The following is a 72,089-nucleotide window of genomic DNA, read 5'->3' as shown; positions in this document are numbered from 1 at the left end:
GTTTTATTGGTTGATCATGAGAGTAGGTATGAAGTTTCTGGATGGCTTACGGGTTGGAGACCAGATCGTCCATTTGCTACAGATATGGCTGGATTTGCTGTAAATTTAAATCTTCTGATGGAAAGTCCTGATGCTGAGTTTTCATTCAAATCTAAGAGGGGTTTCCTTGAATCAGACTTCTTGGAAAAAATTACCACTCGATCTGAGTTAGAACCTAAAGCTGATCTGTGTACAAAGGTAATGTAATAATGTTTTCATATTTGTTAAGGAAGAGGTGCTTTATCTCTAATTTGCTTTCATATTTCTTTTCAAATGTCATATGTTTCCTTATACAAATACAAACCTTTATTTGTTTTGAAAAAATTAGACCATTGCAGGTCCCATAAATGAAAACTTATCATAAAGGTACCAGTAGCAGTTGCCAAATGACTCCCATTCTCCCGATGTGGGGAATACCTCTACGTACCTCCATTCATTGTAGCTCCTAATTACTGTATTTTGCTACCATTACATACCTTTATTCACTGTAGCTCATCATTATTTTGCCTGACTCATCACAGCAATAATATACTTTGAGCCACAGACCTGTATTTAATTTATTCAATTTAGATTTTAATTCCAGTTTCAATTTTGATTTAGCAAGGTTTTTCATGAATTTTTACTTTATTCGCATATACGTAATGTATTTTCAAGAAACTCCTGTTATGTTTATATTTGTCTTGAAGTCTAACTTTATATCGATGTTCACCTTAAAACTAAAAATCTAGTTTTCTTTACTTTCAATTGGCTTAGGCCTCTAGTATAGTACTGAGATAATCTGGTAGTTATTGGAATAACCTCAGTTTTAGTATTCAGCATCCCTTTTCTCTTCAATTATTTAGTCAACTTCACATAAAATATAGTATCGATGTATACCCTCTCAAGATTGGATGGTGTTTATGATTTAGGTTAATAGCAATAATAAAAGATGTCTTTCTAGATTTATTAGTAATTCCCATGAAAATTGTTCATGAAAATTGCTGGGTGTTCATGATCCTCTTTCTCTCAAGCTGGAATATTGTGATTTAGATAATCATTTTGAAGAATGTGATCTCTAATCTTCCTTATGTTCAGATAATAGCTGTCCATGTTAAGAGTTCGTAATGAAAAAGTAAAATTTAGTTCAAGGGAAACCCCAAAAATTGATAAGGAGGAGGAGAAGGATAATGCCTCCCGTTGAGATACTACCACTAGAGAGTTATTGGATCCTTTAACTAGCCAGACAGTACTACATTGGATCCCTCTCTCTGGTTACGGCTCATTTTGTCTTTGTCTACACATACACGGAATTGTCTGGCCTATTCTTTCCGTATTCTCCTCTGTCCACATACATGACAAAACTGGGAATACCAAGTAATTCTTCTTTGCACAAGGGTATAACTACTGCAATGTAATTGTTCAGTGGCTACTTTCCTCTTGGTAAGGGTAGAAGAGACTCTTTAGCTGTGGTAAGCAGCTCTTCTAGGAGAACACCACTCCAAAATAAAACCATTGTACTCTATGGCTGGGTAGTGCTATAGCTTCTGTACCATGGCCTTCCACTGTCTTGGATTAGAGTTCTCTTGCTTAAGGGTACACTCAAGCATGCTGTTCTATTTTATTTCTCTACCTCTTGTTTGTTTTGAAGTTTTTATAGTTTATATATAAATTATCTAATTTAATGTTGTTACTGTTCATAAAATATTTTATTTTGATTATTTATTACTTCTCTTGTAGCTTATTTTTTTCCTTATTTCCTTTCCTCACTGGGCTATTTTTCCCTGTTGGAGCCCTTGGGTTTATAGCATCTTGGTTTTCCAACAGGGGTTATAGCTTGGCTTGTAATAATAATAATAATAATAGCTATTAACTAGCTTTTGGTATTCCATAGTAATGAGCTTTATAAGACTTTTACTCCATTGTCTAATTCTAAGAAGACCAGCAAGTTTTTGGGCAAAGGCAGTGATTTTAGCCTAACCTGCCCCGTTTTGAGCCCTAGGTAAACTCCTCAAGTTTTGCCAGATAGTTTTAGGTCACCACTCAGTAAGGGTTCTGATGGAGCACAGCGCTGACAGAGTCGGTCACCTCTACATGAGCCTAGCACTCTCGAGTTACTTTGTATCCTATTGCAAAACCCTTGCATCCGAAATTCTGATCGGAGAGCGAGGTGGTTGATTGTATCCTAATATCCTTCCACTCACTGAAGTAAGTGCTCAGGATAAACCAATTTATATTTATATTAATGGTGTGAAATATTTTATGGTTCCTGTAGAACAGAAAAGACTATTTTTACATAAATCTTTTAAAGTTTCATGCTTCGGATGATTGTGAGCACAGCCTAATGTTGGCATGGCCACTTTCTTTTGTCGAGTTTACCGTAGTGGTGTTTATTTTGATTATTCTGCTGCTAAAGAGTCCCTTACCTAGCTTAGGTGTAAATGTTACAAGGAAAGCTTGTGGACACTGTATCTGCAGCATATAACCCAGGCGATATTTAATCTAATTTTCAGCAAATTTTTGCTACGTGACCTTAACAAGTTTATCTTTTGACCTTAAATATGACCTTTAAAATCATTGGTGATGAATTCATTGAAATTATCAGGTCTTAAAACCTCTAAACAGAGGCCAAAATCACTCCTTTAGCCCACACTAAGGCCATTTTAGGTTATTTTTCAGCCAAATTATGCTATTTGACCTACTGACTTTCATATGACCTAGTTCATTTACATTAGCATAATTGAAACTCTCTCAAAAACCCCCCTTAGTGACACTGGGATAAGTTTTCTAGGCTGTCTAGGACTAATTTTAAAGATACACCCAAGTTAAATCTAGCACTCAAGTTCTAAACCCTGAGTGGTGAAGTAGCAGGCCTTCCTTTAAGATCTCTTTGCACCGAATAGTCTGGCCTATCTTTATACATTCTCTTCTTTCCTCTACTCGTGAATTGAAAAATTTTTCACTCAAAGGGTTAACTGCTGCGCTGTAATTGTTCAGTGGCTTCTTTCCAATTGATAAGGGTAGAAGAGTCTCTTTACCTATGGTAAGCAGCTCCTCTAAAAGGACGACATTCCAAAATCAAACCATTGTTCTCCAATCTTGGGTAGTGCCATAGCCTCTGTACTATGGTCTTCCACTGTAAATGAGTTAATGTTCTCTTGCTTAAGGGTACACTCGGCATCACTATTCATGTTTTTTTCCTTTCCTCATTGGGCTATTTTCCCTGTTTAAGCCCTTGAGCATATAACATGCTGCACAACTAGGGTTGTAGATTAGCCAGTAATAATAATAACAGGTGTCCCAGCCAAAATGCCTAGAGGACTTGATAAAATTGAAGAAAATCACAATTACAGTCTTTTGCAATAGAGCCATCTATGGTACGGAAAGCCTGCATCTCGACCTGTGGGTGTTGTCCATGGTCTAAGAGGGCTATTGAATCCCTCTGTAGGACCAATACCTTTTTCAACTTATCTAAATAATTTATCCATATATTTTGAAAGAGATTGCAAAAATCCTACATAAGAATGTGATTGAAAAGGTTTTGGATCCATCTCCAGGGTTTTACGAGAAGTTATGCTTACACCCCAAAGCAGTGGTTCTTAACCTTTTTCAGTGTTCGCACCCTTTTCAAATCAGCAGTCAGTTCTTGCACCCCCTGGATTCTGAATATATGAGAAAGCTAAAAATACAAATTTGATGTAATAACCAACGCTGGTGCTATGGAGGAATGAGGTAAGGGGGTGGGGAAGGATAGTCGTAGTAGGAGGCAGCAGACGGGTGTAGGACGGCACCTCGTTGTTCGGGGGGATGTTGATGAGGGAAAGGTCTAACTAGTGAGGGACCTATGGTCATGGTTCTATCACGCCCCAGATTTCTATACCGACACTCATAGAGTGAGCGAGCTGGGTTTATTCCTGGCATTCCATGCATCCTTTTTTTCTCTGGTATATTTAGCAATAACTATGCCTTAGAAATGGTGCTATAGGAGCATTTTACTGGGCGACACAGGTTCCTCGCCCCAAAAATTGATTTTTCCTTCGTCAAAATCCCTTTTTTCATTCAATATTCATTCATACAGCTTAAAGTTCTTTCAAGAGAAAAAATTGAGTATGTATCAACAAGAATATCTTTTTTTTCATTTGGTTCAAAATTACACTATATTTTGCCCATACTGCACTGTAAACCTAGTGACTTCGTTGTTGCTGTTTTTTCTCCATAATGGCATCAAATCTTGGTGTCTTAGTACTGAGTGCTACTCGCAAGTCATGTTCAAAATTCAGCTGATTTCTGCTTTTCGTTTTGATGTGAAGTAGACAAGAAAATCCTTGCTCACACAAGTAGGTAGTTGCAAAAGGTACCAGCACTTCGAGTGCTTTCGTTGCTAATGTAGGGTATGCTTCCAGCTGAGAAGGCCAGAAGTGGTCTAGCTGACTATTGGTGAACTCCATTTGGATTCCATGATTGTGTCTCATGTCGATGAGATCTTTCTTGATGTTGCCATCATCGTCAAAATCTTCCAAATTCTACTGGAAAGGGTTCAAGATCCAGTTATTACAGGCTTGTAACTCTCCAGAGGAGCCAGAGGAGAAGTAACCATAAAAAAAGTCTTCAAAATTCTACATGAAAGGGTTCCAGATCCAGTTATTACAGGCTTGTAACTCTCCACAGGAGAAGTAACCATGAAAGAAGCTAGCTCTCTCTCTCTCTCTCTCTCTCTCTCTCTCTCTCTCTCTCTCTCTCTCTCTCTCTCTCTCTCTCTCTCTCTCTCTCTCTCTCTCTCTCTCTCTCTCTCTCTCTCTCTCTCTCTCTCTCTCTCTCTCTCTCTCTCTCTCTCTCTCTCTCTCTCTCTCTCTCTCTCTCGTGTGTGTGTGTGTGTTTGAGTAACTTAACAGATGCAAACTTTAACTTTCCTATACATCAAAATTCAAGGATTCTAACTTGTTTATCAATTCAAATGCCTGTATTTCCATCTCAAGACAGCTCCCCTAATCTTCACCATTATGATTGCTCACATCTTGAAATGGCAGAGGTTTCTGTGAAATACGAATCTGTTGTATCTGGATGACTGGCAATGTTTGAACGCTTTGTTAAAAAGAATTTTGGTTCAACAAGTGTAGCTACTCATTTTGCTGAAACAATTTGGAGTCCTTGACAATTTGAAGAAGCCTCTTTTGAATCCAGCTCTGAGTATTCTTATTTGGGAATGATAATAAGTTCCATTGGAAAATTTCAGGAGGATGAGATCACCGTCAGTTCAGTTGTGGACGAGACTGCTAGTGACAATTTTTTTTTTTAAAGTTCATTCTGGTGGGTTTCTTAGAGATGAGAGTTTTCCAATACCATCTCAATCGGAATTGGATCAATGGTTCCAGGACTGGTAAGCCATAAAGTGTAAGTTCCTGCTTGCATGATTGCTGATCGGGGCTATTGATGGCGTAATTCCTGTGCCGTCGACAGGTGCACGATTGCCTGCTTCCCGATCGTGACCTGCGACCCCATGCTTCCCGATGGCAACCTGTGATTGAATGCTTCCCAATTGTGACCTGCGATTGCATGCTTCCCAATTGTGACTTGCGATAGTATATTTCTCGATTGCAGTTGCAGGTCATATGGTTCCTGATTGCAGCTCGAGGGTATACTCGGGCATACTATTTTATCTTATTTCTCTTCCCCTTGTTTTGTTAAAAGTTTTTATAGTTTATATAGGAGATATCTATTTTGATGTAGTTTTTAAAATATTTTATTTATCTTATTTCCTTTCCTCACTGGGCTACTTCCCTGTTGGAGCCCCTGGGCTTATAGCATCCTGTTTTTTCAACTAGGGTTGTAGCTTAGCAAGTAAATTAATAATGGCCGATCCTGCAGGAAACAAAGGACAAGAAAAACAACAGCAAGGAGACATGTCTTTCCAGTATTCCAGGAGAGAACACCCTCAGAACATTCTCGTGAAGAAAAAACAAGTCAGATCATGAACGGGATTTCCGATCAAACTGAAACCAACGTCTTGTAACCCGAAGGTCATGGAAGAATACATAACTATGTACAGAATTATATTTTTGAGGAAGGGAATGCTTCTTGATGTGTAACATCTCACCTTGTGTACACGGCGATTATGTAGCACGGTTGTCCTCCCGAGAAAAAATGTTCCAGGTACATCAGGGACGAGATCAGTCAGAGGTGTCTTTGTCACTTGGCTGGGCAAGAGATGAAGACCAAACCCCCAATAACTTGGTCACGCCAAGACTGTTCAAGCTGTGACGGATTGTTTAGAAGTGCAGGAAAACTGATAAGTAGTACATGGACCATTTACACATGAAATCGTGCATGATAATCAGGAAATGGAAGAACTTGTGCGTGACCAATCGTTGCTTGAAACATCGTGATCATGTTGGCTCTTATATGTGGAAGTCAATCGTGCTCATGCTCTCTTATGCAAGTGGAGACTATTGTGCTTGTGCTGCCTCTCTTGTGTATGGAAATGTTCGTTGACAATCGCACTTGTGCTAGAGATTGTGAATTTATCTAAGGTCTTGATCATGTTTGCTCGTGGATAGGGGTCCGAGGTGAACATGCTCGTACTTGTGGGTCTTCTTTTCATGGAAAGCAGATTTTGTGATCAGTCCTCATGCATACGAGTGGGGAAGGTGTTCATTGCTCATGAAAACCAGTAGAGGAACCTACGTCAAGAGGGTACTGTTTCCGGGACAGGAGTTTCTCTTGACTCCTCAAACTCAAATACACGCTCTTCCCCTGGTTGACCATGAAGATGAATCTAACCTTCGATGATGTTGGGGGGACCTCTACCCCTAAAATGGTAGTGCTCCTCTCACCGTTGCCAGTGGGCGCTCTCCTTCATATCGTGTTATGCTTGTTTCTTTGCACCAATGCAATGACCACACTCAGAACGGTGCCTATAGGAGAAACTGGGGTGTTCCTCACGACACCTCTCCTTACGCGGAGGCACCTCAACCAGGGTCCTCGCACTGGATTTGTACTCCCTGTCGTCCTTCTCACGATGACTAAAATATCTACCCGACGTATGGGTGGCCTTCCTACTGGGAGAGGGCGACGAGTGAAAGGATCTATCCAGTTCATCCTCCGAAGAGGAGAAAATATGTGTATGCACACCTGCAAAAGAGTGGTGATGCATCCTTTTTGTTATCCTGGTATCTCGATCAGTCTTCTTAAGCGATCACGGCAGCATGTGGGAGAAGAGAGGCATCCAATCACGTGGAGAAACAGATTAAGTTGAGTGGGGGTATCCTGAACTCCTTCTGGCCACCATGTCCTTGAGAGACGGCAAGAAGGCCCGGCACCAATCAGCATTGCCTGAAAAGCTGAGGTCGTAGTTGTCGTCATCTCCTTTGAGTAGCAAGCGACCCTGAGTGTACGGACATTTTTATGAATCCTCACCTTCCCTGGAGAACCATCTTTGTCCTTTCTGCCTGTCATGGGAGTCATGTCTGAATTCCACTCTTCGGGAGGAGGACTCATTTCTTGAATGCATCTCCCTTTTCAAAACACCCATTCTGATATCTAAGAAAGACTCTGAAGTTAGAAAGCTTTAAGGCTGAAGGAAGAGCAGATCAACTGAGGCCTCTTCACACTGAAGGGCTCACCCGAGAAGAAGAATGAATGGCACTGCCACTGACGGGGACTCTTGGATTACCTCACCTAGAACACTAGAACACCACACGTTGGCATGTGGGGACTAAAATCCAATAGGTGCTTTCTACTTAAAAATTGGGGAGACATACATGTGGAACCTGTTCCTGGTGACGAGAGCAAGGGATCAGCAGCACCTTCTGCATTTTTGGAATGCGAGATTCCTTTTTTACTTCTTCCTTCTTTTGTTGTAGCGTGCCCAATTGTCCTCTTGCCAGCGCTAACCTTCCGGGCATGTGGTAGAGAAGGAATACTGTTGGTCTGCAAGGAGTGCAGGTCAAGTGGATGTCGGCCTCATTGCAACTTATTAAAGTGCCGCAACATTGGTCATTACTTGTGTTTCTTGAGGGATTGCTTCATAAAGAATATGATAAAAGGAACTGCACAAACGCAAACACACCATGATAAAAGGAACTGCACAAACGCAAACACACCAAGAGAGGCACTAAGAGAAAACTCAACAGGTCAGCTCGAGCCGAGTCATGGGAAGTGGTTGTTTGGTTGAGGTCACAGGTGAGACTAGAATGGTGAATTGGGCCTTACAGGAGAAAGGGCTAATCGCTCATTTTTCTTCAAGCCAAATCAGTGAAGCCGAGTCTATTCCCTACTGAAAAGGATTAGGGTTTGTATTTGTATCAGAATAACTATATTATTAATAAAGTTTAAAATTTCCAGATGTTTCATAGACAAGGACATGAAAGTAAATCTTATTTCTTCAAATATTTTTAGCAATCTTATTTTTTCCATTGGTGTTTAAGTGCATTTGTTAGCAATCTTATTTTTTCCATTGGTGTTTAAGTGCATTTGTTAATTCTACCTTATGTTGATTCTTTAACACACTGCCTTAGAAATTTTTGTGAGAAAAATTTTATTCCTTGCTGCTTAATAAATTGTTTGTATTATTCCCTCTTTTGTCAGGTTTATGTGTGGCACACACAAACACTGAAGCCTAATTTGAAAGATGAAGAACGACTAAGGAAAGCTGGAAAATCCACTGATGCTGGCATTGAAGTTTAGATTTTTTCTTTTTCGCTTTATTTTATATTTGGCAAAATTATTTGAATGGTAAGGTTTACCACCAACCTATGCTCTCCAGGTGAAGTCTGGAGAGCTCGCCTACCTCTCTTAAAAACAAGAAGTTGTATTCAAGCCCTGATTGAGCCAAAGGAAACGCAAGGCTTGACATCAAGACTAAGGCACATACTTGTTGAATGTGATAGCTTATTATATCAACATTTGGGAAAGTATAAAAAATACATAGGCATTACCTTTGTTAACTAAAACTTATCAAAGCATAGAAAAAATGCATATGCAAGGTTTTTTTTATGCTGGAAAATGCTTTCTAGATAATAATTACATTGCCAAGAAACCAAAACAACTAAATAGTTAAATACTAAAAATTAATTACAGGCTTCCATAGGAAACAGTCAAAAAATATGGTACAGTATAAACACTGGTTAAGGCAGGGAATTCCTATTAGTGGGAGACTTAACCAATATATACAATCACTACATTGCTGATTTTGAATAGTTATTGATCTCTCAATTTATGTGGCCAAACTGGTTTCTCTAAGTATATGGGAAAGATCTGCAATTTGTATTATGTCAATCAATATTTATGTAGTAGGCAATCTTAACCCCTAAGTAACTCAAGCACTGATTACTAATAGCTTAACCAGTATTTAGTGATAAACTTTACTCTTATTTTTACAAGGTAAATTCAAATGGTCTTGGTAGGTAATAGCAGCTATGAGTCATTGGCAGGCAAAGGTACTGTTGTATTTAGATGGCTTTTGGAGATTTAGTGGTAGGGAAAAATTGACTCAGAAATTAACAGATTATGCACAACAGTAAATTTAGATCAGCAACATAAATTCATACTTGAAAAGGAAGAGCCTCCTTGTGTCTAGTCATGACAATCTTAAATTACACTACCGGATTCATAGCTTTTTCACTGTACCATATACCTCCTGTTGACATTACAATGGTTCGTGCACTGTAGTAGTGATCAAAAGATACAAACTACAAAATGTAGTGATCAAAAGATACAAACTTCAAAATACAAGAACTGAATGTTTACATTTTATATTCTTCAATTTAGACAGATGGCATTTTAGCATCAGTTATGCATAATTTTATACAAATATACAGCGTAACTTTATGGTAAAAGTCATTATTTTAGATCTTTACATTATGAATGAAAAGTGCCAAAGTCTAGTCACTGGAGTTGGGCCATTTACTGATATATTGCCTTGAAACTCTTGCTTCAGTTAGGCCGTTTTGAACAGTGTGATACTTTTCCTGAACTGTTCTGTTAGATGCATGTCACTAGAAAAAACTTTACAAATCAAGGTCACAAAATGAGTGTAAATTACCCATATCTTGCAGTACAGTATATGTTTATCAATTTAATGATTCTGTTTTCTTTAAGTGTACAATTAATAACCATTACACAAATGTTATATGTTTATATAAATTTATTGAAAACAATAGTATTATTTTCTCTCACAAAGGTACTATTTTTATATTTGGGGCATTAAAACATTGCTGAAAAACAATTTAAATATTTATTTAATAAGAAAATGCTGATTAATTCATTCAACTTTAAAACTTCAACACTTGATACAACAATTTCATTTAATAATTCTTTTATATATGTCAACGTGCTTGAAAATATCCTATAATAAAAAATATTTCACTAATTTCTATCTCCCATGCAGTTATACCTTTGACTGGTAAATATAAAATGGCATATTTTCTAAACAAAAATTAAATGAACTTACTCTTAGCAAAAAATATTAGTACCATCTTGCATTAATTTTCAATAATTTTATAATACAGTACGCACATATATTTCCACGTATCAACTTAATTGGTTGCTATTTGGAAGTTTTTAAGTACACATTGAACTCCTATGGAATATGATCATCATTGTATATTAAACTTTTATACTATATGCACAGTACATCATATAAGATGCATAAAACTCATCCTTGCATAGGAACAAATACACCAGCTTAATTTACTTTTCAATGTACACTTACATAATAACGTAAGCACTTTACAGTTTAAAAAAGAATATATAAATCACAGTACTAGAAATATATTTTACAAGTTTTAACATGAAAAATAACACTGATGATGCACAGCATTTATCTAATTTCTCATTACTATACTACAGTATAATACTTTTTCAACATAAAATATTTATTTCATGGGTCATCAAAGGATGATTATAGAGAAATAAGGAATTTAATTTTTTTCTCAAGGTTTGACATTATTAAGAGATAAACTTGATATAAATGTTGACAATCGTTTCTGTAAAGTATTAAAATATTATGCAAATAGGTGCCCGATTTCTCTGAATACATAGCTTTAAAATGAATGAACATACTTTACTTGACTTGGAACGTAAATTGTAAAAATTCTACACAAACCTTTATCCCCTTTCCTATCAATCTTCTTGATCTAACTTTAGTACTAGTCTTAATGTTCCTGTATTGCTGGAATTTGACTAGTGTCTAAAATGTTTTCAAGGGGAATACTTGTCTAAACTATCCATAAACAGAAAAACTTTCTAATTGGTGCATAAACAACAACTTGATATGTAGGTTAATAGCCTCACAAATAATGAAACCACAGGATATACTATTAATTAAAGATACATATCAAAACAAGTTATAACAAATTTAATAGTACTGTAATTACCTGAAATATGTCGCTTATACATTGGGCTGCAGCTTTTGACCAAGAAACAATAAGCCTCTGTATATTGATAAATTTTTATTTGCCTAATATCCTTTGCAATTACTCGTACAATGCATCTTCATAAAATATACATTTACTATAGAAAGTTTTACCATTCCTTACAAATGTGAAAAATAATTTTTTAAGGTTTCTGAGAATGTGGTCACCCATGAGCTAGGTTAGCCTATATGCAGGTCTAGGTAAATCTTATCTAATATAAATGGCAGACTGACCATAAAACGAATGACTTTTGTATCTTGTTCAGTAGGGAAGGGTTATACCGAGGTGAAGATATCTGCAAGGAAAGTTCATCAAGCTCATGTTATTGTAATCCATATTGGATGACAATGAGCGACAAATGAAAATTAATAAAATTGAGGTTATTAATGAATAGTTTGAACATGCCACCCCACCGAATCAGGTTACAAGACTACCTTGCAAGAAATCACCTAGGGGAAATGTTTGTATTGTAGATGTTACTCTTTTAAAAAGAACAAGTTAATTGGCTAAATGTTGACCTTAAATAACTAGGAAAACTTTTAACAGTTAAAGAACTCCAGCCCTTACTCAGTGATATAGAATCTGACTTCAAAAAGGAACAAAGTTCTCGATGACAAGTAAAAGACCTTCAAGTTACAATAGTCTTGGAGACCATTCAATGAGGAATCCAAGAGGTAACAAACATGAATTGGAAGTGGGGTCCATCAGATCTGGTGATGAGCATGTATCTTATCACAGCTCTGAAGGGATATGGAGAGGCACCATAGTAACCTTCAAATGAATTTTGGGAAAAGGAGAAAGTTAACTACTGAATATTTTTGATGCTGTAACATAAGCTATAAAGTTAAGCATACAAAATATACAAGGGCTTTAAGGATGGCCATTTGAACAAATCTAGTGATGAACTTTCTCAAGGGCCCTGTAGGAAGACTTGGTGAGGCCATAAATACAATGCTATGTTAACTTCATGGTTTCATCTCATGTCCAAGTTATTAAAACTAGGACCTCATTGAGGGTATACTCAAGCACACACAGAAGTTTCCTCATTTCCCTTCCTCACTGTGCTATTTTCACTGTTTAAGCTCTTGGGATTACAGCATCCTACTTTTCCAACTAGGGTTGTAGCTTAGTAACAATAGTATCAGTTCTCTGTTTGGATATGTCAGAGACAAAGGTCGACCATAATTGCTCCAGTTGGAACCACTTCAGGGAGAAGTAAATCGCTGAATATTTTGTATGACACTACTCTGTAAAAACACAGATAGATCTCAAAAGACTGAATCAGCAAATAACAAAGCTATCACAGACACTTAAAATGAAGTCAATATTGAGTGAGATTTTGCCTAGCTTGAATGGGATCTTGTCCTCCACATTAGCAGATTCATCATTTTACTATACAGAATAAGAGCACCTACCGAACTTCGAACAGCAGCACTCTGAAGTCATTACTTAAGAAAATTACAGTTCTGTAGGCAATTGCATATCTTATTCTTGGAAACTTTAAATCATGTAAATAAGTTGTGTACAGTGATAACATGCAATTCAAGTTATGAGTTTCAGTAGTGTTAATGTGCATAAGTAGACTGACTCTTAACAAGCAAAGATACTGTATTGCTAGTAAAATTTAATTCAGAATTACTAGCTTTGTTCAGCTTCATTCATAATAAATGAAGTGTATTTTTTTCACTGCTACCTACCAACACATTGTCAATGTATTTGGAAGTAATAAATGCATGTTTTCAATATTAAACTTAGCCGGTGATCATATAGCTGTCAGCTCTGCTGCCCGACAGAAAAACCTAAGGACAAAATACGCCAGCGATCGCTATACAGGTGGGGGTGTACATCAACAGCGCCATCTGTCGAGCAGGTACTCAAGTACTCCATGTCAACACAGAACCAATTTTCTCTCTGTCGTGCCACTGGCAAGACCTACTAAAATACGCTTGTTACTAACTGGATTTGTTTTCACAACTATTTGGTGAAGTACACTATTCTAGTTTTGAGCTTTCGCTATGCAGGGGTTTTATCTTCATCTCAAAACTTGAACTCGTTTTGGATAGATTTAATTATGGTGACAAAGAGAGTATGGACTCTCTCTCACTTTTAAATGGCCGACCCTTCCCTTAGACGGAAGTGTGTTTAGGTTTTTAGTAATTTTGCTTAACACGTTATAGATCTATATATTTTATATCTCTCCGCCTTTATTAGGCCTCTTCGATTAACTTTCCATTTATTATAAACATATAAAAATAAATTTTTATGTTTTGTTTATATGCGACCTTTCCTGATAGTAGGCGGTCCTAACTTGGAACCGAAGTTAATCAACGTTGAGCCCGTTATATCGTATTTAGCCTTTAAAGAATTTAAAACTTTTTAAATTTAATGTTTTATGAAAGAATTTCTTTGATAGTCTTCGTACTGTTTTCAAAGATGAACTAACGTTTAGTTTTTTAGACTACGCAGTTGTTGACGTTCAGGACGTTCAACATGCGCTCTATCGTAACGATAGAGAGAGAGTGTATCACGGTTTCACTTTGCAGTAAGAGTAAATCGATTCTGACGTTTCGTTCATTCTTTCTTAGCTTAAATGGTTTAAATTCTAAATTAAAGGAACTTTTTATTTGGAAAACCTTTCAGTTTTTTCCTTTAGCCAAATAACATGTTTTTTTGACGATATATAATTGGGCTCTTCTCTCAGGTGCGAAATCAAGAGAGAAAGAGAGAGAGAGATAGAGACGGAGGGAGAGAGAGGAGAAAAAAACGTTCCGTTCAAGCGGGGTAACGTTGTTCTCGTGTTACTCTCCTCCCTAGTCGCTGTACGGGGAAGAAGGTAAAACGTTTCTAGGGTTTTATTCTTGTCCCCAGGCTATGTGCGGTGAGAGATTGTAAACGTAGTTTATTTGAACTAGTGTTTAGTCTCTTTCCCAGCCACTGAATTCTTTATCTTTATATATGTTTTCTGTTTTTGCTAGTATTAATGAGCTGCATTATACGACTGTTTTCGCAATTACTACCTTTTAATGAAGGGTAGAATTGCGTGTTTCAGGTAGAAATCAGTAAAAGTTTCGATTTCAGTGAAATAAGTGCAAACAGAAAATCAAAGTGATAAAGTGATATGCGCAAAGTGTTACAGTGTTGCGTCCGAGGGTTCGTCTGTTCGTGCCTGTCGTTCACCTAGTCCGGGACCTCTTGCAAGCTCCCAAGCCCAGGGGAGAAGTAATGTCGAACGACTTATGGGTTCGTCAGGCCTTGATCGACGAACAGACGTTTCCCTCCGTGGTTTCGGGCGTATCTACCCAAGATCGCCCCACCCACACAAAGACGAGAGAGCCCATTTACTTCTCGTCTGCGGAAGAGGTTTCTCGTAAGAAACCATGGACCAAGGTCTCGCAGCTTATTAAGTGCAAGTCGGTCCCTTCCGCGCAAGTCCAACGGCCCAGTTGTAGCCACTGGGTCAGTTCGGACTCGCTGCAGTCTTCCGACGACTGCTCACCTCCTTAGAGAGGCAAAGCGGTACCGCAACAGGCAGTAACTCCGTCTGTTGCTGCACCAGCTGTTGTAGACCCTGAGTGGTCTTTGCTGCAGTCTATGCAGACTCAGTTAGCTGCTGTTATGCAGGAGTATCGTGCGGAGATGGTTGACGCTGCACCCGTTAGCCTACAACCTACCACGGTTGTGCGCCCAGCAGACGCTGAGGCTGCCTGCTCCCACACTCCAGCTGTGAGAGCTCCTCCACCCATGCGCAGTCGACCCTGCCAGACGCATGCTGACGTTCACAGACGCACGGAACCCTCCGTTGATGTTCGTGTGCTACCACAACAACAGGAGGGTGGAGTTAAGCTGCCGTGTTTTGACGCGGTGCGTCAACCTCCGCATTCTAGAGTTGTTTTGACTGCTCAGTATAGACAGTCAAAGTAGTCTCGAGTGAACACTGTATGTCCTCACGCTCCCGTTGTGGTTGACAGTTCACAGTCTATCAAGCAGTTACATGACGTTGCCTTCTGGTCTGCTACTAATGCACCAGTGCTGTATGTCCTCACGCACCTGTTGTGGTTGACAGTTCAGTTTTTGACAGTTCACAGACTGTCAAGCAGTTACATGACGTTGCCTTCTGGTCTGCTACTAATGCACCAGTGCTGTATGTCCTCACGCACCTGTTGTAGTTGACAGTTCAGTTTTTGACAGTTCACAGACTGTCAAGCAGTTACATAACGTTGCCTTCTGGTCTGCTGCTAATGCACCAGTGAGACCCTCACTGAGATAACCTAGCTTTTCTCGGACAAGGTTCCTGTAGATGAGAAAGTGCTGTTCTCCCTCCTACTGATATTCCTTTGGGGACTCTGTCATTTGGAGAGGAGCCTTAAGCTGCTTAGCCTCCTATGGACTTTAATTAAATCATGATGATTTTTTAAGGATCTTCGTCCGGATCTTGTAACTGCTGCTCCTCGTTCGCGTAACGTCAGAACTTACACTAGGCCTAGCTACTTCGAAGCCGTTGTTGTTAAGCTAGTGCTCTCTCGCTCTCCTAGAGAGCGTTACGTTGGCTAGGCGACTGGTTTTTGCACCAGGAGGAGTTTTAGGGATACAGCCTTTGATTTCCCTTCTTTTAAACTGGCTTATAGAGCGAGAGTCTGATAAGACACGAGAGAAGTTCTCGGCTTGGGAGTTCATGCCTCTGCCCAGATAGACTTCTCAATTCTGGTAGACTCGCCCTGGCGCCTAGCCAGCAGACGCTCCAAGTTGTTTACAGATCAACTTCTCAACTTTTGCGAGCCTTTGAAGTTTTGCTGTACTATTATGTCACACATAACAAGGCTTCCAGGGATGGTAAATGGTTCCGCCTCAGTCGCTAACCCCGTCTGTTGCCACACCTGCTCCCGTAGACCCTAAATAGGCTTTGCTGCAAGACATGCAGTCCAAGCTTGTGTCCTTGATAGAGGACTTTAATACGGAGAAGAACCTTCTGGCCAACAACCTTCCAACCGGTGGGTTGTGCGCCCTGTTGGTGCTGAGGTATCCTACTCGCGTCTGCCAGTTGAGTTGGTTCCTCCACCGATGCGACCCAGTGTGGGTTGCCAGTCGCACGTTGACGTTAAGCGACGCTCGGAGGTGGTTGTTGACGTTCAGTGTCACTAGGAAGACGTTCAACAACCAGCAGAGGTGACTTGTTGTGACGCAGTGCGTCAACCTCAGCAACCCGGTAGGGTGTTGACTGCACAACCCAGACAGTCTAGACAGTTTCGGGTTGACGCTGTACTTCCTCGCGCACCCATGGTTGTTGACAGTTCACAGACTGTGCAGCAGTGCCATGATATTGCGTCCGGCTCCGTCACGCATCCACCAGTGCGACCGGATTCAGCGAGTCAGACGTTGCTTACTCCGTTGCCGTTTCCTCATCAGTTTCGGATGAGGAACCCTCTGATGAGGACGTTGCTGAACAAGACGATCAACCCCCAGCCCTGCTATCCATCCAGAAGATGCTGAAGAAGGAACGCTGCCCAGTCAGGCTGTGGATGAGTCTGGTAGGGACCCTGTCATCCGTGGATCAATTTGTGTCACTAGGAAGACTACACCTCCGTCCTCTTCTATACCATCTAGCTTTTCACTGGAAAAAGGACAAGACGCTAGAAGCGGTCTCGATCCCGGTTTCCGGAAAGATAAAGTCTGGTCTGACTTGGTGAAAGGACTATATCAACCTTAGAGAGGGTCTTCCCCTGACTGTTCAGACTCCCACCACGTTCTCTTCTCGGACGCATCGGACGTAGGCTGGGGTGCGACATTAGACGGTAGGGAATGCTCGGGATTATGGAACTCGAGTCAAAGGACAATGCATTTCACTGCAAGAAGCTACTGGCAGTACGTCTGACCTGGAAAAGCTTCAGGTCTCTCCTTCAAGGCAAAGTGGTGGAGGTGAACTCGGACAACACCACGGCTTTGGCGTACATCTCCAAGCAAGGAGGGACCTACTCTCTGACATGGTACGAGATCGCAAGGGACCTCCTCACCTGGTCAAAAGGTCTAGACATTTCACTAGTAACGAGGTTCATCCAAGGCAACTTGAATGTCATGGCAGATTGTCTCAGTCAGAAGGGACAAATAATTCCAACAGAATGGACCCTCCACAAGGATGTTTGCAAGAGACTTTGGGCCACCTGGGGCCAGCCAACCATAGATCTCTTCGCAACCTCGATGACCAAGAGGCTCCCAATATTTTGCTCACCAATCCCGGACCCAGCAGCAGTTCATATAGATGCCTTTCTACTAGATTGGTCACATCTAGATCTATATGCATTCCCTCCGTTCAAGATTGTCAACAAGGTACTGCAGAAGTTCGCCTCTCACGAAGGGACAAGGTTGACGCTAGTTGCTTCCCTCTGGCCCGCGAGAGAATGGCTCACCGAGGTACTTTGATGGCTAGTAGACGTTCCCAGAACGCTTCCCTTAAGGGTGGACCTTCTACGTCAGCCACGCGTAAAGAAGGTACACCAAGGCCTCCACGCTCTTCGTCTGACTGCCTTCAGACTATCGAAAGACTCTCGAGAGCTAGAGGCTTTTCGAAGGAGGCAACCAGAGCGATTGCTAGAGCAAGGAGAACATCCACCCTTAGAGTCTACCAATCGAAGTGGGAAATCTTCCGAAACTGGTGCAAGTCAGTATCCGTATCCTCGACCAGTACCTCTGTAACTCAAATAGCTGACTTTCTCTTATATCTGAGGAAAGAAAGATCTCTTTCAGCTCCCAATATCAAGGGTTACAGAAGCATGTTGGCATCAGTCTTCCGTCACAGAGGCTTAGATCTTTCCAACAATAAAGATCTACAGGACCTCCTTAAGTCTTTTGAGACCACGAAGGAGCGTCGTTTGGTTACACCTGGTTGGAATTTAGACGTGGTACTAAGATTCCTTATGTCAGACAGGTTCGAACCGCTACAATCAGCCTCCCTGAAAGATCTCACCTTTAAGACTCTTTTCCTGATATGCTTAGCCACAGCTAAAAGAGTCAGTGAGATTCATACCTTCAGCAAGAACATCGGATTCTCATCCGAAACGGCTACATGTTCTACAACTTGGTTTTCTAGCCAAACACGAGCTGCCTTCTCGGCCTTGACCAATATCGTTCGATATTCCAAACTTATCGTATGGTTGGAAATGAACTAGAAAGAGTCTTATGTCCTGTAAGAGCTCTTAAGTTCTGTTTAAAACCTTTACGAGGCCCGTCTGAAGCTTTATGGTGTTCAGTTAAGAATCCATCTTTGCCTATGTCAAAGAATGCTTTATCCTATTTTATGAGACTGTTAATACGAGAAGCTCATTCCCATCTGAATGAGGAAGACCAAGCTTTGCTGAAGGTAAGGACACACGAAGTTAGAGCTGTCGCAACTTCCGTGGCCTTTAAACAAATTAGATCTCTGCAAAGTATATTCGACGCAACCTATTGGAAAAGCAAATCAGTGTTCGCGTCTTTTTATCTTAAGAATGTCCAGTCTCTTTACGAGAACTGCTACACTCTGGGACCATTCGTAGCAACGAGTGCAGTAGTGGGTGAGGGCTCAACCACTACAATTCCCTAATTCCATAACCTTTTTTAATCTTTCTCTTGAAATGTTTTATTATTGTTTTTGGGTTGTCCGGAAGGCTAAGAAGCCTTTCGCATCCTACTTGATTTGGCGGGTGGTCAAAGTCATTTCTTGAGAAGTGCCTAGATTAGAGGTTTTGATGAGGTCCTTTAGTATGGGTTGCAACCCTTCATACTTCAGCTCCTAGGAGTCGCTCAGCATCCTATGAGGATCGCGAGGCTCAGTAAGGAAGACGTACTTAAAAAGGCAGAGTAATTGTTCAAGTCGACTTCCTTACCAGGTACTTATTTATTTTATGTTTGTTATTTTGAATAACTGCTAAAATGAAATACAAAATACTTAGCTCATAATAATGTCAACATGTAATGCTGGTCTCTACCCACCCCCCTGGGTGTGAATCAGCTATATGATCACCGGCTAAGTTTAATATTGAAAAATGTTATTTTCATTAGTAAAAAAAAATTTTTGAATATACTTACCCGGTGATCATAAATTAAAGGACCCTCCCTTCCTCCCCAATAGAGACCCAGTGGGCAGAGGAGAAAATTGGTTCTGTGTTGACATGGAGTACTTGAGTACCTGCTCGACAGATGGCGCTGTTGATGTACACCCCCACCTGTATAGCGATCGCTGGCGTATTTTGTCCTTAGGTTTTTCTGTCGGGCAGCAGAGCTGACAGCTATATGATCACCGGGTAAGTATATTCAAAAATTTATTTTACTAATGAAAATAACATTTCATACTGCAAATACACAATGGATAGTTTACCACCAAGTACAAGTTAAAGAGTACATAGAGCGTAGGGAATGTATTGTATTATGAAAGCAATTTAAAAAGCAAAAAGTGCAAATGATGAAAAGAGCTGCCATATACCCAAGGTTCCTATAATAATGAATTGTACAATGGAACCTTGACGTACGAATTTAATTTGTTCTGTTATCATCGTTGCATACCAAAACAGCTGTATCTCAAAGCATTTTACCCATATAAAATAATGTAATATGTATTAATCCGTTCTAGAGCTATGAAACCACACCAAAACAGCTAAATTACATATAATATACACAATTTATACAAAAATAAACGAGTAATAACACACTGATAAAATAACATGTCATAAATGATAATAAATGTTAATAAGATCAATAAAAAAAAGAAAGGAATTTTACTTAGCACAACAAAAGATGACGTGAGGCCAACAGGGGGAGAAGGTAGGGATGGGTGGCAGGGAACGATTTGTTCTCTTTTTATTTACGTATGCACACTAATAACTACGTAATAAACATAAATGAAATAACATTGCTAAACTAATTTTGATTTATTTTTTTTAATTACGTAAACACTTACTCATCATCACCTTCATGTCTGGCCTTTTTGGCCTCGCTTTCCTGACTTTCATCACTTTCAGGTCTGGGCCTATCATACCAACTCTGGGTTTTCCTTATTTTTCGCGATTGTAACTGTATTCATCTTCATTTTTCTAGCATTCATTCGTTATTTTTATCTAATTAATCATTCTAAACGCCCTCTTATCCCTCATTCCACATATTCCCTTTCCTATTTTTCATTCCTTCTCGCATTTCCAAAATTCATTGATTTCGCTAATTTATTTGATTTAGCGTATATTTGGCTTAGGGAATGTGCTACCGCAAAGTCCAGACAATCTGAGCACAATCACGCACGCTACCGCCTCCCCCTGTCTCGTCTCTTTGTCATTTTGTTTCGTTTTCGTTTCTTACTGGCGTTTTACTTAACTGTATCCAATAATAATGCACGTAATATTCACATTTTAGTATTGTATTTATAATTAAAAACATAGCGAATTATAATCTTATGCATTGTTTACATTCAAATCAGCTGATCAACCCTGCCTAGTCCCTCGTCAACCTCAATTTTCGGATCAAATAACTCCCTTATTAATAAGACATGCTACTGCCGATGCACGATATTTTATAGTTTTTAGCTCTGTGGTGCTTGATTATACAGCGTCAAAAGAGATTTAGCAAAGAAAAACAGATTTCATTTATTACAGAGAGAGAGAGAGAAATCATTCATACTTCTCTCTCTCTCACTAAATATTCTATTTCATTTTGGAAGCATTATTGCATTTTTGAGATCATTTTCTTGGGTTTTTTCTTATCACCTGCTTTGTCTTTAGCTTTGGAACCCATGGTAAATAATAAAAGAGACAAAATAAAACAAAAAATAGGCACAAATACAACAAACTACACAACAAAATGTTAAGGATGCAGCAACAACTAACAAACAGACCGAACGCCATCCATTGGTTGCCTATAGAACTATCAAATCGCAAAATCATATCTCAAATATTTCGTTGTGTATCAAAGCATATATTTTCGAAAATTTTCTGTTATATCTCAAAACATTCGTATATTAGGGCAATCATATGTCAAGAATCCCGTGTACATGTAATATGTGGCCTAAATCTAACTATACCCCTTCCAATTGGAGTCAAAAGTTGAACGTTTAGTATTGCAAAATTCTTTGTTCCAACACGATCCACTTTCACATTTCTCTATATGAACAAACACAATGAACAAAAATTACAAGTGAATGATAGAGTAATCAATGATAAAACAATGAAACAGCATAGACAATATAACAAACCTTACAATCTTCACCTTGAAATTCAATGTCACTGACTGTGATGCTTTAAAGGAAAATGCTCCAAGTGATGCATTCATCAAACTTCTCTTAATTCTAACAACAATGTTAAAATGAAAAATTTTAAGTAATTTTTATTTTTCCTAACATACTTACCGAAGAATTACCTCTTTGGAGGGTCCTTGATCCTCTCTCTCAAATTCGACCAAGATTTCCCGCGCTACCCCCCCTATCTCGCTCCCGATAGTTACTACCCCCGCCGCCAGGATAATTCCTTCGGCCCGGATTAGGGCAGGTCACTGCTTTTCCCGGGTCAGGACATCATTAAGTTCTCCGTTAAGCCCGACTTGGCAATGGAAGAATGGCACTCGGGGACGGAAGGGAGGGCCATTACTTCAGAGGTAATTCTTCGGTAAGTATGTTAGGAAAAATAAAAATTACTTAAAATTTTTCATTTGTTCCGACACGAATACTTTACCTCGAATTACCTCTTTGGAGACTTACACTTTAGGAGGCGGGAGAGCCATTCTGCCACTTGGTTAGGCACATGGTGCCCGGAGGGCTACGTAATGCGGGGGTACAGAGAGCGGATAGGGGGTAGCAGTGGAAAACTTACGCTTATAATTTAAGTCTTACCTCTTGACATGTTCTCTACTGAATCTTCTCCTGAAGAAGTAGGGATGAGTCTATTCACTTGTTGGGGACGTCTTCCAGCCTGCCACTACACAGCTTGGAGGGCGGCGATGACTGTCCCAATGGAGAATCCATCCAAAGACTTTCTTGAGTAGTCTTTGAGGTAGTGGGCCGTGAAGGTCGACTGGTGTGACCAAGTGCCGGCCTGCAGGATCTGGCCCACTGCCATATTTCTCTCAAAGGCCAAGGACGTGCTCAGGCCTCTGATGTCATGGGGACGGGGAGTGCCTGGTACCGCCACCTTGTCTTCTTCATAAGCCCTAGTGATGACTTGTCTCAGCCAGAAGGAAATAGTGTTCTTGGACACTTGCTTCTTATTAACGCCTGAAGAGACGAAGAGGTTCTTGGCACCTGGACGGAGATGGGCCGTCCTTTCCGGGTACTTCCTGATCGTCCTGACCGGGCATAACTTCAGGTCGTCCGTATTACCTGTCTTGGGAATGGCCGGAACAGAGAAACCTTCGAACCTCGGGTCCCAGACTGCTGGGTTCTGAGTTTTAGCTACAAAGGAGGGTACGAACTTGAAAGATACCTCCTTCCACCCTTTGGAGTGTGCCACGTCGTAGGAGAGACCGTGGATCTCACCTACCCTCTTAGCCGAAGCTAAGGCTAGCAAGAAGACTGTCTTGAGGGTGAGATCTTTGTCCCCGATATCTCTGAGCGGTTCAAAGGGAGGAAGACACAACATTTTCAGGACCTTGGCCAGGTCCCATCTAGGCACTCTCCTGGCTTGGGGAGGACAGGATTGTTCGAAACTTCTAATCAGCATCCCTATGTGTCTTGATGTCCCTAGGTCGATGCCTTTCAGGAGAAAGACTTGGCCTAAGGCTGCTCGCACTCCTTTAATAGCTGGGATTGACATTCCTATTTTATCCCTAAGATACACTAGAAAATCAGCTATGTCAGGGACCGAGGCTTCGAGAGGTCTTATTTGTTTTGTCGCGCACCATTTCGTAAAGGCGGCCCACTTCGCCTGGTAGACTACGGTAGAGGATTTTCTTAGATATAGGGACATCCTCTTAGCTGTGGAGGAGGAGAACCCCTCCTTCCTCAGGAGTCGCTCGATAGTCTCCAGGCGTGAAGGCGAAGAGAGAGAGGGTTGTCGTGGAACCTGAGGAAGTGCGGTTGACTTAGTAGATCTGACCTGGGGGGCAGAGGCCATGGCGGATGGCTTGCCAGGTCTTTCAGATCCGCGAACCACTCTCTCTCCGGCCACCAGGGCGCTACCAAAGTCATCTTTAGGTTTTGGGCGGTTCTTACTCTGTTGAGCACTTGTCTTAGCAGCGTGAAGGGGGGAAAGGCATAAACGTCCAGGTTGTCCCACCTGTGCTGGAAGGCGTCTTCTAGGGCTGCTCCTTCGTCTGGTACCGGGGAGCAATAAACCGGTAACTTGGCGTTGAGCTTTGTTGCAAATAGGTCTATCACCGGGGAGCCCCAGCGTTGAAGGATGAGTCTGGCTACCGCTGGTTGTAGGGACCATTCCGTCCCTACTATCTGACTTACCCTGCTGAGGCCGTCGGCTAGCACGTTCTTTTTCCCGGGGATGAACCTTGCTAGCAGTGTTACCTGGTGTTCGTCCGCCCAGTGCAAGATGTCTACAGTGAGGTCGCACAGTTCCTTCGACTTCATGCCCCCTTGTTTCTTGATGTAGGCTACCACCGTGGCGTTGTCGCACATTAGGGCCACGGTGTTTCCCTTCAATCGACTTGCAAAGTGCAGACATGCCTTTTGTACTGCTTTTAGCTCTAGGACGTTGATGTGGTGATGCTTTTCGGTCTCTGACCAGGTCCCGCTTGCTGTTTCCTCCCTCAGGTGGGCTCCCCACCCTAGGCTGGAGGCGTCCGTGAACAGGAGAAACTCGGGAGGACAGGACCCGAGGGGCATCCCCTTGAGGGAGTTCGACCGGCATCTCCACCATTTCAAGGCTGTTTCCGTGTGCGGAAGGACTGGGATCGATATTTTCTGAGAGCCTGTCTGGGACCATAGAGCCTTGAGGTTCCATTGTACGGGTCTGAGTCGTAACTTCCCTTGGGGAACTAGCTTCTCTAATGAGACCAGATGGCCTATCAGCCTCTGCCAGTCTTTCGCTTTCCTGGGAAGCCCCGACAGGAACGGCTGAATGATCTTGACGAGGTTCTGTATCCTGTCTTCCGAGGGGAAGGCCTTCCCCTGCACGGTGTCCAACGTCATCCCCAAGTACCCCATTTTGTTGGACGGCGTTAGGTTCGATTTCTCCAGGTTGATGATGACTCCCAGACTCCTGCAGAAACGGAGGAGGTCCTTTCCTTGTTCTTCCAAGAGGGCCTTTGAACTGGAAAGGAGCAACCAGTCGTCCAGGTACCTGATGAGGCGGATACCTCGTTCGTGAGCCCATACTGAGACTGTCGCGAAGACCCTCGTGAACACCTGAGGGGCCGTCGACAGTCCGAAGCAGAGGGTCCGGAACTGCAGGATCTGGGAGCCCCATTTTACCCGGAGGAACTTCCGACTCGACGGGTGGACTGGAATTTGGAAGTACGCATCCTTGAGGTCGACCGTCATCATAAAATCTTTCTCCCTCAAGGACATCAGGACGGATTTTGGGGTGTCCATCTTGAAGTCCGTCTTCTTGACGAACTTGTTGAGGGCCGACAGGTCTATCACCGGTCTCCACCCCCCCGTTGCTTTCTCCACCAGGAACAGGCGGCTGTAGAAGCCTGGCCCTGGGAGAAGGACTTCTTCCATGGCTCCCTTTTCCAACATGGAGGAAACTTCTTTTTGTAGGGTAGCCCTTTTCAACGGGTCCCTGGGAGCTAACCATTCTGTTTGGGTGGCTGGGATCAGAGGGGGTGAGTCCGCTATGAAGGGGATCCTGTAGCCTTCTTTCAGGACGGACACCGTCCAAGCATCCGCCCCATACGTTTTCCATGCTTGCCAATGGGGTCTGAGGCATCCCCCAACCCGAGGCTTGGGCGGGAGTAGGGGGCCTCTCCCTCTACCTTCTCCTAGAGGGGCGGCCTGATCTGCCCCTCTTCGAGGCGGAGTAACCCGACCTGAAGGAGTTGGCAGAAGTTGTAGTTCCCCTGCGGGAGGGCTGAGGAGATGATGACCAGGAAGAGGAGTGGGCGTCCCTCCTTGAAGAGCTGGGAACCGCTTGAGGGGTCACGGTCCTATCCGAGACTGACCTCTTATACGGAGGTCTCCTGGAGGATGATTGCTTAGGGACGTTGACTTCTCTCCTCTTGGACACCTCCTCCATCAGTTCTTCCAATTCCTTCAAAGGAAACAGGGACTCTCCTCCTAGGGGTAGGGTGCGAATGGCTCGCGCCTGTCTGTCTGGGATCTTCCTTGCTACCCTGGAAAGCACTGTGTCCCTCTTCCGGAGGACCCAGTTGGCCGTCAGGGAGAGAGCCTGGTATGCCATAAATTTTAGCGCTTTCCCCCCGGAAGTGATAATGTCCGACAGGAGACTCTGTTGTTCCGGGTCGTCGGGGTCTGTGGAGGCCTGTACATCCAGTAACGTGGAGGCCCACCAGTCCAGCCATGAAGAGACATTAATCATGTCCCTCGACATCTCCTCCATCATGCCTGCTTCAGAAGCCGAGAAGGACACAGGGGCTGAGCTGGCCCTTTCGTCCAAGCCGCCTTGTCCTAGGACATCCACGGCTGAGTCCACTTTACAGGGGCCCGGGCGACGTCCTTCTGGAATATAAATTTTGGCCTGTAGTTTCAGACCCTGGAGGAGTTTGGAGGAACTCTGGGACCTGGGGGCCTCCGCAGTGCTGGCCACCAAGTTATCTATGTACTCCTGGCCGAGTACTAGGTCTGGGGCGAGGGGCAGGGCCAGAGAGGACTTCGGCAGGACGTCCCGATGTGTGTACCTCAAGAGGCTCGACCTCCAGGTATTGACCTTCGGCACCTCGGGTTCAGGAATCCCATGGGTCCTCCTGATGCGGGCTACCACCCTTCTGTAGGCGGAGTCCTCCGACGGGGAAGCCTCGCCTCCGTCGACCGAGGTATCGGCTTGGCTGGGGGGAGCCGTGCTTGGGAGGTAGACTGGCCTCTCCCTACCAGGTCCCAGGGAGGCCGTCCCGCAACCGTAGGGCGCACCATACACGGTCGGGTCTCGCCGTGTGGCGGGTGCCACCAACCCCGGGAGGCCTTTCGACTGGGCCAAGGCTCTGGACGCGGAGGACACGGTCCCGGTGGGAAGACCCGAACCCGGCAACCGGTCCTTCCCGCTCGTCGTCCGACCCGGTTGGGCTGGTTCGGTCGGGCTGTCCTCTCGGAAGCGCGCTTCCTCCCGACGGGTGGGGTGAACCGAAGGCCTCGAGGACTTGTGCCTGAGAGTGAGGTCCTTCTTGCGTGGCCGGTCGAGCGGTTCCAAGTTGTATGTAGGCAGTGACAACTTGGAGGCTCGATCACTGGACCGAGAGTCTGGCGAGCGGTGCTTCTTGGAGTCTCCTGGGGGCACGTAAAACCATTCGCCGCCGCCGGGAGAGACCTCCCTCTTGTACCTACAGGAGTGAGAGCGTGGGCGCCTCCTACCGTGCCGCGACCTCGACCTAGAGCGAGAACGATCGCTATCGGTCCGCGCTCTCTTACGGTGCCGCCTTTCCCTGCGTTCTCCCTCGGAGGATGAGCCTTCTTCCGAAGAGTCCGAGGGTGCCACGTTCTTCCCGTAACGACTGCTAGAGTGATGCGCAGGGGAGGCCCTTCGCCGCCGATCGTCCGAGACAGGGTGCTGGAGAAAGTCCTCGGGAACTGCCGTGGATACCGAGGGTACTGAGACCACTCTGCCCCTACTAGAAGGCCATGGACCCAGGGATACGTCCATCCTCAGCGGAGACCTCCCTGGAGTCTTCGGTAATTTCCAACCGAAGGAGTCGCTACTCGGGCGACGAATTCTCGAGTGGTTCTCTTCTGGCGGGGGGAAACCCGACGCACCGGCCCACGAGGACGGGGGGGAGACCGAGAACGCCACACTGTCCCATACCGGGTCATCTGAGGAAGCGTGCTCCCCTGCCACGTGGCCCGATCCGCCCGAAACACTCGCGGCCCTTCCGTTTACTCCCGAGGGGCCAGCCCTTGGTTCCTCCGTCACACTGGGTTCACTTGGGAGGACACTATGGGTCACAATTACACTGGGGGCTTGCTGGCCACTCCTCTGCGAAGGAGACGGAGAGGCCGAGGCTTCGTCGGACCGATCACTGACCGACTGTAAGGAAGACACGCCATTCACTTTCTTTGGGGAACGCTTAGATGACTTCTTTTTCTTAGTACCAAAACGTACCCACTGAATTCCATCCCAATTCACGCACTCGGGACATGTGTCCGAGGAGGAACAAACTTTACCCCTGCACGTGGAACAAAGAGAATGCGGGTCCACCTCTGGTTTAGAGAGGAAAGCCCCACACGACTTTCCTGCTCTAGGACCAGGACAACGACGCACGTTCTCCATCGTTCGCACACGAGTTACAGAAAAGCCTGGATAACACAAGGGAAACGGACTGAGGACACTTTGCGAAAACGCACTATCGCAGAAAAAACACAAGTCCGTACACTGGGAACACGTGGGAACACAACGCGCCAAAGGATCGAAAGATTTAAAACGAGAGAGTGAGATGCTTCGGATCTCACGACCAAGAACTTAATGATGTCCTGACCCGGGAAAAGCAGTGACCTGCCCTAATCCGGGCCGAAGGAATTATCCTGGCGGCGGGGGTAGTAACTATCGGGAGCGAGATAGGGGGGTAGCGCGGGAAATCTTGGTCGAATTTGAGAGAGAGGATCAAGGACCCTCCAAAGAGGTAATTCGAGGTAAAGTATTCGTGTCGGAACAAACATAATTTTAAAAACATATTACTTTCAGATGCTTTTGTGCTTTGTGTTTAATAAATTAATACTCTGAAAGTACTCAAGTAGAGGAATATTTGTAACTAATTACGGTGTAGCAAATCTTAATGTAAAAAATCTTTTAAAACATACCAGATCATATGTGGCAGGAATGAGCGGTGATGACTTCAGAAACTAAACTCAAAGGTGTGAATTTAGCAACAAATAGTGTTATCAGATATAGCTTAGCCCCATTGCCTGTCTATTTGTTCACCGGGCAAAGTTTAAAACTTATGGCAAAGTTTAAAACTTATGTCTACACACAGGTACTGAAGTCAGAAGTATGGTTGTTCTAGTCCAGTGCACGTCAATAATATTGCCAAGGTGAGTAGCAAGATTATAATAAACACCTTTTAGAGATGTAATAGTCATTTATAATCACTCTGAAAACATCTTGTGTGGGACAATGAAAAAAAAATTGACAGCCAGATGTTATACACTTAACATGTTACTTCTAGAATTGTCCGTTAGTTTTGTTCCATGGCTGAAATACAAACACAGCAGTGAGGTTGTCTACCCAAAATTTTCTCCCATCTGATATCTATGCTCATTGCTACTCCCCATAGTGTTCTGATAACTATGATTTTCTGACAGGCACTGACCTGTACGGAGGCACCCTTTAGCATTTTGTAGTTACAGTACAATTTTCTCAGTAGCATAAAATAGACAAATATAATATATACTGTACAATTTATTTTGCTGTCAGGAGCTTAATTTTAACATGTAGAGTACACAGCAGTATTATTATTGTACAGTATGCTGGACTGCATTTGAATATTAGCTTGACCAGCAAACACAATAACACAGAATAATTAGATTTCAGGTCTGGTTACTTGGGAAATATTTTTCTTGTGTTAATCTTCTATTATTAAGCCAGACTGAACTATAACAGTTCTTACACAATGTGATACTTTAATGAAGGTCTCTACCATTAATTGATCATTATTGGGTAAACCTCAAAATCTAGAATTTTTATAAATTGTATCCCCTAAACCTACTATTATTTCCCAAATGCATATTGAATGTTATGTGCCTCACATTTAGACAGGAAGACTGACACTGATAATTTCAACGAAGTCTTACATCAAATACAGAAAAATACAAACAACTCCAAAGCATAACTAGACAATTACATCTTCCCCATCTTAAATTTAAGATGGCATGTGCATGGAGACTATAGGCACCTTCCTCTTCCATCCAAAACTGCAATTCATCATGGAAGTTCAACAAAGACGACTATCAAGTATTAATTTCAATATATAATAAAAATAAAGCAAATGTCCTTTACTAATTTCCCTTCTCCAAATTTTCCACTGCCTGACAATGATAAAGCATACACACATTGCATCATACAGTACAGTAATTATACAAGCATGGTTTTCTCACCTTTTCATAACAATAGAAATTTTGAGAATTTCAATGATGAAATAAAAATATTTCAACCTTTCCTTTTAAAACATATTCTTTGCTACTTCTGAACTATTTCAAAGAATTAAGCACAATTCTTGTGTATGAATATGACAAGTTATATGAAGAGGTTGATAAACACTATATAAAATCTACAGTAAGAAAACGAGAAATATCAGCTATAGCTACAAAGAAGAAACCACTTCCTTTAATATCACTTGATATACAAATGACAGCAAAAATCTAACAATTGGATACTAAATATACATATTGAATGGTCTGTGTGTGTCAGAATATTAATTATATTAAAGAACATGCCACAATTAATGACCAATTAACTGTGCATGAGGTAAACAATATAAATATGAAATAACAACAAAAACAGAATGTAAAAGATAAAAAGATCAATACTCTACTGTAATATTATTTTCACTAACAATAAAAAAAATAGATTATGAAATAACATACACAAAGAAGTTACATTACTCAAACTGTAAAGTAGGATAATGTGCATTCTCGAAACAAGACTTCCCATAAGTGAAATAAAACATCAATATGCTTTTCAACCACTAAAATAAGAAACATATGGAACAAGACAAAAGTCACTCATAAAACAAGTTAAACAAGGAAGAAAAGCTCATTAAGCTCTTCCTAGTGAAACTAAATCTAACCAACACCAAATAAATTTACTTTTCTGGCTTACCATAACCACAGCCTTTTCTTTAAAAATTAAATAATATACGTAAGTTTACTATAATGATTGTTTTTGCTCTTTGTACAAAATTTGCCTTCAATTTGTCTATCATTGTGCTTCAATGCTAGTACTGTACTATGAAAATATTTGTTATATTTTCCAAAATTCACCAATATACACAAATAGCAAAATTATAAGCATGTAAAGTCAAAAAATAACATGCCATTATTACATAAAACCAAAATACAGGAATTAAAACTGAACTTTTCAAGACATGAAAATATATCTTTAGTCTTCTACATCATTAGATAAGTAAATTAATAAAAAATACTGAACTCAGGGACAGAGATTTGGACATGGTGATAAAAACCGACCAACTTTATGTTGTAATTCTAATGAAATTGAAGTTTTCACAACCTTTTTCTGCCACTCATCAGAACCATCACAACAATCACAAATTCCATCATTCACCCATGCTGAAGGAATTACTTTTGGAAATCCTTTTGCATTTTTTACACACGAAAATTTTGAATTGGTACAAGCATTAGTTCTTGGTTCATCTGAACCATCCTCTGGGCAATCACAGTAATCATCATTGACTTTGTCTTTTGAGATAACTTTACCCGATGCGCGACATGTAAATACATCCGCCTCAACTGAATTTTTACTTGTAGCTTTTACTGGTACACCAACTGGATCATTTTGTTCTTTTACAATATTTTGTTTTTGTATCTCACTGTTAGAATGTTTCTTTAAAATTTCTTGAATTTTATGCCCCATTTCTTTATTATTGCTCTGATTAACTTTCAAACCTATATCTTTTGGATGTAATTTTTCTTTTACTGCCCTCCTGTCAGATTTTGGAAGGTGCTCTCTCAAAGGCTTTGGCTTTGCAGACTCACTCAATTCAACAACAAAAGTTACCTGATACACAATAAATAGCAATGTTACCAAAAGAAGTGACTTTATGACAGTCTGCTTCTTAAGTGGAAGAGACTGCAACAGTCTACGAACAACCATGTTTTCATCTAGCAACAATAAGCTGTAAGGTATGATTACCAATATGTTCACTACTATCAGAGTTGACAGCGAGGGTCATCCACATAGTAAGGAAGGAAATTTACTTTTGAAATATAAAGTAACAATTGACAGCAACTGAATCACCACCTGCAAAGAAAAAGACAAATATAACAAATTTGGTAAGAATTTGTATTTTTCCATAACTAATATAAACCTGTAGTTACTTATATGGATTATCTTTCGGCGAAGCTGGAAGGTGCCCATCGACTAAAAAGTACGAGGAGGCAACCCTACTTAAACATTGTTATTGTTGTGGGTAGGTAGGGGATGGCTGGAGGGTACCCCCGTCTACCTATCTCTACTCACAGCTTGAAGAGCTGCCTCACTTTTCGATTGCAGGCAGGATTTCAGGGGGGCAGGGGATGGAGGGACAATTTATATAAACTACAGTTTTGTATTAGTTAGGGAAAAATTTTCAAATTTGTTATTTGTTCCTTCACTAACAAACCTTTCGTTATTTATTTGCATGACTCACTCTTAGGTGGGTGGAAGTCTGACTTCTGGCTTAGTCATTGACCCGGGATTTCCTAGTAGTATTAGACTGTATCTAAGGATAAATCTTGACACCTCGCTAATAATTCACAGCGTGAGTGTTATTGTGGCCTGAGCAATCTGCGTGGTTGTGGAAATAGCATATGAACATGACAAATTAAAAGATAATTTGTATTTTTCCTAACCATACAAACCTTAGCTATTTACATAGGGTTTTCTTTCGGCGTAGCTGAAATGACGAGCCATTAAAGTTTTAACGAGGGTTTAACTAACCCCGCGCTAGTTAGCGGGGGGGGGGGGGGGGGAAATTGTAGCTAGCTACCCCTCCCCCCTCCACACACCGATGAGCTGCCTCACTTCACTTAGAGGTAGGACTTGTCTCGGGGGACAGGGCTGGCGGGCAAATATGTGTAAATAGCTAAGGTTTGTATGGTTAGGAAAAATACAAATTATCTTCGAATTTGTCATTTGTTCCGTAACCGAAATACAAACCACGCTATTTACATAGGGTGACTTACCCTTAGGCAAGGTGGAAAGTCCCCAGCCTTACTAGCTTTGGCTTACCCGGGGACTCAGAATCTGAGTGCGCAGCACTTCGAGAAAAAGTGTCCCTGCACCTCACAAGTTTGTTGCTACGCAAGAAATGAGAGGCCTACATAAGTGTGTGTGGAGAGATGAAGTGTGACTCGTCCTAGGAAGTTGACCTGAAGTCCTTTATATGGAATTCCGGACTAGGACGTCCCCATACCACCTCGTCAGGGTATGGGGGACGCGACAGTATTGTACTTAATACTAGGAACACAAGGAAGCATGGTTTACCTGCAGAGGTTTGAGGTCAGCTATGCAGAGACCCAGGATGCTGCATTCCCCAAGAGAGGGGAGGATGAAGAAAGAAGTAAGGGCCAGACATACTTTTTCATTCACGCAGACTAAAACCGGGTAACAGTGCCCTCAACCTTCTGCTACCTGTCCATTAAGGAGCCTGAGGTTAGACCAGCTGTTGTGCAGCCACCACAGGGCCGATAGAAAAGGTATCGAGGCTCCTGTGGGTCACGTCCTGCAGGTAGTGGGCTGTGAAGGTCGTCTGACGGTTCCAGACTCCAGCTTGTAGAACCTGCGTCACAGAGAAGTTTCTCTTGAAGGCCAGGGACATGGCGATGCCCCTGACATCATGTGCCCTAGGGCGACGTGACGGAGGAGGGTCTGGATTCAAGGCGTGACGGATGGTGCATCGAATCCAGGCTGAGATGGTTTTCTTGGTGACCCTCCTCTTCGTCCTACCAGTGCTCACAAACAGGGCTTGCACGCGGGGACGGGCTGCAGCTGTTCTCTTCATATAACGTCTCAGACTTCTCACTGGGCAGAGTAGCAGATGATCTGGGTCATCTGTTACAGAGCGGAGACTCGCAACCCTGAAGGAGTCGAACCGTGGGTCCGGAACTCCAGGGTTCTGAGTCTTGGCAACAAACTCAGGGACGAACTTGAACGATACCTCCCCCCATCCCCTTGAATGGGCGATGTCGTATGAGAGACCATGAAGTTCACTGACTCACTTGGCCGAAGCCAGAGAGAGCAGGAATACCGTCTTCCAAGTCAGGTGTTGGTCAGAGGCCTGGCATAATGGTTCTAATGGAGGTCTCTTCAGAGCCCTGAGGACACGAACCACGTTCCAAGGAGGCGGTCTCACTTCCGACTGAGGGCAGGTAAGCTCGTAGCTATGTATGAGTAAGGAAAGTTCCAGCGAGGAGGAAATGTCTATTCCTTTCAGCCTGAAGGCAAGGCTTAAGGCTGAGCGATAGCCTTTCACCGCCGAGACCAAAAAGCGCATTTCCTCCCGCACATAAACGAGGAACTCCGCTATTGCTGGAATAGAGGCATCGAGGGGAGAGATACCCCTCCCACGACACCAACCACAGAAGACTCTCCACTTCGCCTGGTAGACACCTGCGGATGACTTTCGCAGGTGTCGAGACATCCTTTCCGCAACTTGTTGCGAAAAGCCTCTCTCAGAAAGGAGACGCTGGATAGTCTCCAGGCGTGAAGCCGAAGCGACGCTACAGCTTTGTGGAAGATGTTGCAGTGTAGTTGTCTGAGTAGCTCGTGTCGTGGGGGAAGCTCTCTCGGGGATTGCGTCAGGAGCTGCAGAAGGTCCGGGAACCACTCTGCATGATGCCATAGCAGAGCTATTAAGGTCATCGACAGGTTGACCGATAGTCTGGTCTTGTTGAGCACCCTTCTCATCAGACAGAACGGTGGGAAGGCGTAGACGTCGATGTTGTCCCACCGTTGTTGGAAGGCATCTTGCCAGAGTGCCTTGGGGTCCGGGACTGGGGAGCAGTACAGCGGCAGCTTGAAATTCAAGGCTGTCGCGAACAAGTCCACTGTCGGGGAACCCCACAAAGTCAGGACTTTGTTGGCTACCTGAGGATCCAAAGACCACTCGATACTCACTATCTGCGAAGCTCTGCTCAGACTGTCGGCGAGCACATTCCTTTTCCCAGGAATGAAGCGAGCTGATAGACGTATCGAGTGGACTTAGGTCCATCTCAGTATCTCTACTGCAAGATGGGATAGCTGTTGTGAAAAGGTACCTCCCTGCTTGTTGATATAAGCCACTACCATGGTGTTTTCGCTCATCACCTCCACAGAGTGGCCCGCCAGGGTCTGTTGGAACTGTTGAAGGGCCAGAGAAACGGCCTTCAGCTCTAGCAGGTTGATGTGGAGGTACTTTTCTGATTCTGACCATAGGCCTGAGGCCCTCTGGTTCAGAACGTGGGGCCCCCACCCTTCTTTTGACGCGTCCAAAAACAGCATCAAATCCGGGGGAAGGACGAGAAGATCCACTCCCTTTCGGAGGTTGTCGTCGGCCAGCCACCACCGCAGGTCTGTCCGTTCCGCAGGTCCTATTGATACCAGGAAGTCCGGGGAATCTTTGCCTTGATCCCACCGGGACTTGAGCCGCCACTGCAGAGATCTCATCCTGAGGCGGCCGTTGGGAACTAGACGGGACAGGGAGGCTAGGCGACCTAACAGACGTAACCACGATTGGGCTGGAAGGTCTTCTCGACTGAGGAAAGGCTTTGCAACCATCCTCAGCCTTGCTATCCTGTTGTCTGATGGAAAGGCTCTGTGGAGATCGGTGTCTAATATCATGTCTAGATATACCAGTCGCTGTGTTGGGAGCAGAGAGGACTTCTCGAGATTTACCATGACCCCTAGATCTTGGCAAATTCCCAGAAGCCTGTCTCGGTGTCGAAGAAGGGTCGACTCCGAGTCTGCCAGGATCAGCCAGTCGTCCAGATAACGAAGGAGACGGATGCCATTCCTGTGCGCCCACGAAGATATCAGTGTGAAAACACTGGTGAACACCTGAGGTGCTGTAGAGAGACCGAAACACAGCACCTTGAACTGGTAGATCTTGTTGTTTAGGCTGAAACGTAGGTACTTCCTGGAAGACGGATGGATTGGGATCTGGAAGTACGCGTCCTTCAGATCCAGTGTGCACATGAAGTCTTGCGGTCTCGCTGCAAGTCTGACCGTGTCTGCTGTCTCCATGCTGAACGAAGTTTGCTTGACAAACTTGTTCAGGGCTGAGAGATTGATGATGCGTCTCCAGCCTCCAGACGCCTTCTTTACAAGGAAGAGTCGACTGAAGAAGCCTGGGGAGCCGTCCACGACCTCCTGGAGAGCATCCTTCTTGAGCATGGTCTCGACTTCTGCCCGAAGGGCTAGCCCCTTTGCCGATCCCGTGGCATAGGAGCTCAACGACACTGGATTCGCTGTCAGGGGAGGTAGAGATGAAATGAACGGGACGTGATATCCTTGTCCAACCACAGAGGTCGTCCAGGAATCGGCCCCGAGTTGCTGCCACCTGAGCACGCAACTTTGAAGGCATCCCCCCACAGGTGGACACGCAGGGGGATTGCCAATCCTAGCGCTTGCGGCCTCGGCCGCTCCTTCTAGGATTTTTGCCTCCCCTGGAGGACTTTGTGCCCCTCTTGTCTTTGACAGGAAAGGGCTGCGGTTTAGACACCTTGGTCTTAGCTGCCGGAGCCTGCTTCGGTGTCCTGCGAGGCTGCTGTCGTTGTTGAGGAGCTGGAGGCTTGTAGGGTCGGGATGTAAGGGCCTTCTGGAGGAGCGAATCTTGACTCTTTTTCCTCCACCTCTCAGCTGTCCGTTCTACGTCCTTGGGCTCGAACAGGCTTCCTCCAAGGATGGAGGAGTGTCTGAGCTTGCTAACATCCATCGCGGGGACCTTCGGGTGGAACCTCTCGGTCACCGTGTCACGGCGCTTGAGGATCGAGTTAGCCCCCAGGTTAGTGACCTGGTGAGCTAAAAACTCGATAGAGCGCGTTCCCAAGAGGAGGAAGGTCTCCAGGACCTTCCTATTGCTCTCCTTGGACAAGTCCTCAGAGCGCAATAGGATGCCCAGAGATCCTAGCCAGACATCCAGCCACGAAGTGGCCTGCATGGCACACTTCGCGACCTTCTCCTGGCTCAGGACCTCCGACGCTGTGAATGTCACCTGCCGGGCGCTGAGTTTCTCCACAGAGAGACCCCTGGTGAGCTCTTCCACAGAGTGATGCAGGGGAAGAGTTAAACAAGGCTCCTCCATGATCTCAAAGTACCTCCTCTGCTGTACGCGAGGAGGTGGGAGGAGCTTGTTCCCGGCAGGAGAACGGCTGGAGGAGGAAAGCTCGGAAAGCTGCCCCTCGACCTTGTCCCTGGCACTCTTCATCCCTTGGGACCAGGGCAGGGCTGCACTGGTCTTGGGGGTCTTCTGAGTGCCATAAACTTGGTCCAGGACCGTATCCTTGCCTTCGCGAGGGGCGGTCTTGGGATCCTTGAAAATGGAGTTTTTATGATAAAACAAAGTTTTATGAATACTTACCTGGCAGTTATATATACATAGCTAATTATCTCTATTTCGGCAGAATTTTTCTAAAACTAGGCAACCGCCTTGTGGTGGTTGGGTGGTAACACCCGTTAAAGGGTGGTAGGAGGAATCATTCCCGTTTTCTGTTCTTCAGTTCATCTATGCCCGACCTGTCTCCTGAGGGGAGGTGGGTGGGCCTTCGAATGTATATATAACTGCCAGGTAAGTATTCATAAAACTTTGTTTTATCATAAAAACTCCATTTTTATGAATAGAACTTACCTGGCAGTTATATATACATAGCTGATTAACACACTTGGAGGAGGGTGATAGACAGTAACATCGTTGGGGAAACAACCAAAAAAGTTGTAGGATAAATAAACACCTTGATTCCTTACCTGCTAAGGTAGCTGACTTCAAAGGTTCCTGCCTCTTGAGTCGCTTTCCCTTAGGAGTGTCAGCCAGGATGTGACCTGCAGTGCTAAAAACACTCAATCGAGTCTGTCAACGGGGTGAGACCAACAATCTGACTAGACTTCAGGACTACCTATTGCCCAAAATAAAAAACCGCAACTTTACCAAACCAACCACCTAACATTTGCAAAGTAGATAAAAATTATCTAACTAGACTGAGGTGACTGTACACAAGTCGAAGTCCTCAGACAACCAATAAAAAATACACCAACCTATGCACAAGTAAACAAAACTAAGGTTGAGGGGAGGTAGTAACTCCTTTGCCTAATACAGAAGCCGTAGCTACGTATGGTCCCAAGGTATAACATTTCTCATAATCCACCCTCACCTCTCTGAGGTAATGAGAGGCGAACACAGAGTTGCTCCTCCAGAATGTCGCATCCATAATTTGACGGAGCGACATGTTCTTGCGGTAAGCAAGCGAGGTCGCAATGGCCCTCACTTCGTGAGCTTGCACTTTTAAACGTCCGAAGTGTTCCTCCTCACACAAGAGATGCGCTTCTCTTATCACTTCCCTCAGGAAAAAGGACAAAGCATTCTTGGAAAGGGGCTTTTGAGGATCTTTCACAGAACACCACAGGGAGCTAGAAGAGCCTCTCACACTTTTCGTGCGAGACAAGTAGGTCTTGAGGGCTCGTACTGGACAGAGCAGCCTCTCTTGCTCTTGACCCACTAGGTTGGTCAAGTTAGGAACCTCAAAGGTCCTCGGCCAGGGCTTAGAAGGGTTCTCGTTCTTAGCGAGAAAGTCTAATCTCAAGGCACAAACTGCCCCATTCAGATTGAAGCCTACCTGTTTTTCAATTGCATGGACTTCACTAACTCTTTTAGCTGTTGCTAAGGCCAAAAGAAAGAGGGTCTTCTTGGTAACCTCCCTAAGGGGAGCCTGTGAGATGGGCTCAAATCTCTTGGTGCACAGAAATTTAAGAACCAGATCAAGGTTCCAAGAAGGGGGCTTTAACTGGGTCTGCTTGGTTGTCTCAAAAGACTTCAAGAGGTCATGTAAGTCCTTATCGCGAGACAAGTCCAAGCCTCTATGCCGACAGACGGAAGAGAGCATACTTTTGTACCCTTTGATAGTGGACACAGCTAGCTTAGCGTCCTGTCTGAGGTACAACAAGAAATCCGCAATCTGGCTCACAGAGGTAGTGGATGAGGAAATCTTGTGCTTCCTACACCAAGCCCTAAAAGTCTCCCACTTGGACTGGTAGACCCTCTGCGAAGAGACCCTCCTCGCTCTGGCGATAGCTTTCGCAGCTTGCGCTGAAAAGCCTCTCGATCTGACGAGCTTCTCGATAGTCTGAAGGCAGTCAGATTGAGAGCGAGGGGGTTTTGATGATATCTCTCGAAGTGGGGTTGTCTGAGCAGATTTGGACTTGCAGGGAGGCTTCTTGGAAAGTCCATCAACAAGTCCACCACCTCCGTGAACCATTCCCTCATCGGCCAGAACGGAGCTATCAGGATCATCCGTCCCGAATCGAGGAGGGCGAATTTCCTGACTACCAGATTGATGATCTTGAACGGGGGAAAAGCATAAGTGTCCATCCCCGTCCAATCCATCAAAAAGGCGTCTACTGCTATTGCCTCTCTGTCCGGAACTAGGGAGCAATAGATGGGGATCCTCTTGGATAAGTTGGAGGCGAAAAGATCGATGAGGGGTCTCCCCCACAGCCTCCAGAGAGACTGACAGACCTGTTGGTTGAGGGTCCATTCTGTGGGAAGGACCTGCCCTTTCCTGCTGAGCATGTCCGCCCTCACATTCTTCTGTCCCTGAACAAACCTCGTCAGCAGGTTTATCCTGTTCTCCTTCGCCCAAAGAAGGAGCTCTCTTGCTGTCTCGAACAGAGACAGAGAGTGAGTCCCTCCTTGCTTCCTGATGTAAGCAAGAGCTGTGGTGTTGTCTGAGTTGACCTCCACAATCTTCCCAGACACCAAGTCCTTGAAGGCCTTTAGCCCCAGAAAAATGGCCATCAGCTCCTTGTTGTTGATGTGCCATCCCAGCTGAATTCCTTCCCAATAGCCTGAGACCTCCTTGCTTCCTAGTGTTGCCCCCCAGCCTGACTTTGATGCGTCTGAAAACAACACTAGGTCTGGGTTCTTCTTGTGTAAGGAGATCCCTTCCCCTAACAAGGTTGGGTCCAGCCACCACTTCAGAAGAGTCTTGACTTCTATTGGAATGGGGAAGGAAAAGGAGTCTTCCTGCATCTTTCTGTTCCACGTCTTCGAAAGAAAGTGCTGAAGAGGCCTTAGGTGGAGTCTCCCCAGAGAGACAAACTGTTCGAGGGAGGATAGAGTCCCCAGCAAACTCATCCACTCCTTCGCTGTGCATCTCTTCTTGTCCAGGAAAGTTCTGACTTTTACGAGACACTTGGTCTGTCTTTCCTGAGAGGGAGAAGCCCGAAAAAGAACTGAATTCAGAACTATCCCCAAATAGAGAATAGTCTGATTCGGTCTGATCTGAGACTTCTCCCTGTTGATGACCAGGCCTAGATCTTGAGCCATCATAAAAGTCTTCCGTAAATCCTCCAGACATTTCTCCCTCGATCGAGAACGAATCAGCCAATCGTCCAGATAGAAGGATATCCTTATCCCCTCCTGATGCAGCCAATCTGACACATTCGCCATTACCCTGGTGAAGACTTGAGGAGCCGTGCTGAGACCGAAGCAAAGAGCTCTGAATTGGAAGCACTTGCCCTCCATTACAAATCTCAGGTACTTCCTCGAAGTCGGATGGATGGGGACATGGAAATATGCGTCCTGCAAGTCGAGGGACACCATCCAGTCCCCTGGACGTACTGACGCCAGCACCGACTGAGTCGTCTCCATGGAGAACTTTGTCTTCTCCACAAATACGTTGAGAGCGCTGACATCCAGGACGGGTCTCCATCCGCCCGAGTTCTTGGGGACCAGAAACAGGCGATTGTAAAAGCCTGGGGAGGATAGATCCCGAACCGGTTCTATCGCCCCCTTGTCTAGCATTAGGTTGACAAGGTCTACTAGGGCCTTCTGTTTCCCCGGATCTGAGTACCGGGCTACTAAGGCCAGCGGAGCATCTGCGAGAGGAGGTTTTTTCAGAAAGGGGATCTTGTATCTTTCCTTGATGACTGAGAGGGACCAGGTGTCCGCCCCTCTCCTCTTCCAAGACTGCCAAAAACCTGACAGTCTTGCGCCTACTGTCTGGAGGAGACGAACTTCATTTTCTGGAGCGAGGTCTGAAAGAACCCCTGGTAGATCTTGGTCCTGATTCTTGCCTTCTCCCTCTAAAATCTGGTCTTGAAGTAGTCCTGCCCCGAAAGGGCTGCTGGAATCTTATTTCCTCCCGTTTCAAAGAAGAAGGAGGGGCTGCCAAGGGCTTACGAGCAGAACGAGATAAAAGGTCTTGGGTGGCTTTTTGGGCCAGAGAACGCGTAATGTCATTAACCAGGGACTCGGGAAAAAGAAGTTGAGAGAGGGGGGCGTAAAGAAGCTCAGACTTTTGTGCATTGGTAACAGACCTAGAAGCAAAAGATCAAAGCAGAGCTCTCTTCTTTAGGACCCCAGCTGAGAACAGAGCAGCCAACTCATTCGCCCCATCTCTGAGGGCCTTATCCATACAGGACATAATACTGGTAAGGTCCCTAGATCCTTCCATCTGTTCAGTTTTCCTTGCGAGAGTCCCAAGCGACCAGTCTAGGAAACTAAAAACCTCAAAGGCTCTAAAAATACCTTTGACGAGATGATCCAGCTCCGACATCGACCACATGACCTTGGCTGAGTTGAGAGCATGCCTTCTAGCAGAGTCCACTAAACCAGAGAAGTCACCCTTGGAGGAGGAAGGCACTCCCAGACCCAGAGGTTCTCCAGTTGCATACCACATACCCGCTCTTGAAGCAAGACGAGCTGGTGGAAACGAGAAGGAAGTCTTAACTGTTTGTCTCCGCTCCATCATCCAGTCATCAATCTTCGTGAGAGCCTTCTTTGCGGAGATAGACAGCTTCATCTTGATGAAGGCCGACTGTTTCTTGGCCTTCTTTCTGTTAAATTGGGACTGAGGAGATTGAGGGGCAGCAGGTTGGAATTCCTCTCCAAAAAGTTCAAGAAGGGAGCGAGAGAGAACTTTGTAATCTCCCACAGCGTCGGCAGGATTATCATCGTCATCAGAAACATCCTCGAGGTCCTGATCCACATCTGCAATATCCTTCGAAAGAGAAGAAGGATCCTTAGAACCTGACAAGGGCAAATCAAAGGCATCATCCTGCAATAGACGGGTTGCATCCTGGAGTCCCGCGCTAGAAGAATCCTTGGGACGAGAGGCAGTATCGTCCCGAAGAGGCAGGGTGGTATCGCACTGGGACCGAGAACGAAAGGCAGAGTCGTTCTGACGTCGAGAGCGAGAGGCGGTATCGTCGTGGCGGCGAGAATGAGAGGCGGTATCGTCGTGGCGTCGTGAACGAGAGGCGGTATCGTCGTGGCGTCGAGAACTAGGGTCGGTATCGTCGTGAACGAGAGAAGGTATCGTCGTGGCGAAGCGAACGAGAGGAGGTATCGTCGAGGCGAAGCGAACGAGAGGAGGTATCGTGCTGGTAACGTGAACGGGAGGCGGTATCGTCTTGGCATCGAGAACGAGAAGCAGCATCGTTCGATATGGTATCGTCCCGGTATCGAGAACGAGAAAACGTATCGCCCTGGTATCGCGAAGAAGTATCGCCTGGCGAAAGCACACATTCCTCATCCTGGCGTAGAGAGGGAGAAGTTTTCTTTAAAGAAGAACTCCGTTCTCTCTTAGAAGCAGACTTCTTAATCGGCAACGAGTCGTCTTTACGTCTGTCAGACTGGGCGTGAGGGCGGCTAAAGGCTTGTACTAAAGTCAAAAGTTGTTCCTGCATGACAGACATAAAGGATTTAGCAACATCAGCTGGGTCTTGCGGCCCCGAAGGGGGGGCTGACGAATAACACTCGTAGAAGGGGGAGGATCTTCGGCAGCAGGCTTCGCCCTTTTCACAGGCACGGAGTCGAAATCATCCTCCGACGGACAAGGTTCATAACTGCTAGAACCGGGAGAGAAAGAACGAGACCGTTCGTCGCGGTTCCATCTCCTCTTAGTAGGTCTTGAAGCTTCAAACTTCCATTTACGTCTGGACGAATTCGGAGAAGAAAACAACACATCCGACACGTCTTTCCCGTGACGGTCAAGAGCAGCCTGGGAATCGACAACAGGACTGTCTGAGGCGACGGCTGACCGAGGGTACGTACCTCTCACCCCCTTTCGGTCATCGACGTACCTTCTCCCTTGGTCCTGGGAGCTTGGTAGAGGTCTAGGCCTAGGGGTATGACAGATTCGGTCAGTCGCCACCTCCACTGCACTAACACAAGCACTTTCACTTTCCTTACCTTTAAAGGCCTCCAGTTGTTCTTTAATGGCCTTCAACTCGGCCGCCAGGCTAGCGTACCGAGGGTCATCCGTAGATACGGAACCTGTAGGAGGTGCAGGAGTTACTACCTCGAGGGAAGGATCAACTTCCAAAGAGGAATCAATAATAGGATCAATAGATAAATCTACGCTAAGTTCGTCTTCCTTACCACTAACAGACTTAGACTTAGACCTAGAAGCTCTCCTAACTCTATCGAGCTCTAGCTTACGCACATAGCGCTTCAAAATTAACCAATCTTTCTCATCCAAAACCTTACATTCCCCGCACCTATTATCAAGGGCACAAACAAAACCCCTACAATTAGAACAAATGGTGTGAGGGTCTACCGCCATTTTCGGTAGTCTCTCACCTTACATTCCTCATTCGCACAGATACGGTAATGACTCTTTTCACTCATAATGAAAAACAGCAAAAAAGCTAAGAGAAAACAAAATACAACGATCGCCAAAACCCCAAATCAGAGTACTTCACCAAAAAAGCAGACTGGTACACCGAGCAGGGAAAGCGAAGAAAAACTCTTAATGACGGACCAACGTGTTGTCGATCCGGCCGGCAGAGATGAACTGAAGAACAGAAAACGGGAATGATTCCTCCTACCACCCTTTAACGGGTGTTACCACCCAACCACCACAAGGCGGTTGCCTAGTTTTAGAAAAATTCTGCCGAAATAGAGATAATTAGCTATGTATATATAACTGCCAGGTAAGTTCTATTCATAAAACTACAGTATTGAGTTGCCTCATTAGTCCAAGGACCTGCCAGAAGGCGTGCTCCGATTCTCGCTGCTCTCCTCCTTGTTGACTGGCAGCTAAGTCTCCTGTCCCCATTGGCTCTTCATGGGGAGAAACGCGGACGTTCTCTCGGGGAAGGGCTGGCTCTGGACGAAACCTTGACGATGATTTGGGTAACGTCTTGGAGTCCTTGGGCTCCCTCCTGGGAGGGATACAGGACTCCAGCAAAGTGGTCTGGAAGGTACTTCCTACGGGAGACGTTTCTCTTCCTTGAGGTAGGGTTCCTCCCATTGGTGCCGTGGGAGTGTGTCTCACCTCGCTGGATTCGCCCGAGGACGGGAAAGGTTCGTCCACAGAAGAAGGAGAAAGCGTCTGCGAGGGGGAAGGGGCCTTCCCGACGGACCTCTTGGGAGCCAGCTTAACCCAGGGAGAAGTCACCGCGAAGTCCACTCCTCTCCTTCTCTTCAGCGGGGGCGAGGGAGCCTTTGGTTTCAGTCCCAGATCAGCGAGGGCTGGCTTCATAGCCTGCACCACCGCTTTCATCAGGGAACTGAACCAAGGCTGGTGGCTGACTGACACAGTGTCAGCAATCCCCGCTGGAGGGAAGGGGATCGGTTGATCCTTCGGAGTGGATACTACAGGTATTGTCTGGAAAGAAGAAAGGGAATAAGAAAGTTGTCCGGACCTCTCTGAAGACTCGTCTTGTTCTTGGATGCGTGCTCGCCGCTTCCGTGATGGGGATCGCGAGGATGACCTGGAAATATGCGGGCCTGGGGCCTCGCAAGGTTGGGCGCGCTGCAAAATCCGGCAGGAATCGCGCTGGGGGTCGCGCGATGGGCGGATCGCTGGTTCGCGCTGGCGCTCGCGGGATGGGCGGATCGCTGGTTCGCGCTGGCGCTCGCGCGATGGCAGAACCGTGGGGTCGCGCGTGGGCGCGGGTGACCGTTGGCGCGCAGGCGCGTGGAGATGAGGGCGCGTGGAGATGAGGGCGCGTGGAGATGAGGGCGCGTGGAGATGAGGGCGCGTGGAGATGAGGGCGCGTGGAGATGAGGGCGCGTGGAGATGAGGGCGCGTGGAGATGAGGGCGCGTGGAGATGAGGGCGCGTGGAGATGAGGGCGCGCTGGCGAGTGGGCGCGCTGGCGAGTGGGCGAGTGGGCGCGTAAGCGCGCTGGCGAGTGGGCGCGTAAGCGCGCTGGCGAGTGGGCGCGTAAGCGCGCAGGCGAGGGTGTGCGTGAAAGCACAGGCGAGCGGGAGCGCCTGGGTGATCGCTGGCGATCAGGAGTGTGATGGGGCGTAGGCGAACGATGTGGCCTAGGCGAGATCAGGCGCGTTGGCGAGTGACGGCGTGCCAGCGAACGACAGCGCGTTGGCGAGTGACGTGCGGCACGTTGGCGATCGATGACGCGTGGAACGAGTGGGCGAACGACCGCGTACAGGATAGTTGGAGCGTGGATGGGTCGGAGCCCTGTGGCGATCATAAGCGTGGGCGTGGTGGCGCGTTGGTGAGCGCTCGTGCACAGGCGAGGAATCGCGTGGGCGAGCAGGAGAATGCTGGCGCGTAGGAGATCGCTGACGCGTAGGATGGCGCGTCGTGGCTGAAGGTCTCGATGGTGAAGTCTCGTGGGCGGGCTCAGGATCTGGTTCGTGGGCGCGCGGGCGCATATGCACTTTAGTGCGCGTTGGAGACTGGAATGCAGGCGGTGGTCGTCGCGTAGGGGAACGCTGACAAGGCAGAGGAACAATGTCCTTGCCAGTGCCCAGATCCAAAGATCGTGGGCGCGTGGGCGAGCGTTGGCGAGCTGGGCGTGTATCAGGAACTGGGCGTGTCGCAGTGCGCTGATGCACGGGAGAAGGGCGGCGCTCAGGAGACTGTTGACGCGCAGGGCGCGCAGCAGGGGCTGAAGTGCGCGGGCGCGCAGGCGATCGCTGAGCAGGTGAGCGCTGGCGAGCAGGTGAAAGCTGGCGAGCAGGAGAGCGCTGACGATCAGAAGAGCGCTGACGATCAGGAGAGCGCTGATGATCAGGAGGGTGCTGACGGTCAGAAGAGCGCTGGCAAGAAGAGTCTGACGACTCATCTGCCGTAGAGCGCTTGCATGCAGGGCGCTGACGAGCAGGAGAGAGCTGGCGAGCAGGAGAGCGCTGGCGAGGAGAGTCAGGAGACTCTTCAGCAAGAGAGCGCTGGCGAGCAGGAGGGCGCTGACGAGCAGGAGAGCGCTGGCGAGCAGGAGGGCGTTGGCGATCAGGTGAGCGGTGGCGCTTGCGCGCTTCAGAAGGGCGCACAGGTGTAACCTGGCGCGGAAGGGCCTCACCCACATTGTGGGAGAGGTCCTTCTGCCCCGAAGGGACCGGTGCTTGCGTAGGCAAGGGAGATCTGGCAGGCACAGGAGATCGCAAACGATCAGCAGTGAGGTCCAGAGGTGCTGCTGTTACGGTCTGCTCCCGACGAGAAGAATCCTCCGCAGGGGACGATGAGGATGACCTGAAGAGGAGGAGCCTCTTGAATCCCTTGTAAGGAGAAGGAAGGCCTCGGCGAACAAAAGAGGAGGGCGAGCCTTACGGCGAAGGCGACCACGTGGCAGGGTATCAGCATCGTCGGTCCTCCGAAGAGGAGTCTCTGTTAGTGCACTCCCCCAAGGGGGAGCAACACTCGCAGGAGAGACCGGTGGACCCAGCTTACCCCTCGAAGAATTTTCGGAAGGGGACCCTGGGCCTTCAGCAGCAACAGCAACAGTATCAGCAGGGGTTTGACCCGACCCGTCAGACGCCTCTGTCACAACAACGTCGTCAATAGCCAAAGGATCTACCTCTGGTATTACCGGCGATTGTTGGACAGCTGCCCCTAACTGGATCAGATCAAACAGGGCTTAATTGGAGGGCGAGCCCTTAAGCCCCAAGGAAGTCCAAAGCTGGAAAAGATCATTATTAGACACTGTTTGATCATAGTCTACAAAGTCAGTAAAATCCTCCCCCGGCGGAGGAGGGGGAACTGCCTCGCTATGGGAGGCAACGCCTTCTCCCACACACCGAGTTTGGGAACAAGAAGGGCCTACGCTACCATTCGGCGGCCTCTCATGAAAGACCGAACGAGTGGTAGCTTCGGAGGAGGTTCAGGCAACGGAAGAAGAGTCCTTGGAGCCTTCCTTCCCCTGGGGGGAAGAACGGTCTCTCTTAGAACTCTTCTTACGCCGCCGCGCAAACTTCTCCCACTGGGAGGTAGGCTACTCTAGACATTCCATACACAGATTATCACTACTACACCGTTGACCTCGACACTGCGGGCAAAGGGTGTGAGGGTCTGTCTCGATCGCCGACATAAAAGTTCCGCAGGGGTGATCGGGAATTCCAGGGCATTTCCGCATGGTGGAAAGCAAAGGTAGAGGCCAACTTCAACAAACACACACTGGAAGAAAAAGCAAACAAATTAAGGCTGTCAATATGCGAGGACGAGACAGAACATCTGTACATCGTCCGAGCCAGAATTATATTTTCAAAATAAAATAATTTTTTGAATATACTTACCCGCTGGTTATATAATAGCCTAAGTCCCCGACGCCTCGGCAGAAAATTCAAAATCTCTTGCGCAGCTTAGCGCATATAAGCCAGGTGTACCCCAGCGCCCTCGCGGTACCCCAGGTAGAACTATGCTCAACCAATTCAGATTTTCCATGCCCCATGGTCTCTAGAGGGGAGGAGGGTGGGTCTAAATCTTATATAACCAGCGGGTAAGTATATTCAAAAATTTATTTTATTATGATAATATAATTTTTAAATATAAAACTTACCCGCTGGTTATATAATAGCTGATTGACACCCATTGGTGGCGGGTCAGAGACAGCTGCATAATTGGAAATTCACTTAAGAGTTACATAAACAACTTATGTGGTTCTAACCTGATAAGGAAGCCGACAGCAATGCTCTGCCTCATTTTGTCTGCTATCCTTACGAGATCCAGTGATCCACTCGGGGCTGATGATCTCTAGGAGCTGTCAAACGGTACAACCACCTATAACATGACAGGACCTCAACTAATACCCTTGTTCCGGGCACTCTCTAGGAACAAAATGACCACCTGACTAGGTCAAAGATTGCTGAAGATTGTCGACCAATCTTCACGTGCAATCATAAAAATATATATAACAGTTCCAAGAGAAGAACAGGGGTACTAGGAATTTAGGGAAATGTAGTGGAGAATGTTTCACCTACTACTGCACTCGTTGCAAGTGATCCCAAAACGTAGACGTCTTCATAGAGACTGGACACGGTAAAAGTAAAGCAAGACGAATACAGGATTACCTCTTTACAAGACTGTATACGCGATGCTTGCAGAGAACAGTTTAGTTTAAAAATTACAGAAGTTTCTACAGCTCTAACTTCGTGAGTCTTTACTCTTTCAACGTCTTATGATCTGTCACCCAACCGTGTGGAAGAACCTTTGTAATCAGAATGTTTAGACATGGATAGAGCAGGCTTCTTGACCATGCACCTAAGAGTTATGAATAGACTCTTAACTTCTTTGTTCTTGTCCCAATAAAACTTCATCGTTTTAATCGGGCAAAAACTCTTCTCAGCCCATCACAAACCAAATTCGAGAGAATAGTGATCCCGAAAAATTTAGGCTATGGATGAGAAAGATGTTTATTAATAACCAAGAATCCAGGTTGCAAGGTACCTATGGCTTAACCAATGTGAAGTCCATGTTCTTGCTAAAAGAGTGAACTTCACTGACTCTCAACTATGGTAGACTTACTCAGAAAGTCTCCAAAGTTAGGCCTTAAAAAGAAACCAAGTGTAAAGGGTCGGATCTGTCACTACCGCGAAGCTCCAGAAACGAACCCTGAATTTCAGGCTGGAGCATCTTGCTGATGCCTCCAAGTCCTCTCAAATGATCTGAGATGATCTATAAAGTCTCTATTTGATAGATCCAATCTTCTGCGTCTGAAGACAGATGCCCGCATTCTCCTGTACCCTTTGATGGTCGAGGAAGGAAGAAAATGTGTTTTCTTCTAAGGTCTAAGAAAAAATAGGCCACTTGTGTCAGAGTTACCTAATGAAGAGCTGGCTCTAGCTCTACACCACTCCATAAAGCACTCTAATTGGGTTGGAAAACCTTGAGGCAAAAGTCCTTTGTACAAGCGAAAGCCTCAGCTGTCTCCTTCGAACAACCCTCTAGATCTTGGGGGTTTTCCGAAATACTGGAGGCAGCTAGACCTAAAGCTTGATGGTTTAACATAAAACGTTCGTGATCCTGACACGGGGAAAAGGACTAAAGACATGCTTCCAGCATGCACCCAGCATGGTCCCAGCATGAGTCCAGAACGGTTCCAGCATGCTGCCTACACTCAACATGTCGTGAGAGAGAATCAGGATCTAGAACCGCCTCCCAAAACTCGTCCATATCGGTCGCAAGAAACCGATATTAAAGCTAGGCGTTGAAAAGAAGCGTCAACCACGTGAACCTCATGCTGTGAGGTTAAGACCTGATTCGTGTGTAATCAGCAAGTGTTCCACAAACTTAAAGCCAAAGCTTGACAAGAGGGAGCGTTAGCTGCGAGGCCAGAGAGACGAGAAGGAGAGACAATAATCTGGTTAAACTGCTGTGAGAACAAGACTTGACTGTATGCGTCTAGCATGCGACCATAATGTCGCATGTGGTTGCATTTCCGTAAGGTGTCAGTGTGCTGTATGCGTTCACCTTGTCATGTGGGTACAGCGCTGTGTGTGTGCCCAGCTTGTTGTAAATCTACAGCGTGCAGCGTGGAGGCGACAGCATCGCGTCCGGTCATTGACGGAAAGACGGAACTGATAGCCGAGAGTTGTCCACGTGTAGGATGCGTACGCATGAGTGATAGTCACGCGTCCCGCAGACCGCGAAAATGGGACAACTTGTTGAAAGGATCAACTTTGACTGTTAGCGTCCAACATACGACCAGACTGGTGTCTGCGTCTGGGACTGCGTGAGGGAGAGACCAGAACTTGCGTCTGTGTCTGCACGACGTCTGCCGTAAGAGAGAGACCAGACTGCTACAAGGACCCGCTCTAACGCTTCTCGTAACACGAGCATATCTCTGCAAGGGAGCGTTACTAAGCATAGGAGAACTATGCCTTCTGACACTAATCGGAAAACCATTTCTTTGATCTATGGTAGTCCTTAGACTCTTTAGGAGAAAATTTTCTCCCCCCCCCGAGAATCGTAAACGCTAAACACAGATGAAATAGACGTCTTTAGCTCAGACCAAATCTACACTCGCGGGGTAGCGAGCACGCCAACTCAAGCGTGGGCGAAGGCTGGGAGAGAGCATCAACCGCAGTCCTGTGAGCGACCTGGGAGAGTCCCTATGACATTTCAAGCGTGCCTTGTGCGCGAACTGAACGTATCCAATGCTGTGAGATACCGTCAACAGTAGTCGCTAGACCTCAGAAGAAAGTAATAGACCTTTCTCCAAACTGGGGAAGGAGAAGAAGTGTGAACAGAAGCAAACTGAGCACCTTTTCCCCCGAAGAACTATGTGTCTTACACGATTCAGGTGCTGACACGTCGCCTTCTTCCGAAAAGAAAAAACTTCCGGCGAACATTAGATACTGCAGGATAAGTTAATAGAAAAACATACGACTCCTGAAAGGTCTTGGACAAATTGATTGGTGACTACCAATTCTAGGTTAAGTGTCCTTCGATGAGGACAAAGTCCTTCCTCCCTGAAAGCGAGTCAGAATCCAGAGGAAGAGCTATGATTGTACGTGACTTGTCTGACTTCCGCTTCTCTCGCGGAAGAAAAAACACACTCAATTGCTTCCTGTTCACGCATCAAAACCCCACTGCTGCGAAGGTAAGTTCTGTTCGCGTGCATACATGACGAGTAACTACCTAGTCTGGTAGACAGGGAACACGTAGAATGTTATTCTCGTCAGGAAACTGCATTCTAATATGTAGAAAACAGTTACAAGATCCATGAAACCATCACGATGACGATCTGATCGCTTCAAGACATTCCAACTCCGCTCTTTTCAAGAAACTATGTCACATGGTTGTGATGTCATAGCTCGCCAATCATAGGTGAAGAAAAGAGCATTACCTCATCATTCCAAAGTGGAGAGAGACCGAGGACTAGGGGCAAGGTGAAAACGAACAAACACCTCCTCCAGAGCACTGTGCTATGTTTACGAGTCACTAACAAGAGCGGTTTAAAAACATATAACATTAAATCATAAAAGATCTGCCCGTGGTGGGAGATATACTTTAACGTTCTATTCTCATAAAGGCCTTAATGCCCTTTCTGTTGTAGCAGCCGCAAGCGCTGTATCATCTCTACAGTAAGCTTCGTTATTTTCCTGAGAATGATTTAATGTTAATTCATTACTTTATTTTACCATTAATTTACTAGGCCATCGTTCCCTAAAGGAGCCCTTTGGGTTAAAGCAACTTGCTTTCCCAAATAGGGTTGTAGCTGGCTTGTAATACAAATAAAATAAAATAAATAGCGACACCATCAACTCAACTAGCGAAAACTCTGAAGTCGAAACGAGGAGCAGCAGGTAAAAAAAAAAAAATATGAGGGAAACTCTTTAGAAAAATTCTCATGAGTTTCTGAAAGTTATTCCCTTCCTTTTACAATCTCTATCCTAGGAAGAGAAGTCTTGATTCTTAGGAATCCACTCCTTATGATTCTGAATTCGGACCTCAATACTTAGAGGTTTTAATTCTAGTTCTCACAACCAAGAGTTAGCCCCGCAGGCCTTGGTCCGAGAATATAATATCTTTCTAGTTACGATTTATTTCTTAATATAGTGCCTGGAGCAATAATAACTAAACACTAGACGTTCATGGTCAGGTAGACATCAAAGTCTATAGTAATAGGCAGCGAATCGTCCACCCCGACGCTGAAGCATCCACACTGATGCTGAACGTCCACACTGACGCTGAAGCGTCCACACTGACGCTGAAGCGTCCATACTGACGCTGAAGTGTCCATACTGACACTGAAAGCGTCCACACTGACGCTGAAGCGTCCACACTGACGCTGAAGCGTCCATACTGACGCTGAAGCGTCCATACTGACGCTGAAGCGTCCACACTGACGTGGCGCTTCGCTCCATTCCGTCGACGTTCCGTTTCCGTTGCCGCACCGTTCCGATGACGCTTCGCCGGCTCTGCTGCCTGGCGAACGTCGGCGCGTCTGTATAGACTAATACTAGGTGCTAGAGCCGTCGGTTTGCGTTGAGCAGGTAATCGAAGTAAAGCACCATTTTCCCCCACCATTGAACATTGCGGTTGGTAGGCCGCCTGTGCGACAACGAGTCCTCACCGTTAAAGACACGACGCCTGTGCGTCCGTGTCAAAGACCGGAATCGAGACACCCAACCGCACTGTTAACGGCAGGCAGAAAAGACTGCATAAACGAAGATAGATGCTGTTTCATGCCTAACTACAAAGATCAAGGATCAACCTTAGGCGAAACGTATCCAGCATTATCTTCGTCGATCCATAGCGCTAGCCACTGTCGAGAGATGACACCCATCAGGTGGGGTGGCGGCACTGCGTCTGCGCCGCATGAAACGTAATACACGCAGAACGAATCTAATTTTGTTTTCAGCTTAGCGCCTTTGAAAACACTAACACCTCGCTTTATCTATAGCGAGGGTGAGCGTTCTGGTGGTCGACAGAAAACACTCGAGAGGACTTCAGTTCGGGTCTAAAAGACTGTAACGCCTGGTTACCCTCTCGATTCCTTTCGCCGTTTGACTTAACTTCACCCCTGGGTCCGGGAGCTCGACAGAGGTCTAAGGCTAGGATAACGACAGGTCCGAATAGAAGCACTCTCCACTGAATAAAAAAAAAAAAAAAAAAAAAAAAAGGCTAGGATAACGACAGGTCCGAATAGAAGCACTCTCCACTGAATAAAAAAAAAAAAAAAAAAAGAGAAAAAAAAAAAAAATATTACCTTAATAGATATAACATTTATACATAAAATAAACCCTTAAATTAAGGGGTTCCAATAAAAGATGAATCATCACTCGCATCATTGGAACGTCTACAAATAATATACAAACAATTTAGTATTCCGAAAACCACCAAAGCAACAACGATACATAGAATCGTGCGCTACGACGATTGTAAAGAATACTGCATCGTATAAAATAAACTGAAGTGTAACTTCCTTTAATCTCTGACTAAGGAAAAATACTGAAAGGACCAATTAATTGCAAAATAAAATGTTCCTTTTATAAAGTACAATTAAACCTTGAGAAGAAAGAAGAAAGTACTATTCATAAAATCGCTACAATATATGTAACATCGTAACGATACTGATTACCGTAACAAAAATAATCTGAACTGAAGTTAATCTTTGCAAACAGATCAAAGATTATCTAAAGAAAAATATTAAAAGGATAAAATTTTCTCAAAATAATTCCTTTAATTTAATTTATAACTTAAAACTCTAAAAGCAAAATCACTTATATTCTTAAAAGGCAAGACTTTTAGCCTACGGAAGAGGCTGTGACGTCATCCATGGACGAAATGTTTACATTTCGCCCCTATGCTTTCGTGAGGTTTAAAAAAGGTTGAAAAACCTTCCAACCCTACCTTTTAAGTTAAAATACGTGATCACAGATCAAACAAAACAAATATGCGAAAGCCAAAACTCAAAAACGTTAATACATCACCAAATAACGTCCAAACAGAGTAAGAAAACAAGAGAGAATTTCCAATAGTTCAGCCAGCTATGGCGGCAGAGAAAATCTGAATTGGTTGAGCATAGTTCTACCTGGGGTACCGCGAGGGCGCTGGGGTACACCTGGCTTATATGCGCTAAGCTGCGCAAGAGATTTTGAATTTTCTGCCGAGGCGTCGGGGACTTAGGCTATTATATAAACAGCGGGTAAGTTTTATATTTAAAAAGTGAAGTGAGGCAGCTCACCAGTGTGTGGAGGGGGGAGGGGTAGCTAGCTACCACTCCCCTACCCCCCCCCCCCCCCGCTAACTAGCGCGGGGGTAGTTAAACCCTCGTTAAAATTTTAATGGCTCGTCATTTCAGCTACACCGAAAGGAAACCTATGTAAATAGCGTGGTTTGTATTTCGGTTACGTAACAAATCTAGGTAAGAGAATGAGTTCTTAAACAGGAATATTACATATATATAGACGTTTCCCGATGTTAACCTCGCAGGAAACATTGCGAACGTGAACGACTATAACTAGTTATTGTCTATACAGGGTACTAGGTTACATACACAAGAGAAATGGTTCTCAGCTACAGAGGTTGAAGCCAGCATGCAAAGGAACCAAAGGTGCTGTTCCCCAAGAGAGGGGAAGATGAAGAAAGGAAAAACCAGACACACTTTCATTCATTCCAGACTTAACCCAGGTAACCAATGCCCTCAACCAACTGCTACTTGTCCAACAAGGAGCCCGAGGTATTCTTAGACCACTTGATGTGCAATCACCACAAGGCCAATAGAGAAAGTATCGAGCCTCCTGTGGGTCACATCTTTGAGGTAGTGGGTGGTGAAGGTCGTCTGATTCTTCTACAAGCTCGCTTGCAAAACTTGTGATATTGAGAAGTTCTGTTTAAATACCAGGGACATTTTGATGCCTCTGACATCATGAGCTCTAGGTCTTTGAGCTTGAGGACTGTCATGTTGGAGGGCATAGTCTATGACTTTGCCGATCCAAGAAGCGATAGTGTTCTAGGTGACTCTCTTAATTAATTCTGCCTGAGCTGACAAATAAGGCTGAAAGTTGGGGTCTTGTTGCTGCAGTGCATTCAAGATAATATCGCAAACTCCTTACTGGACAGAGTAACAACTGATCTGGATCATTGGTTACTGAACGTAGTCTTAATCTGAAAGAGCCCGAATCTATGTTCCAGTACCACCGGATTTTGAGTCTTAGCAATAAACTCAAAGACGAAGCAGAATGTCATCTACCCCCATACCCTTGAATGGGCGATGTCGTACGAGAGACCATGAAGCTCACTAACTCTCTGCAGATGCTATAGCGAGTAGGAACGCCATCTTCAAAGTGAGATTACAGCCTGTCGCATGGTGTAGTGGTTCGTAATGAGGACCCTTTAGGGATCTCAAAACACAAACCACATTCCAAAAAGGAGGTCTCATCTCTAACTAGGGGCAAGTGATCTCATAACTCCGTATGAGTAAGGAAAGCTCCAACAAAGAGGAAAGATCCATTCCATTCAATCTAAAGGCTAGGCTTAAGGCTAAGCAGTACCCTTTTACTACCAAGACTGAAAGATGCATTTCCTCGCGAAGGTATAAAAGGAACTCCGCTATTACTGGAATAGTAGCATCGAGGGGAGAGATACCCCTTCCACACCACCAACCACAGAAGACTGTCAACTTTGCCTGGTACACTGCTGTCGAAGACTTTCCTAAGTGTTTAGACATTCTCATCGCAACTTGTTGCAAAAAACCAATCTGTAAGAGGAGACGCTAGATAGTTTCAAGGCGTGAAGTCGAAGAGACTAAAAGGTTCTGTGAACGCTGTTGGCGTGTGGTTGTTTGAGTAGATCTGGTCGTGAAGGAAGTTCTCTCGGGTGATCTACTACCAGCCGCAGAAGGTCCGGGAACCACTTTGCATGATGCCTTAGTGGAGCTATGAAGGCCATCATTAGATTTTTTGATGCTCTGGTCTTGTTGAGCAATCTTCTCACCAGAAAAAACGGGGGAAAGGCGTACACATCAATGTTGTCCCACCGTTGTTGGAATGCATCCTGCCATACAGCCTGAGGGTCCGGGACTGGGGAACAGTACAGTGGGAGCCTGAAGTTCAGGGACGTTGCGAACAGGTCTACAGTTGGGGGAACCACACAAAGTCAGGACAATGCTGGCTATCAGAGGATTCAAAAACCATTAGGAGCCCACTATCTGAGTCGTTCTGCTCAAGTTGTTCACAAGCACATTACTCTTGCCCGGAATGAAGCGAGCTGATAAATGTCACCGAATCATCTTCTGCCCATCTTAGAATCTCTACTGCAAGATGGCATAGATGCTTCGAAAAGGTAACGCCTTGTTTCTTTACGTGAGCCCCTACTGTGGTGTTGTCGCTCATCAATACCCAAGAATGACCCGCCCGCAACTGTTAGAACTGTTGGAGAGCTAGGAATGCTACTCTCAACTAAGATATTTATGTGCTGGTACCTTTCAGATTCGGACCAAAAGAGCAAGAAGTCTGGAGGGATGAGAAGATCTAAACCTCTGCCATCCACCATTGAAGATTCATTACTTGATCCTGGCCTATTGGCACTAGGACGTCCGGGGACCCGGTGTGCTGATCCCATAAGGACTTTAGATGGCACTGAAGGGATCTCATCCTGAGGCTGCCATTAGGAACAAGACGAATCAGTGAGGTTAGATGACCTAGGAGGCATAACCACTGACGGGCTGGTATGTCTTTTCGTCTGAGGAAGGGATGAGCCACTTCTCTCAGCCTCTGTACTCTGTCGGCCGATGGAATAAGTTTTTGAAGGTAAGTATCTATGATCATACAGAGGTAAACCAGTCTCTGAGATGGAAGCAGTGATGACTTCTTGAGATTTATCACGATCCCCAGATCGAGAAGCATGTCCTGATGATGATGAAGGGTCTTCTTCGAGTCTACTAGAACCTGCCAGTTGTCTAGGTATCTTAAGAGATGAATGCCGTTCTTGTGAGCCCATGATGACAATAGGGCGAACATCCTGGTGAAGACCTGGGTGTTGTCGAGAAACCAAAACAGAGAACCTTGAACCAGTAATGTTTGCCCTCGTGTATGAACCCGAGATACTTCCTTGAAGACGGATGGATTGGGATCTGGAAGTATGCACGTCTTGGAAATCCAATGTGCACAAAGTCCTTGTCTTACATCTTGAATAACTGTCTGCCATCTCCATCTGGAACAGAGTTTGAAAGACAAATTTGTTCAAGGGCAAGATATCTGTGACTAGTCTCCAGCCTCCAGATGCCTTTTTCACAAGTTACAGTTGACTGCAGAAGCGTGGGGACCCGTCTAAGACCTCTTGGAGAGTGCCCTTCTGCAGCATGATCTGGACATCGCCCTCAGCTCCTTTACAGATCCCTTCATATAGGAGCTTAGAGGAATTGGATCCCGAGTCAAGAGGAGGGAGAGATTGAATGAAGGGGACGCGATACCTAACACCAACTACTGCGATTGTACAGGGATCAGTCCCGTGTTGCTATCACCTCTTCCAGAGGTGTTGCAGACATCCTCCCAGTCATGGACAGAAGAGAGGTATGCCCTCCCTAGCAGGAGCGGCCCCCTCGACCGCCCCTATACCACCTTTCTTTTTTCTGAAAGACTTTGTTCCTTTCTGATCCTTGGACTGAAAGGGCTTCTTTGACATCTTTGATATTCCTGGTCGTGAATTTGCGGGACATGAAGAGCTGGATTGATCTTTGGGGGGTTGAGAAGCCCTCCGATAAGACTGATAAGTCATGGCTTTGTGGAGGAAAGAATCCTTGGAGGGTTGGAGGATTTTCTCCACCTATCGGCTGCTCTTTCTACCTCTTCAGTGTTGAAGAGAGGTCCCCTCGAGAGTAGAGTTATGAAGGCATGCGACTACTTCCTGCACCGGCCTGTGGAACCTTCCAATCACTGTATCCCTTCTCTTTAGAATAGCATTCACTCACAAGTTGACAGCGTGAAAGGAATTCTAAGATCCGGATACTTGACAGAAGGAAGGACTCCGAGGACTGTTTGTCGAATCCTAGGAAAGATCCTTGGATCGAACAACCTGGTCGAATGACCCCAACCATAGGTTGTGCCATGAAGCAGCTTGCATAGCATACTACGCGTCTCTCTCTATGTTGAGGAGCTCAGCACCAAGAGCATAACCGCCCGAGGACCAGAAATTATTAAGGTAAGAGAAGATGCCCCCCCTGAAGGGGAAAAAACTCATACCTGGGAAGGGAACCTCCCTCGGAAGGGAAGTTACCCACCCATGGAGGCGAACCTCCTGAGCATTCTAAATGAACTAAGGAGCTGACAGTTGTCACGGGAGAACTAGGAGAAGGGAACACGCCCATGACGAAGTCGTAGAAGAGGCGGCAACAGCAGACTCCCCAGGCCCCAACAGGACAGCTCTGCTTCGTTGGCACATTAGGCAAACGAAAAACTAGATAGTTAACTGTAAAAATGAAATAATTAGTTAACATTTATTCCCCCGGGGGAACTCCGAAGAGGAACCCGAGGGAAAAGAACATAAGAATTACGCACCAGGAATGCGCCCTCCTACCCCACTGACACTCACGGGAAGGGGGGGAAGGCGGAGAACTGTAACAAAACAGAATTATAACAATTATAATTATGTAATTCATCTAAGAATGTTCACTAATAGTAAGAACGAATGAACCCCGAAGGGAAGCGTTCTACACAGAAGCTGAATAAGTTAACAAATAAAATTAGATTGATTAAAAATAATTGAGACAAAAACGGAGTAGCAACTCAACCAGCAACGGAAAGGAAGCTACCGTAATACGTAGTAGAAATAAAAGGGTGAACGACCTCAAGGAGAGAGAGAGAGACCGTAGTCAAACTAAACTCCCATGTTCCCTACGCTGATAGACCAAGTTCCCCGTAAGGAAGGAGGAACAGCGGAGAAACAGATTAATAAATAAAGTCCAGCGATGACGATTCCCCACGGCGCCCGCCGAAGGGAGACCGAAGGACCAAGGGAGAGATCGCGACCCATGAAATGTCACCGTGGAGGCCTGAGACCACACGGAGAAGTTGTCATACAATTGAGTGGACTTCCTACACACACACACACACACCACAAACACTGAAAAGGAAACTTTCTATACTCAAATATATACATAAACATAAGAATGTTTACATATATATTAAGTATAAGATAAGTAAGTAATTAAGTAAGACAAAACATTAATGGCTGCCATGCGAGGACGGGACAGAGACGTCTGTTCATCGTCCGAGCCAAAAGTGAAGTGAAGCAGTTCACCGGTGTGTGAGGGGGGGAGGGGTAGCTAGCTACCACTCCCCTACCCCCTTGCTAACTAGCGCGGGGGTAATACACCCTCATTAAAATTCTAATGGCTCGTCATTTCAGCTACGCCAAAAGTAAACCCTATGTAAATAGCATGGTTTGTATTTCGGTTACGGAACAATTACCATTTTCTATACCATTAGAACCTAATCACCTTCCCAATGACCATTCAGAGCCTCCTTTGCTATCATGACACTTTTGGTCAATCACTCTTCTTCATTTCTAGAGATGCTACCTCGATCATTTTGGAACAGGAATAGAAACACTGGTTTGGGAACGAAATCCTTGGTATGAATATTCCTAATATATGTTCATTTCCTTCACTGTACAGAGAAAATAAGAGGTACTCCTGGTATATTTGTACTATAGAAGTTTTGAATTAATTCGATATTGATAACTGACCTGCATATTTCAAGTTATAAGGATAACTGAAGCAAGATATGCCGCAAAAGCTATATACCACATGGAAAACAAATACACGAATGTGACTAAACCTAAATTACGCTCCAAGTTGGAGTCCTAGGGGTTCCAAGAGGCCTAAGCCTCTACTTCCCAGTAAGTTAGGACAAGGTGCCTTAGAGGTTAGGATAGAAGAGGATTTTTTTGGGTTGGGTCATATCACTGTCTTTTCCTCTTATGAAATGTTTTTTTTTTTTCAGGAGTATCTTCTTGTGATTAAATTGTTCTTTTAACTTTGAAAATGCAGGTTTCTAACAGTAATTAACCCCTAAAACATTAAAAATGTCTAAGAAAAACGCCAGAACATCACATTTTCTCCAATAGAGTTATTGTACTCACAAGTATATTTACCATATGACATACAAGGTTATAGTGATGCAAATACAGTATATATTTTACTTGTACCACATAATTGACTACTCTAGTTCAAGTTTAATGGGGTGATTTCAGTAGGGTTGCCACCTCATACAAAATATAGTTGCACAGGGTGAAATAGTTAAGATGAGTGGTGTGAGCCTTTTTAAGGTTGCAGTGAGCACCAAACCACCAACCATCCCCAAGAAAATTTTTTATATACATCCTATTTCTGAAACATTCTGAGGCTATGTGCAGTTAACATGAGGGTGAGAAATTGACATGTCTATAAAAAATTGAAAGGATCCTTTGTATAACAAAGGACAAGTACACATGGATAAAACACCACCTAACCTAACCTACAGGATGTGTCCTTACCTACTTGCCTAACAGGGGGGCTAATGTCACATACGACCCACATTAGACCAACTTTTTCTTAGCGATAGGGTTGGAAATAGGAGGAGTTATGGGGCATAGCTGTCATCATACATACACCCCAATTCAAAACTAAATGCAAAACTAACAACGAAATAATTATATGTATAAATATATATATAAATATATATAAATCGGCATTGTTACAGTTTCATCCATTATGGGAAATCTATTATAATAATATATTTCCCGAGTAAAGCAAGTCTTTTGTAGTATTTCTGTAAAATATTATCTGTCACAAATGCCTAGTTCTTTATATATCGACGATCAAACTCACGCTACTCATGTCTTCCTCCCAGATTTTTTCTAAGTCTGTTGTTATTGTTGACTGTGTCTTGTATTTGCTTAAATGAGCCCTGTAACCACTATAATCCGCTGACAAACTAGTCCACTATGAAGTCTTACACGTTTGGCCAATCAAAGCGCCTGTCCACTATGACGTCATACATGTTTGGCCAATCACAGCGCGACAATACAATATCTTCCCAGGCATTTCAATTCGTTTTTAGACATGGAGACCATAGAAAGGGCGTCATCTCATGTTGCACAAGAAGTTGAAATTCCATTTTCTTGTCCTGACTGTTTCGTAACTTACAATGAATTTGTTGAAAAACTAGTGCATTTGTGCCAGAGACAATTTAATTTTACAAAATAAAAATTGTCCTGCATGCCAAGGAACCTTCCCAACGGCTTCACGTTTTCCTCAAAGCAGCAGCACATCTTGATGAACCAACAGTTTAAGGTAAGCTTCATTAATTTCTAGAGTATATTATAATGGTGATAGTATAACGATGTATACAGCAGTACCATCACTTTGGATTTGGTTTGATGGATGTGTTAGGTAGTGGCTGTAAGGGGGGGGGGTCGCAGGGACTAGGCCTAGGTAGGGGTACAGGGCCCTAGGTTAGGTGGTTGTATTAGGTTCGGTAGTGTCCCGAAAATCACTGTGGCCTTAAGGGGGGGGTCGCAGGGGGGGCGGAGCCCCCCCGGTAGGCCTAGGTAGGGATACAGGGCCCCTATGCTAGGTTAGGTGGGTTTTCTTAGGTTCAGTAGTGCCCTGAAAATCACTGTGGCCTTAAGGGGGGGTCGAAGGGGGGGGGGGGGTCGCAGGGGGGGGCGGAGGCCCCCCCCCCCCCGGTAGGGCTAGATAGGGGTATAGGGGGAGGGGTGGTGGAAGGATAAGTATTCATTTATTGCAAATATCATTTGACGCTCCCCCCCACCCAAAACCCCGGTTCCCACCTGGTGTCCCCCATAATTGTTGGGATGAAGTAGGGTCTTTCTGCATTCTGGGACTTGTTGTTTTAACTCCAATTACATAGTAAATCTCTACATCGGATGGTTTGCGGTCAAAATAAACGTTAAATTCGTTGGAACTACACTATTTCTGATGCAACAAATATATTTTTTTTCCAGTTTCCCCATAATGGATGAAACTGTAAATTTACCTATAAATCTATATATAAATATATATATATATATATATATATATATATATATATATATATATATATATATATATATATATATATAAATATATATATATAAATATATATATATAAATATATATATATATAAATATATATATAAATATAAAAATATAATACATATATATATGTATATATATACTGTTATATACAGTATATATATATCTTGGCACCAAAGTTTTTATTCTATCAGTACTATACAAATTAAAATGCAAGATTGATGGCCATTGAAAACTATCATACAAACTTTCAATGAATCAGGGAAACAAGACTACGGTATGGATATTGGTCGTTCAGAGGATTTCTACTTTGCCTATGAATAAGTTTCGTTTATCATTCTCGATGGTAATGAGAAAGTCAGCACAAATCTGTTCGAGATTGGTTACAAAGAGTTTGCATTTAATGAGATCAATGGACGACTTATTCATGGTGACAGTCCACATCTTTTATACAACTGTGAATATTTTTCTCAACATTATCTATTGAGGTACACTGAGTGGGGGTTTCATTGTAGTGTATTACAGGACAATTGAACCTACTGACAAAGGCATAACTTTGCAGTTTGGCCAAATTGACAAAAGATATCCGCATGTAATTTTAAATAATGATGGGAGCCTTTGTATAAAGACAGACAGGAACCCATACATAGAACACCATCCAATCTAATCTTCCATCTAACCTATCCTACAAGCCATGTCCTTACCACTTGCCTATTGGGGGGGGGGGGGGTTAACTCAATGCCCTGATACCCTTTAGCCTGTCATATTCTTAGTGACAAGGTTTACAATATGAGCTATGGGGCATGGCCGTTATCATACATACAACCCTAATGATGTTTAGACAACAAAATGAAGGTCAAATCACGTTCTGTATTAATACATACATCCGAGGTTTGATAGGACCCGGCGCCTAACGTTATGCATGTTACCTATAGTAATTAACCTACTGATGTTTTATGTCTATCTCACCCAAAAATAGATTTTTCCTACGTCAAAATCCCTTTTGATGTTTTGTTCTGTCGTGTGCTTGGTAATTGAAAACGATTACCACTGGAATGAACCATGTATTTCTCCAATCGCAACACTTTGAGGAAAACAGCACCGGCAATAACAAAACATAAATGGAATTATGTGTAGTTCAACATATAAGTATTACCTTAACGTATGTTGTTTAAGACATCTCATGAATAATAATTAACATTCTGTCTCACAGTATAGCGACAAGTTTTAGACGGTTGATGGGGTGAACAGTGCTTCGACAGCCACTAAATACTAAAGTTTAATACAACCGAAAACGGCCAACAACGAAAACAACTTGTGTCTTACTGTAACAGCTGTTACAAGACGATGGTGTCACAGTCAGTGTGACAGTACACCTGCCAACTTGACAACACAAAATAAACTGGAAATTATTTAAATAAGGTCTTACTAATAGAGCACTTTCACAATTATTTATAGCACTATTGAGTATACCTATTCGTTTTAATAATCAAATTCACTTAAAAACGAACTTTTCTTTGGCATTTCCCAAGTATTCACTTGTCAATACCTCATCACTTTTCTCATAAATAGATACTGTAGAATTGGGAATTTGGAATACGAGCATTCCTGAATTTGGTCCCGACTCTACTATTAATAGTGTTGCTGACTTTTTTGTATTGCTTATGAAAACATATGTGAAATGCTGAACTTAAGTCTTCAGCAATGTATTTATCTTCGTTATCAGCCATTATTTGGTCAATCTGGCGACAGACTAGACTAGTGTCTAAATTTTTTTCCGCGTCACATTTTATATTATTATTATTACTAGCCAAGCTACAACCCTAGTGGGAAAATCAAGATGCTATAAGCCGATGGGCTCCAATAGGGAAAAATAGCCCAGTGAGGAAAGGAAATAACGTCGCAAGTCTTATCATCTGAGACTCAGTTCCAACATTCTTGGGGGGACAGCTCGTTGAATAACCAAAGTACCGAGGCCTGGTATTTCAATTAATTGCCAGCTATTACTTTCGTCGGGGCTTTATTTGCATTCATATAAAGTTACGAAGTGAATGTTTAAACACGCCTAATATATGTTACTAAAATAAGTTCTAATTGTTTTAAAATCGACCTTTGAGAGTGAAGTGATTGTTGTAGTTGAGAGGTCTATGTAACATAACAGTCACTCTGATTAGGTTCCTTTTCCTTTGGCTACAATGAATAGATTAGTCTCTCAACAATCTCCTTACCTGAAAACTTTAAATCAATCAATCAACAATCTCCTCATTCCTCCATACACCTGGCAACACTAAGATTATCAAACAATTCTTCCCTCAAGCTCGAGGGGTTAATTATACTGCAGTCTGCACTAATTGTTCAGTGGCGACTTTCCTCTTGGTTAGAGAGACTCTAGCTGAGGTAGGCAGCTCTTCTAGGAGGACACTCCAAAACCAATCAAACTATTGTCCTCCAGTCTTGGGTAGTGCCATAGCTTCTGACCGTGAGCTTAAACTACCTTGTGGTAGTTCTCTTGCTCGGGATTACACTCGGGTACTCTTCTTGTAGTTTTTTTTTCTTTTTTTAAAGTTTTTGTAGATTATACATTAAAAAATTATTTTATTGTTACTCTTCTTAAAATACTTTAGTTTGATTGTTCATTACTTCTCTTGCTGTTTATTTATTCCCTACTTCATTTCCTCACTGAGCTATTTTTCCTAGTTAATTTGAGCCCTTGGGTTTATAGCATCTTGCTTTTCCACCTAAGGTTGTAGCTTAGCTAATAATAATAATAATAATAATAATAATAATAATAATAATAATAATAATAATAATAATAATAATAATGTATAACAATTATACTCAGTCCCAGACATTCATATGACAGTTTCGATCAGAGAAAATAACTCTGAGGATAATAAATAAGGAGAAAAAAGATCTGAATATACACTCCATCTATCGTAGGTTACTTTTAAATTATTTGAACGAAAAACAAATATTATTTTTTTTCTGTCACAATTACACTTCAAAATCTCTCCTTTATCCATTACTACTGAACATCATTATTTTATTGTCTCTCTATAGGCTGTCTAGCTTTAATAAACCCATATATATATATATATATATATATATATATATATATATATATATATATATATATATATATATATATATATATATATATACAGTATATATATATGTGTGTGTGTGTTTGTGTGTGTGTGTGTGTTGACGACCCTCGAAAGGACCTGGACCTGGGGCTGGGTCTACAGTCAAGGCTGGGTATTGGTGGTGACCCTTCAGTGGAGAGACTCATGGAGGTTTTAGCTGTTTTAGACCGCAAAAGTCTTTCTGCCCGCCCTGCTGCTCCGCCCATCCTGCAGTGGAGTGATGACCCTGGATATATCCATTGTTGCAGACGAGCCACTGCTGGTTGCTGAAGTTTTGCTATGAAATTCTTGACCTTTGTGAAGGGAAAGTGTGATTGCTCCCGGTTGCCTGCTTTGTCTGTTCCTGTGCCTTCTTCTTACCCTGGTGAGGAGCTGTTTGCTATCAGAAAGAGTAGTAGTTCACTGAAGTACAGGACGAGCAATCTGGAGAAGTCTCTGGAGATGTTTCCAGGTTCCTCTGCATGGTTTCAAGGAAGAAGTAGCATTGTACCAAAACTTTCCCCCAGGGGAAGGATCATGGGGTAAGGTTCAAGGGCTAAGGCCCTTGCCTCAAGTAGTATAACTGGTAAGGTTGGTTCTCCAGTCGGGACATCTGATCATGCCTTGATTTCATTATTAGTGAAGACTGAGCAGCCTGTCCCTGATATATCATATTCTTGTAAAATTTATATGAAATCCCAAGCAGACTGGAATGGGATTTTACATGATCTTTTGTTCTTGAATTGGTCACAATTATATAATAGTGTAGATCCTGTTGTCCCTTTGAATGAGAATCTAGTCAACATAATTGATAGGCGTATCCCTTCTCGTGTGCTAAGGTACCGAGTGAAGGACAAACCGTGGTTCAATGATGATTGTAGACGTGCTTTTTTGGAGAAGCAGGAGGCCTATCAACTTTGGAAGGGTAACAGATCAGATTTGACCTGGAACAACTATACTCAGCTTCGAGCTTTTGCTCAGAGAGTTTATGCCTCAACTGAAAAGGAGTACAATTTAACCATAAAAGAAACACTTTCTGGTACAACTCAGGAACATAAATGGTGGTCTACCCTTAAATCTGCACTCTTTGGTGTAGATGCAACAGTTCCTCCTTTACTTAAACCAGATGGCTCAGTCACTCACTGTCCAAAGGAAAAGGCAACCCTTTTGGCTGATGTTTTTGACAGTAAACAGAGTAATGAAAAACTTGAACTTCCTCATTCCTGTTTTCCTGAGGCTAAACTAACTAGTTTAGCTTTTCGATCTCGTGAGATTAAAGCTCTGTTGATGGACCTTGATGCTTATGGAGGTGTAGACCCAAATGGTATTTTTCCTTTGTTTTTTATAAAGACAGCAGGTTTCTTAGCTCCAAAGTTATCTGTTATTTTGCGCAAGTTAGCAAGAAGAGGAGCTTTTAGCACTAGTTGGAGAATTGGTAATGTTACTCCTCTATGTAAATGTGTTTGTGGTAGCTCAAGTCCCACTGATTACCGCCCAATTTCCATAACTCCCATATTATCTAAAGTTTTTGAACGTCTTCTGGCAAAACGTCTTAATAGGTTTGCTGAAGGTAATCATCTACTCCCTAGTTTGCAATTTGGTTTTCGTAAAGGCCTTGGAGCATGTGATGCCCTTCTTACAATCTCCAATGCTGTACAGAAATCCCTTGATTGTGGTCGGGAAGTTCGTATGATTGGCCTTGATTTTAGTGCTGCCTTTGACCGTGTTAATCATGAGGCCCTTGTTTTCAAACTGAAACAGTTGGGAGTGGGTGGGTCGTTTCTTAGCATTATTATTGATTTTTTAAGTAATAGATCTCAAAGAGTTGTTGTTGATGGGCACCATAGTGATTATAGGAATGTGATATCCGGTGTTCCACAGGGTAGTGTTCTTGGCCCATTACTTTTCATACTATATACACATGACATGTGGTTTGGCCTAGAAAACAAGCTTGTTGCATATGCAGATGATGCTACTCTCTTTGCATCAATTCCATCCCCTGAATGTAGATCTAGGGTTGGTGAATCCCTTAATAGAGATTTAGCTAGAATTAGTGCATGGTGCAAATTATGGGGTATGAAGTTGAATCCTAACAAAACTCAAAGTATGATTGTAAGTAGGTCAAGGACGGTGGTTCCTCAACATCCGGATCTCAGTATTGATAATGTTTCTTTAAATATGTATGACTCTTTCAAAATTTTAGGTGTGATTCTCGACAGTAAATTTACTTTTGAGAAACATATAAGGTCTGTGTCTTCTTCAATTTCACAAAAAATAGGCTTATTGAGAAAGTCTTTCAAGATTTTCGGTGATCAATCTATTCTGAAGAAGTGTTTTAATTCTTTCATTCTACCTTGTTTTGAGTATTGTTCTCCTGTCTGGTCTTCAGCTGCTGATTCTCATCTTAATTTGTTGGACAGAAACTTACGGTCTATTAAATTTCTTATTCCTGATCTAGATATTAATCTCTGGCACCGTCGTTCAATTAGTTCATTATGTATGTTGCATAAGATTTTTCACAACTCTGACCATCCTTTACATTCAGATCTCCCTGGACAATTCTATCCTGTTCGTAATACTAGGCAGGCAGTTAATTCTAATAGCCAGGCCTTCTCCATCACGAGGCTCAATACTACGCAGTACTCTAGAAGTTTTATTCCAGCTGTGACCAAGTTGTGGAATGATCTTCCTAATCGGGTGGTTGAATCAGTAGAACTTCAAAAGTTCAAAGTTGGAGCAAATGCTTTTTTGTTGACCAGGCGGACATAGTCTTTTTATAGTTTATTTATGACATATTTGTTTTTGATGTTGTTGATAGTTTATTATATGACATGTCTGTTTTGACGTTGTTTCTTATTTTAGAATGATTTATTGTTAATTTGTTCTCTTCATTTATTTATTTCCTTATTTCCTTTCCTCACTGGGCTATTTTTCCCTGTTGGAGCCCCTGGGCTTATAGCATCTTGCTTTTCCAACTAGGGATGTTGTTGATAGTTTATTATATGACATGTCTGTTTTGACGTTGTTTCTTATTTTAGAATGATTTATTGTTAATTTGTTCTCTTCATTTATTTATTTCCTTATTTCCTTTCCTCACTGGGCTATTTTTCCCTGTTGGAGCCCCTGGGCTTATAGCATCTTGCTTTTCCAACTAGGGTTGTAGCTTGGATAGTAATAATAATAATAATAATAGTAAGTCTCCCAAACGAATTTCTACAGGTGCTACTGGTCAGGATGACAAGCTATCCTCTAGTCCCTCTACTATACAGGGATGCTCATCAGATGCTTCGGTATCTTCCATGCCCACACACAGGAACAAACTACAGTACATGCAAAGAAACGGATTTTGAGCGAAGCGAAAAATCTATTTATGGGTGAGATGGCCATGACATCCTGATGGAAGGTTCCTTTTGGTAGCTTCCTTGGGTATATTAACTACAAGGATATTCCCAGAGAATTAAACCACAGGTTATCACAGAATTCTTACTTCTGGTGCGAGTATCCTAATGGTTTCCCTTTAAGACATCGTATATCAACAGGGGACGCATGTATTAACACGCCACATAGCTATCTGCACCCCATATAGAGTTAACACTTCGATATGGAAAGGTGGAGAATAACTGGGGAGCCGTTCCACAGTTACACTCGTCCGTGGCTACTTTTGGTACTCGAAACGTAAACAAACGGGCGCCATTGTTAAATGACGTCACGTCCGTCCTCATCCTGATGCCAGCTACTTGCTAATCTCCATGATACAGCAGGACAGGGCGGGGCCTGAAAGGCTGGACTAGAATAGCAAGGAGGGTCCATCAGGACGTCATGGCCATCTTACCCAAAAATAGATTTTTCGCTTTGCTCAAAATCCGTTTTTGGGGCTCAAGCCATGACGTCCTGATGGAAGAGTACCAGAGAATCAATGTATCGTGGAAATTTTCCCCCTATTAGAGTAAGTGCCAAGGGCTTTGAATAGAGGTATGTAATGTGACCTCGGTAGAGGTTCCGTGGGGATCCAGCTTCCTGCCCCCCCGGCAGAGAAGTCCCAACGGGTTATACCAAAATTCAAAGTGGTCATCAAAGGGCTACTCACCCTGCGGAGAGTTCGTGAAGGACTCGGAGACAAGACAGAATGGTCAATATTCGTGTAGGAACATTCTCAACAGTAGATAAGTGATGGTTAGTCACTCTATTCCATGGTTAGAGAACAATCTGGTCTCGAAGGTATGGCGTAAGTAAGTATTCAATTAGGAATATTACACAGCATAGGTGAGTATATAATACAGACAAAAACATATTATTCTTCTCATTTCAAAGAAAGGGTAAATGAAACTATGACATTCATGTATTTCATAGTGTAAATAGGAGCGGAGAGAGACGCACAAGTAATAAAATGGACATTTTATTTCACAATTGCAGGTTATAATAGTAATAAATGCAATAAGGGATGTAAAGTTAATTTACAATAATAAATAATGTACATAGAAATTAGAAGACTTCAATCTTGAATCTGAAAGAAATTTCAAATAATTAGAAAGCACAAGTTCCAGAGGAACGCCAGTCTTTAAAAAGCGAAAAACACATCATGCACTAGGCATGTGGCACTCATGTGAAGTCTATGACATTTTCACCTTGTAAAGAACAGTCTATGAGAAACACTAAGTGTCCATGAAATCACTATGTATCACACGAGGGTCAACACAGGCACCCGTAGAGGTAAAGTCCCAAGTAACTCACTGTTCTATGCAGAGTTAAACTGCAGGTTTCATAACACTACCTGCGGCTACCACGAAATGTTTGACTTCATGCACTTGCTTCGCGTAGTGCTTGAAGAAACCGCGCGAAGATTTCCATCCTGTGAAGCTCTTGAGGCTTTCGAAATCCATACTCTGGAAGAAGTTCAGAGAAGATGCGACTTTTCTAGGATCGTGACCTGCGGGTGTACTGTCAGGATCCGCTCTGCGAATGAAGGTGATTTTCGCTCTTAGTTGTTTCAGTGACAGGTCGCTACCCAATGTTTCTCCTTTGAAGAGTTGGCCTCCACCAAAGTCTGAAGTTCTTCGAAGATAGACCTTGAGGCTCTCTACTGGACATAGAGAGACATCTTCCTTCAGGGGGCAGATTCTCCAAGGGCCCCATCTCTTGGTGGGTAATTCGTTTTTTGCAAGAAACGTCGGATCAGGGAAGAGGGTAAGTTCTCCTGAGTCTGCAAACAGGATATGACCCTCGTCTCTTGATAATGCCACTATTTCGCTGACTCGGGCTCCCGAGGCGAGAGCAAAAAGGAATATAACTTTTTGAGTCAGTTCCTTGAGAGGGCACGAATCGTTGTCCAAGTTAGAGGCAAAATGGAGCACCTTGTCCAGGGACCAGGAGATAGGTTTTGGCGGAGGTGCTGGGCGTAGTCTAGCGCATGCCTTTGGTAGTTTATTGAAGATATCGCTGGACAGATCAATCTGGAAGGCATACAGTAGTGGTCTAGTCAAAGCCGATTTGCAGGTAGAAATCGTGTTGGCTGCTAAGCCTTGTCCATGAAGGTGAATGAAGAAGGACATGCAAAAATCAATGGTGATTTCCGTAGGATTTTTTGCTTTGACGAACGAGACCCACTTTCTCCAGGATGATTCGTATTGCTGTCGTGTGGATTCGGTCTTGTATTCCTCGAGGAAGTCTAGACTTTTCTTCGAGATCCCAAACCTTTTCTTCGCGGCTAGGGAGAGAAAATCATGAGATGAAGGTCCCTGACTTTCAGTGATGAAGCGAAGACAGTCGACTTCTGTACTTGCTGAGAGAGAACTGGGCCCGGGAGGGGGATCAGCTTGGGCTGCAGCTCCAGGACCAGGGGGTACCAATTGCTCCGGGGCCACTTGGGAGCCACTAGGGCCGCTGTCCCTTTGAAGGTTCTCAGTTTGGAGAGGACTTTCAGCAGAAGGTTGGTGGGAGGGAACAGGTATATCCTGGACCATCTGTTCCAATCCAGTGACATGGCGTCCACTGCTTCTGCCTTGGGGTCCTCGTACGGGGCCACATAACGAGGAAGTTGATTGTTGTCGCTCGTTGCGAAGAGATCGATCTGAAGTTCCGGGACTTGGTGAGAGATGAAGGAGAAGGATCTTGCGTCTAGAGACCATTCCGACTCTATCGGGCTTGTCCGAGATAGAGCGTCCGCCGTCACGTTGCGGAATCCTTGTAGGTGAACTGCAGACAGGTGCCATTTCTTCTTTTCTGCCAGTCGGAAGATTGGGAGAAGCACCTGATTTATCTGGGGCGATCTCGAGCCCTGACGATTGAGACATCTGACTACCACCGAGTTGTCCAGAGTCAGACGAATATGGATCGAGGGGGGCGGAGAGAGTTTCTTCAGAGTGAGAAGGACCGCCATGGCCTCCAAGATGTTGATGTGAAACGTCTTGAATAGGGGAGACCATGTCCCTTGAGCCTGTTGTTGGTGGGAGTGACCTCCCCAACTCTCCAGCGAAGCGTCCGTGTGGATGTTGAGTGATGGAGGTGGGTGTTGAAGAGGGATGGACCTTTTCAGGGCCTTTGCTTCCGACCACGGCTTTAAGAGTAACCGAAGTCTGTTTGGGAGCCGTCTCTTGAGGTCTCTTCGAGCGATGGATGCAGAACGTCTCCAGACTCCCGCGGCATCCTTTAGCTGTGCACGAAGCACTGGGTTTGTCACAGAGGCGAACTGTAGAGAGCCTAGAACTTGTTCCTGCTGTCGTCTTGAGATCCTTTTGGATTTCAGCAGTTTTTTGACAGACCCTGCTATTTCCTTCCTTTTCTTCTGCGGGATGGAAAGGCGGTGTGACTGAAGATCCCAATGGATTCCCAACCATTGGAACTTCTGAGCTGGAGAGAGGCGAGATTTCTTGGTGTTTATCTTGAATCCCAGGTGTTCTAGGAATTGGGGGACTTTGTTGCAGGATCGTACACAATCTTCGGGCGATGTCGCCCAGACCAGCCAGTTGTCTAGGTAGGCCACCACCTGGACGCCGCGGAGGCGGAGCTGTTGAACGATGGCGTCTGCCAGCTTGGTGAAGATCCGTGGGGCCACGTTGAGCCCGAAGGGCATGGCCCTGAAAGCGTAGCTTTTCCTTTGGAGTCGAAATCCTAGGTAGGAGGAAGCGTGATGGTTCATCGGAACGTGCCAGTAGGCATCCGCCAGGTCTATCGAGACCGTGTAGGACCCTTGAGGCAGAAGGGTCCGTATTTGTTGAAGAGTCAGCATCTTGAACTTGTTGTTCGCTATGAACTTGTTGAGGGGGGATAAGTCTAGAATGACTCTGAGTTTGTCGGAGTCCTTCTTGGGGACGCAAAACAGTCTCCCTTGGAACCTGGTTGACTTTACCCTCCTTATCACCTTCTTGTTCAAGAGTTCTAGGACATATTCTTCCAGGAGGGGGGTTGACTGTTGGAAGAATTGCTGGAAGGTTGGGGGTGGTTGAGTCCAGCTCCAGCCTAGTCCCTTCTTGACGATACTGTGTGCCCAGGGATCGAAGGTCCAACGATCCTGGAATTGGCGGAGTCTTCCTCCCACCGGAAGCACTTCATTGCTTCTGGCTTCCCGAGGGTTTGCTACCTCGGCCGCTAGCTCCCCTTCCTCCTCTGCCTCTGGAGGGACGGCGAGACGCATCTCTGCCTGAGCCTCTGTTTGAGCCTCTACCTTTGGGACGAAAGGTAGTGGATTGCTGCTCAAATGCAGGGGTGAAGACCGGTGACTGTGACAGGACCGGTTGGGTGACTAGCTGAAAGGTCTGTTGTGGCTGAGCTCCCACTTGGGGAGTAGCGGATCCCGGAAACTGCCGTCTCTATTAACGTTGCTGGGGTTTTGGCTTCGTGGGTTTCCTCTTAGGTTGAGGG

The 72,089-nt window shown here is 44.5% G+C and overlaps 2 protein-coding genes across 5 annotated transcripts in view; one reads left to right on the top strand and one right to left on the bottom strand.

Moving 5' to 3' along the window:
• Positions 1-10,503, top strand: part of GlcAT-I (Glucuronyltransferase I) — a 122,086-nt gene extending 111,583 nt beyond the window's left edge. The window contains exons 7-8 of the mRNA XM_068356059.1: positions 1-237; positions 8,599-10,503. The exon at positions 1-237 is cut by the window's left edge and continues 72 nt beyond it. Coding sequence (XP_068212160.1) covers positions 1-237; positions 8,599-8,697 — 336 coding nt within the window. The 3' untranslated portion in view covers positions 8,698-10,503. The remainder of the gene's footprint in view (positions 238-8,598) is intronic.
• Positions 10,504-28,872: 18,369 nt separating this feature from the next.
• LOC137625204 (uncharacterized) lies at positions 28,873-63,455 on the bottom strand. 4 transcript variants are annotated; one of them, XM_068356049.1, is made up of 2 exons: positions 63,336-63,455; positions 28,873-31,465 (listed from the first exon to the last, which is right to left on the bottom strand). In XM_068356049.1, the coding sequence occupies exon 2, from the start codon at positions 31,316-31,318 to the stop codon at positions 30,635-30,637; it is 684 nt and encodes a 227-aa protein (XP_068212150.1). In that variant the 5' UTR covers positions 31,319-31,465; positions 63,336-63,455; the 3' UTR covers positions 28,873-30,634. The 4 variants fall into 4 exon arrangements, with proteins under 4 accessions (XP_068212150.1, XP_068212149.1, XP_068212148.1 ...); XM_068356048.1 differs by lacking the exon at positions 63,336-63,455 and adding an exon at positions 63,218-63,239; XM_068356047.1 differs by lacking the exon at positions 63,336-63,455 and adding an exon at positions 62,434-62,513.
• Between the last annotated feature and the right edge of the window lie 8,634 nt (positions 63,456-72,089).

The sequence above is a fragment of the Palaemon carinicauda genome, chromosome 2 (genome assembly GCF_036898095.1).
Source record: "Palaemon carinicauda isolate YSFRI2023 chromosome 2, ASM3689809v2, whole genome shotgun sequence".
NCBI classification, from domain to species: domain Eukaryota; kingdom Metazoa; phylum Arthropoda; class Malacostraca; order Decapoda; family Palaemonidae; genus Palaemon; species Palaemon carinicauda.
This window is presented reverse-complemented; position numbering and strand designations above follow the sequence as displayed.

Excerpts from the sequence above, each read along its gene's own strand:
- LOC137625204 (XM_068356049.1), bottom strand. The coding sequence starts at position 31,318 with ATGGTTGTTCGTAGACTGTTGCAGTCTCTTCCACTTAAGAAGCAGACT.